This window comes from Leopardus geoffroyi, chromosome B1, assembly GCF_018350155.1.
Source record: "Leopardus geoffroyi isolate Oge1 chromosome B1, O.geoffroyi_Oge1_pat1.0, whole genome shotgun sequence".
In the NCBI taxonomy this organism is placed as follows: domain Eukaryota; kingdom Metazoa; phylum Chordata; class Mammalia; order Carnivora; family Felidae; genus Leopardus; species Leopardus geoffroyi.
The window spans coordinates 102,911,642-102,983,730 of record NC_059327.1 but is presented as its reverse complement, the minus strand read 5'-3'; the positions used below and the strand labels follow the sequence as shown (position 1 = coordinate 102,983,730).

The window sequence follows — 72,089 nt, the reverse complement described above, 5'->3', positions numbered from 1 at the left end:
AGGTTCTAAAAATAGGGGCACCTGGGTGGCTCAGTCTGTTAAGCTTTATTTAACTTGGGCTCAGGTCATGATCTCACAGTTCCTGAGTTCCAGCCCCACATGGGGCTCTCTGCTGTCAGCGGGGAGCCTGCTGTTGGGATCCTCTGTCTTCCTCTCTCTCTGCCCCTCCCCCACTCATGTTTTCTCTCTCTTTCTCTCTCTCTCTCTCTCAAAAATAACCAGATTTTTTAAAAAAAGGTTCTAAAAGTATATAAAAGCTGAAAGGAACAAAGAACACCTTTGAAAAGATATCACTGGAGACAGATATTGCATCTAAAGAGAAAATAAAACTCTTAGAAGAAAATATGCATCTAAATCTTTGTTACTTTGGATTAGGTATGTTTTTCTCAGACATGACATGAAACACAAGCAAGTGAAGAAAATATAGGTAAGTTGGACTTCATTAAATTTTAAATTTTTTATATATCAAAGGACACTATTAAGAAAGTGAAAAGATAACCCACAGAATTGGTGGAAATATTTTCAAATGATAAATCTGTTAAGGATCTAGTATCCAAATATATAAAGAGCTCTTTCAACTAAAAACCTAAATAATCCAATTAAAAAATGGAAAAATGATTTGAATCAACATTTCTCCAATAGTGATATAAAAATGGACAACAAACACATGAAAAGAACCACATCATTAGTGATGTGCAAATCAAGACCACAATAAAATATCATGTCACATTCACTAAGATGTCTATGATCAAAAAATTGGAGCATAATAAATGTGGAGAGATTGTGGAGAAATTTGAACTCTTGAACATTGATTTGGGGAGGGTAAAATGTATACTTTCTGTGAAAAACATTTTGACAGTTCCTCAAAAAGTTAAGCATAGAGTTACCTTATGATCCAGCAATTCCATCCTAGGTATATATACAGTAGAGTTAAAAATATATTGTCAGACAAAAACTTACACACGAATCTTCATAGCAGCATTATTCATAATAGACAAAATGTAGAAAAAAATGTTCACCAACTGATGAATTCATAAGAAGTGGTAGGTCCATTCAATGGGATATTGTTTATCCATAAAAAGGAATGGACTATTGGTACATATGACAACATAATAAACATTACAGTAGTCCCTCCCCCTTATCTACAGTTTTGTTTTCCTTGGTTTCAGTTACCTGTGGTCAACAGGGGCCTGGAAGCATATGTTTTTCCTTCAAAAGGTCAGTAGTAGCCTAAAACTATGTCACAATGCCTATGTCATTCACCTCATTTCATCTTATCCCAGAGGCATTTCATCACATCACATCATCAAAAGTAGGTTGAGTATAGTACAATAAGATATTTTGAGAGAAGCCACTTTCATTTAACCTTTATTACAGTATATTGTTATAATTATTCTATTTTGTTAAGAATAGGCAGAATACATAAGTAGGTGCCAGAATAGGGAAACCCATAGGGACAGAAAGTAGATCGGTGGCTTCCAGAGCTAGAGAAAGGAATAGTAGAGAGTGACTGCTAATGAATATAAGGTTTTGATTTGTTGTAATGGAAATATTCTGAAATTAGACAGTGGTGATAGTTGCACAAATTTGTGAATATACTGGAAACTCCTGAGTTTCATACTTTTAAGTAGTAAATTTTATGCTATGTCAGATGCATTGCAAAAAAAAAAAATCTGGGTGTCTTAAGAGCAAAGGCAATTTTTATTTTGCTAAAATAATCTTTTTTTTATGAAAATGAACCAAATCTAATTCTCTACATGCTTCTTTAATGAGTTTCTTCCCCTTCTCCGACAGAAAGAAGTTAAGTATTTCAAATTTTTCAGTTCCCAGAATCAATATCTTGGAATAAGTGAGTTCTCAAAAAAATTTCAGAGGTAGGATGAGAAAGGAAGGAAACTACTATAAGTGGAATGAATAAATGTTTTCATATGCATCACAGTGTTGGTGCATTTACATAGATGTTTTCTTAATCCTCACAACAGCATGATATATTGTTTTATTACTTATATTTATTTATGTATTATATTATTATAATTATATATTATAATTACTTATATATACTTATTCATTACATTTTACTAGAATTACAGAAAATACAAGAAAGGCTACATACTAAGATGTGAGCAGGAAAGAAGTGATCCAAGAAATCCCAATTGGATAAGTGTCCATTTTAATTTGAAGATCAAACAATCGTGTATAAAACATAAGGGGAAAATACTTCAGAAAAATCTTGAATAGAATTAAAAAATATAATTGAAATTTCTAGAAGATAAAAAACAACAATAATAACACACACACACACACACAAACACAACACATCTAGAAAAATGTTCAGGGCGTAAAACTCAATATCCCATAAATCAGCTTCTGATTAAAATCATTAAATACTTTCAGAAAAGATGTTGGGTGATTTAAGGCCTTTTTCTCCTTTCAATTTATGGTCAGTTCTATCATGGTTTATTCCTGATTCCTTCTCACCACCATCTGTAGCTTATCCCCCCCTCTGATTCCAAAACAGCTGATTTCTCAGTAGAATTTTGTTTTTTTCAACTTGTCCATTTTACTTGAATTTTTTTCTCCCTTTCCTACACTAATACAGACTGTAAGCCCCCAGAGTGAGCATTTATTCTGTGTTGCATGCCCAGTGTATTAGCCACTATAGGTATTTAATAATACATAATAAATTAATGAGTATATATAAAAGACAACTGCACAGTTTTGGTAGAGGGATAAAAATTCCAAGATGGAGTACAATTGTAATTTAAATATACTTGCATTCTAATGCCAAATATAAATGGATTTATCCATTTGCTATCTGTACCATTGTATTTTTTCCAGATGTAAGACAATATAGATTGATATTATGAGACAAGTAATACTTCAATTTTAGTGAGCAAAATAAGAATAATTACTTTCCTTTTAGGTCTTGAGTTTTATACTCTCAATGATCTGTAAAAGTAAGGTAATCACCAGATAAATAACCCAAACAGCTATTGGAGATAAAAATTGGCTTGGATTATTCCAATTTAAATTAGCCATTTACCTAAATTCCTTTATTTTTACTATGAAGTCCAATTCTCTTTTCTTTCTACCAAAAGAAAGCTTATAGTATGCCTCTTTTATTTTCATTTAATTATGTGTCTAGTTTTTTAAATTTGTTTTAGAAATCATGTTCTTAGAAAAACTTAGTTCTACTTGTGTAGGCATTTAAATTAAACCTACACAGTAAGGTACACATTTCTGTAACAGCAAAATATAAATAAATGTAATATTTGCAGAAGGAGGTTAGAACCAGTGACTCAATTCTTCAACCAGATTTCCAACCAACACAGTAAAATATAGACTATGGTTAGAATAATGCTATTAATTTTTAATAAAGTAATAAGGTATTCTTTACATTTCTGAATTTTAGGTTTAAAGTTTCAACGACCACAATCTCATTGAATCTTTATACCCTTACCTTGTCCTATAAATAAGAAAGGTGAGATTCAGAAAGATTAGGACTTACCTGAACCAATTCAGCTCCTGGGAGCTGGCAAGATAAAACATAAATGTAATTCATACAATATTGAGCATGAAATAATTAAATATGAATTTAAGTAAATGATATGACCATCTAACCTTACATTACATGGGAACCTGAGATCTCTCCCTCTACCCACTCCCCAAAGCCCATGCACTAGCAAATCCTGTCTATTTCACCTATGAAGTATCTCTTCAATCTCTTTAATTCTTCCCATCCTGATTTTGATGTGTGTCTCTTAATAATATCCAGCTTTCCCAGTAGATATCATTACCCTCCACTGATCAGAAACCATATCTCATTTAGCTTACCACTTTATTCTCAGAATCTAACAAAATTTCTGATACAGAAATGATACAGAATATGTCTCAATAAATGTGTCAAATAAATGAATGAATAAACACAGAGAAAATATCAGGGTATTAGCAAATCAGGATGCATTTTCATTTTGAACTCCAAGCAGTCAGTAACATATTCATTCAGTTGTTTTTGAACACTTATGTCTGCACAAAAACCTGCACACAGATGTTTAAAGAGGCTTTATTCATTCAATGCCTTATATCTTTTCAGTTATAAGTAACAAAAAGAAATTCTAAGAGGCTTCATCAAAATTGAATTTATGAACACAAATTTCAGCATCCCAGGAGCTGATTTCCCTTAGTGAAGCTTGATCCAAGGCCTGGTTTCTACTTTCCATTTTGTGCCTCACCTCTTCAGTGGAAGCCTTGTTATTAAGTCACTATTTGGCATTATTCAAAAGATGGGTGCAGCAGCACTTGTCTTGAATCCAACAAGAAAGTAAAAGTGTTTCTATTTCAAAATTGGCAAAAATGTCTTGGGCCTGATTCTTGTTGGCTAAAATTGGGCCATGTGCTCATCCTTAAACCAATCACCGTGGCCTATACTAATCATGGAACATTCTGGAGTTGCAAGTAGAGATAATTCCAGTCCAACACTGTAGTCTAATATGAGAAAGGGGTGATTCCCCAAAGGAATTTTTTTACCATAAAAAGGATGAATGTTTTCAGTCCAGCAAAAACAACAAACCAACGGATTCCCACTACAAGACCTTTACACTTTTTGATTATTGTTGCTACCAAGGCAGAAAAATACTGGTATCTACAGAAAGCTTGTAGAGCGAGAGAGAAAGAACTATAGCATACACCACATTTTTTCTATGGTGAAGGTGGCAGGTTTATTAAAATATAGAACTCAATATTTAGAACAAGTAAGATAAAACAAAGCCTCAAACCTATAAGTTTGGGCCCCCAACAAGATGAGAAAGCCTCAGTGGATGAGACTAGGAGGCCAGAGCAACATGGTACAGCACAGAATGTGTTTCTTTATCCACCCTGGACAGAGTTACTGTTGTCTTACTGAAAATATGGTGATTTGCTGAAAAATACTGCCAACATATATTCAGATTCTGGTCCCCAGAATGGGCAAAAACAGTGAACAGTTCACTCATCCCTCACTTTTATAGAAATCTGTCTGTATATATTTGTGTTACATGAGGACCTCAAAACAAGATCAAAACAAGATCTAAGACAACAAAAGGCAGTACAGGACTGACTGTCAGAGACATGTGTCACAGGCAAGAAGTGCCTTAAGAGTTGGGAAACAAACTGATTAGGCCAAACTCTTCAGGGAGACCTACAGAAAAAAACGTTTTGTCCTCCCCATAGGAAGATGACACAGGAAACAAAAATATGTGCTTTTAGTTGCTTCTCTCCCCCCAGTAAGTAGTAACTTCTTGGATGTATTTTAACTATATGTTTTTATCTTATCCGTCTTATGACATAGGCATGTTTTGATGAAAGACCAGCTAAGGATAAGGATGTCATCTAAAACCACGGAAACACAAAGCTTCAATCAGTTCTTGGGCAATATTAAGAGCTTCCATTTCTCCTACAGAATGTTGAAAGCCTCAGTGAGATTCCATTCTCAGAGGGCCTTATTACTAGCGAGGTCAGAGCCTCAAAAGAGAAAAACACCCTCCTCTTTTCCCACCCAAGGAGGTGATGAGGGAGAGGTGGTGTACAGATGTTCACTCACATCAAATTTTCAATTTTTTTTAACTTTTTTATTTTTTTTTTTGAGACAGAGAGAGACAGAGCATGAACGGGGGAGGGGCAGAGAGAGAGGGAGACACAGAATAGGAAGCAGGCTCCAGGCTCTGAGCCATCAGCCCAGAGCCCAACGCGGGGCTCGAACTCACGGACTGCGAGATCGTGACCTAAACTGAAGTGAGACGCCTAACCGACTGAGCCACCCAGGCGCCCCTCACATCAAATTTTCAACCAGAGTAATGATATCAGACAGTCTGAAATCTCATCTACTCACAGAAGTCCACCTACCAATGTTTTCTGTGTCACACTGCACATTTCCCACCTTCCTTCTGTATCTACTCCTATTATCTGTGTCTGATGACAGAGAGAAGACCTTTCATATCTACTCATTCCTGTCAAAATCAGTTCTCTTCCTCCTTACTGTTTTCTTTTGCTTTCTTAATCATATTTTTTCTGTTATTAAAAATAGAACAGCTGTTATATTTTCAAGAAAATACCCTTTATTTCAGTGTTCTTTTTGTGATCACCTTATTTGCTGATCTGAATTTCCCAGACAACCCCATTTACTCTTTGGCATTATTAGAAAATTTTATAAGACCATGCTGCTTTGATTGACCAATAACTTGTGAAACCTAACTTTTATCTGGCCCACCTGCTAACTCAGAAACCCTTTCAATCATCCCTTACTGACACATTTCCCATAGTTGACTATTCTGGACCATTTCCATACAATCTAACACTCCAACCACTATTCCCTACTCATAGGAGACGTCTTTGCTTTACAACAAATCTTATTACATTTTCAACAGAATTCTCCCTCAGCACCTCTATGAATCTTTATTTGCGCTACTTCTCTTATCTAGAACATCCTTTCTTCCCCAGACTATTTTAACCTCACAACTTGTCCAAACACTTCAAATTGCAGCTATTGCTGCCTCACTGTCTCCTTGACTATTCCAGGACCTTCTCTAAATTTCCACAGTAATATTTGAATCCCATTTGACACAGTTTTGTTGTCTACTGCTGTCTTTTCATATGCATATTCTGTCTTCTTGAGTAACAATAAACATCGACACAGAAATCGTAAGAAAACCCCTATTATAGTGTCTCAGAATTTGCACTTTAAGAAGGCTGCATTTGAAAGTATAAATAATTCTTTTACAGGTATAAATATTTTAGTTGTTGCACATTAAAAACATTTTTGCTTTACCACATACTTAAAGGTTTGGAAAATGGTTATTAGTAAAGTGATATGTATATACCTGTTTTCAAGGTGATCAGTTAGTTTTCTCCAAAGATACAGCCTATTCAATGGACTAATAACTAATAACTAGAGCTAACTATCTTGCAAATGCAAGGTTGGCATATAGAAGTCACTCAACAAATATATATTAGATGGATAGATAAATGGCTAGAATAAAAATGTGATGACTTCATCTTCATTGGAAAAAGGAATTCAGTTGACATCATAATAAAACGACCAGGATTACCTGAGGGAGATAGGAGTAAACGACGATAGTACTCTAAATTGGGGTGCTGGCAACTCTGCATCCTGAGGGACATCCTCTCTTTCTGTAAACTCACTAAAAGGGCAGCATCTGGATGTAGTCTCTCTTTCTTTAATTCCCCTTTATATAGTAAGCCAAGATCTCTATTTTTTAAGAGAAATATGAACTCACAGAGTAAATTAAGGAGACATCTGAAAAGCATAACTAATATTAAAGGACAGTGATAGAATAAATAATCTATGTAGCCATGCAAAATAAGTGGAATGAGGAGATCAAGAACTTAAAATAAACACAATAAATATCCTTCAAGAAATGTTAAGAGGTGTCTGGGTGGTTCAGTCAGTTAAGCATCCAACTCCTGATTTTGAATCAGGTCATGATCTCACAATTTGTGAGACTGAGCTCATGTGAGGCTCTGTGCTAACAGCAGAAAGCCTGCTTGGGATTCTCTCTCTCCCTCTCTCTCTGACTCTTCCCTGATTGCATTCTCTCTCCTTAAATAAACAAACTTAAAAAGATAGAAATGTTAAGGAGCTCAACTATACTTCAATTAATTTTTTAAATGTTATTTATTATTTGGGAGGGGAGGATAAGTGGGGAGGCAGAGAGAGAGAGAGAGAGAGAGAGAGAGAGAGAGAGAGAAAGAGAATCCCAAGCAGGCTTTATGCTCAGTGGGGAGCTCAATGTGGAGTTCAGTCTTACAACCATGAGATCATGAACTGAGCTGAGACCAAGAGTCAGCTGCTTAACTGACTGAGCCACCCAGGCACACTCAATTTTTTTTTTTAATATTAAGGAGGATTCCAGTGATATGAGAAAAAAAATAACAGTTACAATGAAAAATCAAATGGACATATTCAGTATGAAAATATAAAATTTGAAATAAAAATATTGTAAGTCAGGATCAAAAGGCAGAGTAGAGAAAACAAACAAATTGTTGAGCAAGAATATCAAATTAAGAAACTCTCCCAGAAGACATCAAGGAAGTTTAAAGGGATGAAAAAAAATCATTAATGAAAAATTGAGTGAAATGGGGAGTGGAAGTGGATATATAAAATCTACAGAAAAGAAATTCCAGAAGAAAAAATAAAGAGAGGGAAGGAAATATTTGAAGAAATACTAACCAGAGATTTTCAAAAATAAAGATTAGAAACCTCAGACTAAAAGTACTCAAAGAGTATCAAAGAAAAAAAATACACATCTAAACACAAGGTGGTAAAATTTTATAGGCTCTAATTCAAAGAACAAGTTTTAAAAGGTATCAAAGAGAAAGAGGATATCTCAGACTGACATCACAATTCTAAAGAGCCACGTTGAGCACTGGGTGTTGTGTGGAAACCAATTTGTCAATAAATTATATTAAAAACAAACACAGACCAAAAAAAGCCACATTGATATCAAACAAAACTTCACAGATTTAGATGTAACGAATGAAATGAATTTAGAACTTAGACTTTAATATCTAGCTAATCCATCATTAAGTATGAATGCAGGACTAAAGGTGTTCACGCATACATGTACTGGATATTTTGTTTGTCCACCCAGAACCATGCACCCTGCATCACTGTGCTCTGTGCCTGGATCAAAGGGCTCCCTTGCTGCTAGGCTGTGTCTGGGGAATGGAGACCATTTGCAGATTAGAGGGAGCTAGGGGTCAGGTCAGTGCATTAGTGCCCATGGCACCCACCACGAGGAGTAGCATGGGCTGGCTCATCATGCCTCCATCCACAGTCACAGCTCCAATAGGTAGCCCCTTACACACAGATCTTTCACTGTCTCTCTCCCTCAGTTTCTTCCTTTTCTTCTCCTGCTCTTCTTTGTCTTCCTCCTGTTCATCTTCCTCCATCTTCTTGGCTCCCCTTCAGGCCTAGGGATGGGAACTGTGCCTTGCTATAATGAACAGCTGATACTGCACTAACCCTTCTGCTTTTCTGTACCCTGCTCACTCCTTTGTAAATCGTCCCTTTATTAATTACACCTCAAATTACTCCGTTTGAATGTGCCATCTGTCTCCAGACAACACTCCAGATAATAAACATAGCCTCAAGAGGTTTGCTATACAAACATACTTTAGGAAATGCTTTTGAAGGAAAATGTTGGGGCTTTTCTTAAATATATGGGGGATAAAGATGAGTACATAGTCTGTTTTTAATTTCAGCAACGTATTTTTAATTTCTCAGAGTTTCATTAACCCGTTTTTCCCCATTTTGTAGCATGCTTTATTTATGTTTTTATAAAAACAGTTTTCTTAAATCTCCTTGAGAATAGTACTAATTAAATTTATTTCTCAGCCCTCTTTTATTATCTTGAATTATTTCGTTATTCTAGACTCAGTTTTCTATCTCTATCATAGTCTTATTCCTTCATTTTGTAGGATGTTCTAAAATGTCTAACAAGCCTTTAAGAAGGCAGAAATGATTGTTTCCTTTTCTGTGCAGAAGCTTTTTATCTTAATGAGATCCCAATAGTTCATTTTTGCTTTTATTTCCCTTGCTTCCGGAGACGTGTCAGGTAAGAAGTTGTTGCAGCCAAGGTCAAAGAGGTTGCTGCCTGTTTTATCCTCTAGGATCTTTATCCTCTTTTCCTGTCTCACATTTAGGTATTTAGGTCTTTCATCCATTTTCAATTTGTTTTTGTCTATGGTGTAGGAATGTTCCAGTTTCATTCTTCTATATGTCGCTCCAGTTTTCCCAGCACCATTTTCTGAAAAGATTCTTTTTTCCATTGGATACTCTTTCCTGCTTTGTTGAAGATGAATTGGCCATACAGCTGTGGGTCCATTTCTGGGATTTCTATTCTATTCCATTGATCTATGTGTTTGTTTTTGTGCCAATACCATACTATCTTGATGATTACAGCTTTGTAACCCAGCTTAAAGTCTGGAATTGTGATGCCTCCGGTTTTGTTTTTCTTTTGTAACCTCTGTCTCCCTCTCTGTCTGCACCTCCCCTACTCAGACACACACACACACTCTCTCTCTCTCAAAAATAAATAAACATTAAAAAAAAAAAAGAAACCTGTGGAGTTGGACCTATATTTCATTTACTCCTGTCTTCTCAGGATTCTAAAGATATAAATTGGAGCATTTTTATGTCATTTTATCTCATTTCTTTCTGATTTATTCTTTCATAGATGGATCATAATCTCAGTTCTAGAAAACAAAACTTTGAGTGAACAAGAAAACATAGGGCCTGAGATATAAGCCAGTAAATTTATGTATGGTTTTAAAATATACGGATTCACCTGATTTTATGACTTTCCCCTATTCTCTCATTTGCCAACCAACCCTCTTTAGCCTTATCTGGTTCAGAGTAAAAAGGATTTTTCTCCTTCTCCTTCTCCTTCTTTCTTTTTTCTTTTTTTTTTTTCTTTTTTTTTTTTTTTTTTTTTTTTTTTTTTTTTTTTTAGGATTTTCTAGATCCTGAAATGAAAACAGGGTGTCTCGGTTTTACACATAGTACGAACTCCAAAAATATTGTTGAATATTGTTGAATGAGAACAACATCTAAAAAGTGCAGCCAATCTACACTTTTTCATGAGTTGGGTCTGGTTTTGTTTCAACATTTCAAAAGCTCCTGCATGGCCCATAAAACCTACAGCTACTCCATTTGAAATGTAGTTGAACTGCTTTTTGACTCTCTGCTCATAGCAATAACTTCTCAAGATTGTATTTAAGAGCCTGCTAGCCTGACAGATAATGGAATTAAATGGCTCCAGGTTGATTTGGTAGCTATAAAGCAGAAAATCATGTTAAGGCTACTTTGATGAACTGAGAATGTAAAAACAACTCTTTATGGAGTGATGAAGAAAGGAATTGTACTTTTACAGACCATATGTGGAATGGAGACAGTCAGGTTGAGTATTAGAAGAAAATTCTTGAATGTGTGATTTTCACATTTTATTACCATAACTTCACCTGACACACATGGCAATAAACATGGCAATAAATAAAATATACGTATGTATAAAGTCACATAACCACGACCAGAATCAAGATATAGAACATTTCTATCATCCAAAGATGTCTCTCATGCCCTCTACATTCAGTTGCCTAAATTCAGCTAGCCTCTAGTACCACTTGCCTGTTTGCTATTCCTAGAGTTTTGTCTTTTCTACAACTCAGGTAAATTAAGTCATAGAGTATATAGTCTTTTCTGTTTTGCTTCTCTTACTTAGCATAATACTTTTGAAATGGATCCTTGTTGCATGTATCAGTATTTAATTCCTTTTATTGCAGAGTCATATTCAATTAGATAGCCTCAACACAATTTGCTTATTTATTCATTGGTTGCTAAATGTTTGGGTTATTTGCAATTTTTGGTTATTTTGAATTAAGCTGCTATGAACATTCATGTATAGGTCTTTTCTTTTTTCTTTTCTTTTCTTTTCTTTTCTTTTCTTTCTTTCTTCTTCTTCTTCTTTTTTTTTTTTTTTTTTTGGTTGAAGTTTATTTTATCAATTCTTTCTTTTAGGCTTCCTGCTTTGCTTTCAGTGCCCTGTCCACAAAATCTTTGCCTTGCCTAATCCAGGCTACAAAGATTTTATTCTGAGTTTTATTCTAGAAGTTTTATAGAATATTCTTATTCTTATTCTTATATTTAAGAATATGATGCATTTTAAGTTAATTTTTGTATGTAGTATAAGGCCTAAGTTCCCATTTTCGGTATATGGACATCCAATTGTTTCAGAACCATTTGTTTGAAAGATTTTCCTGTACCCATTGAATTGTGTTACCACTTTTGTCAAAATAAGTTGACCATATACTTGTGCATCTACTTCGGGTAACTATTCTTTTGCAGTGCCAGTGCCACACTCTTTTGATTATTATAATTTTGATTTTTGTAATTTTTGATTATTGCAATTTATAATAGGTCTGCGGATAAGGTAGTATAAGCCCTGCAACTTGGTTCTTCTTTTTGAAACGTTTTTGGACTTGGGGCATGTGGGTGGCTCAGTCAGTTGAGCTCCTGACTTTGGCTCAGGTCATGATCCTACAGTCTGTGAGTTTGAGCCCTGCATTGGGCTCTGTGCTGACAGCTCAGAGCCTGGAGCCTGCTTCAGATTCTGTGTCTCCCACCCCCCTGCCCTTCTCCCACTAGCTCTGTCTCTCTCTCAAAAATAAATAAAAACATTAAATTTTTTAAAACATTTTCAGGCTTAGAAATTAGTCAAACAAGTATGCAAAATGCTGATGTCCTGATCCATAAGAAACTAAGAAAAGAGAGATGTGTATTTTTTTGTTTTGTTTTGGTTTTAGTTTTTCTTGTTGTGTTTTGTTTGTAGAGTAGAAGAAAAGACACAGCTCTTTTTGGCATAATGATCCATAATGAAATAAAAGGCTTAGAGGTCTAAGCAGTGATGCATATCTTTTCACTGATTTCATAGACATTTTACCCAAATGCTAATGAATGGTTTTAATGACTAGCCTTCTGTACCCCTCCACAACCCTCCCTTCTGGATCCAAAGAGACTTTGTCAATTCTCACTTCAAGCACAAATTCAGGGGAAATCAGATGGAATAAAATGAGTGACAGCCTAGGGCAAAGAAAAAAAAGGGGAGAAAGCAGATGCCTGGGTGGAGGACAAAAGGCCCAAGAGACTCAGGGGGCAGGGAAGTCAGAGGAAACCAGAAGAAAGCTCAGAACCAGGGCTCCTTTTGCAAATCCAAGGTGAACTCTGTATGGGCTCATAAGCTGTGTTACACTATCGTCAGCGCTCAGTGTCCAGACTGGAGCTTCTTTGACTAATTATAATAGTTTCCCAATAATGGATTGAACCAGTTTTCTCTTCCAAACTCTTATAACAGAATAAAAAGATTACATGTTTAAAGGACCAAAAACAAAACTGCTCTATTTTTTATTTCTGAAATGGCATGAATGCAATGTGAGGGGTAAAAAATCTTTCACAGGTGTCTGGACATTTTACAGTAATTATTAAAATTGTTTAATATCTATATGTTTTTATTTTTTATTTTTTTAAGGTTTACTTATTTATTTGGAGAGACAGAGAGAGCAGGGGAGGGGCAGAGAGACAGAGAGGGAGAGAGAGAATCCTAAGCAGGCTCCAGCGCAAAGCCCGACCCAGAGCTAGAACTCACAAACTGAGATATCATGACCTGAGCCGAAACCAGGAGTTGGATGCTTAACAGATTGAGCCACCCAGGTGCAGCCAGATGTTTTTTGATCAATCTCTGCAATGTTTAGGAATTTTAAAAATCTCTAACCTTAATAATTAAATGGTCAGTAATAGTGTTGATTGATCCCATCTTCAGTAAGTTATATTGGGAACATATGTACATCAAATTTAGGAAGAGTCATATGGATATCTGCTGATTAAATAAGGATAACCAAAATCAGTGAATATGATTCATTTTTAATGGTTTAATGATTTAATGATAATTACTGTTTTGCTACAAGATAGCTAGTCATAACAGGAGAATGGCACACACACATAATCCATAGTAAGTCCATTTCAACACAAACCAAATCATCAGTTGTCTTCTCTTGACTTTGTTAATTTTCTGTGTCATATTGCCATTTTTTCTTAATACCACACACTGTTTCAGTTGTGTTGCTGTATCCATTTTATCCTGACACACCTAAAAGGTTAAATGTCTACATTTTGAAAGATCCGAATAGCCTGAGTTCTCTGGTTGCCAAACCTTAAAGCTTTACAAGTGAAATAATACCCTGATAATTCTTGAGCTTCTCTTCCTTTCTCTATTTCCTGGCAGAAAGAATAAGTGCTGCAAAACTGGAGGCAAAAGAAACACTTTAGCCAAGAGGCTGTGAATGGACTTTGGGAATCACTGTTGTTAAAGGGGAAGTGACAGGGCACTGGGATGTGGTCACTGGTTCCATGATATTTGAGGGTAAGAGGAGAAGACTGGAAAGAAGAGAGGTTATGATTAAGGGAGACTGAGGTAAGATAAGGAATACGAGTGGGGAACTCCATTCTTCCAAGCCTCGCTCTCTCAGGGGTCAGTCTTGGGCACAGTAAAATCATGGGCTTGGAGTTAATGCTCTCATCTGCTAACTACATCTAAAAGTCCTTTTATATAACAACCAGTCATTCATCCCACTACTAAAGTAAGGGATTTAAAAATATAAATATTTGAGATAGTTAGACTGGCTTACATATATTACAGCCAGCCTATAAATGAGGATCCCAGAAACATCCTTCTTTTGATTAGAGAAAACAGCTACAAAACAGGCATGGGTGGAAAGCTGGCAGGGTTGAGGGCAACTCTCAGGAAGCAAAAGGGAGCAGAAAGGGGAGGCCTGGAACATGGGGGCTGCGATGATGCTTCAGAACCTAAGGGTGCTGTACAGTACAAAGGGCTTTCCTGCTCACATCTCGTTTTCTTCTGGCAGTGACGCTGTGAAGAAGAGGTACCTCACCAGTATACACAGGAAGAAACAGAGGCTTAAAGAGGTTCAGTGGCTTGCCAGTCATCACAGCAGTGGTAGCTGGTAGGGCTAGAAGAAGCTCATACCCGGGCATCTGCCTCTGAATCACATTCATTGGTCATTTTGTGGCTTCGCCATCTTCTTTGACTTGATTATTGGACAGACCTCATTTGTAAGAGACTGTATTACCAAGCTTCAACAGCACTGAAAATTACATTACTGTGTTCAACCATTAACTTACTCAAAAAAGAAGGTATAATTTTTAAGTTATTTCCTCAGCTCATTTAGCAATACATAGAAAGTCACATTACATTGACTGCATTAGGGGAAAAATTACCAGCCAAAAACATTTATTTCTATACAAGTTTTTTTTTTTTAATAATCAACAAGGATCGTTTACTAATTTTTCAAAATTGTGTTTTCATGTATAATGTTATATTTTTATGAAGAAAATGATTTGTTTCCTTCTTTTCCTCATTCTGAGAATAAAAAAAAAAGTCTTCCACCTTTGCTCAAAATAATTTTCTCTTCCAATTAAGCTACGAACAGTCCTAATTATGCAGACATTGTTATAATTAGCGGCCACCACCTAAAGCAGAATTTTCAGAAAGTTCAGAATTGAACAGGGCAAGATGTCATTTGATGTATTTTTTCTCTTCTGATTGTTCACACAATTTGACTTCAATGTTGCCATCACTGAATGCTTCTCCTTTTGTCTCCTCCACTGGGTTCTGTCTCTGGGAAAACACTGCTTTCTTCTGCATCATTGTAATTCCTGAATTTCCATGCCTTTGCCCTGGAGATAAGGTTTCTTTTACTATGCAATAACAAACTGCAGACAAAAAATTTTTTTTGAAGTTTTCGTTCATAAATGCATAAACAATGGGATTACAGATGGAATTGGAAAATCCAATTATTTGCACGATAGCAAAAATCATCTTGATTGTGACATCATCATATTCCTTTTCAAAATTGCCTGAAATAAAAAGTAATAGTCTACCATGTATTATGTTTTCACGAGCATAAAATAAAATTTCTGTTTATCATATATCTTTACCAAACACTTACAAGTGGTTAAAGGTGTGAAAAATACTCAAGGCAATTTTGGGAAGAGCCATCTGATGTCTGAAGAAAAATGAGCTCTGTGTTGAGTTCCCATTCTTAGAGAATCTTGGCTTACAAGCTTAGCCTGGTGCCCAGCTCATATTAAGGGACTTACCGCATTTCGACTTGATTCCAAATGTCATGTAAACTGGGAAGCAGCAGTTACCATTCAAACGTTCACTTGTGTTATAGAAATACAATCTGTATCTGAGAATCATGTTAAGTCTCAGATTATCACAGGTAATACACCGGGGGTCTGGCTGAAATCCTAGGTGTTATCAAATTCATGTGGTTCAAGTCAGGATTCTAGATCTAAACAGAGAATGCTCATAGACCGTCACACCTCCTCCATGTTTGAATGGTTTAGGAAGAACAGGGGACAGAGCATGAAAAAAGATTCTCAAAAATGTTTCTGTCCCTTCTGCGATTATTAAAGGTTTGTTCAAAATTGTACATAATTAACCCACCATGTAATGATCTGGTAATCTTGAAAATATGAGAGAAACCCATTAAATGTTTGATATTTGATTACCCAAGGGAATAGCAACAAATTTTTCAACGATTCATGGTCTAGTATAGCAAGAAATGAACTAGAACTTCTAACAAATGAGAATGAAAAGCACTCACTGTATTCAGTCATCATGTGCACGATGTGGAAAGGTGCCCAGCATAGAGCAAAGAGAGCCACCACTGTCACCATCATAATGACAGCTCGCTTCTTCTTCCTGGACCCACAAGGACACATTGCATTAGTTAACTTCTCCTTGGCAAATTTGTCAAATTGATATCAAAGCTATTAAATAAAGTTTGAACCTAAATCTCTCAACCATAACTTTTCAAATATTAATAAAGTTCATGATAGGTTAATTGTGGGCTGTTTATCATCTCTTCCCATTGCTATTGCCCTCATCCCCAAATTTCTCATCTTATAAACATCATTATGAAAGAGGCTCATTATAGATCTAACTCTCTGCTAGATGCTTGGCATGGGTTATGTCATTAATCTTCTCAGTAAGCCATTTGACAGATGCAGAAACAGGCACGGAGAAGGTTGAGTAACTTGCAAAGTTAGATGACTAATAAGGGATTTAAACTGTAAGGGCTAGTTTGGACTTAAAGTTAGGCAGCTAAAGTCAAGTGTTTAAGCTCTTATTCATTTTTATGTTGAAGAACACTCTTCTGAGGAAGTGAAGTGGAGAGTGAAATCAGCAAGAAGTCCCAAAGAGCTGAAGATCCAGCCCCGGACACTGACAGGGAGGATTTCTTCATACAAACTGGACGCTAGAGGTCGCTACACACTTGAAGAAACGATAGAATTTCATCTAACCATTAAACTTCTAAGATTTTTGTTTTTGTTTTTAATAGCTGTTCCATGTAGATTATAAAATAAATGATATGGAATACAAGTACTATATCAGTAAATTGTGTTTTAAAATTTTTATTAATGAATATAATCAGAAAAGAAAGCCCTTATTATGATAGTATAGATAATAATAAATAGCATACTCTGGTCACCAAAGAATTTTCATACAGATTTCATGTATTTCAGCATCATCTGAGGATGGATATTTATTATGCTCCCTGTCACACATGAGGAAAGCGGAAGCCTTAGGCGTAAGGATACTTGTCTGCACCATGTGACTGCCGAGTGGTAGAGAGGAGAACACCACAGCTCTTCCTAGCATGTCATCTTGACATATAGATGAAAATTCAACAGTTTTCCAAATTGTCTAAATACCTGCTATTCCTAAAATCTCCAAAGTTGAACGTCAGCCCATTCTCTGAACATGAATTACAAATGGCACTTGGGCTAAAGTTCCCAAGAATTGGGAGAGCTCTAGCAACTTCCCCCTCAAGCACAACTAATTAAAAGTATTTTAAACGGAGGCGACTGCTTCATTAAACAGACCTGGCTATTTTTGACATTTCTTTTCCGTGAATAGTTCGAAACACTGAGCAGTCCCCCACTCTTTTCTTTATCCAAAGTTCATAACCAATTTTAGTGTACAGGATAAGCATCAGCATAAGAGGCAGGAGGAACAGGATGACAAGGATGAACGTGGTATAGATTTTCTGGTGCGCAGGGCTGGCCCACTCTTCCAGACAGCAGACATGCTCCTTTTCATATAAGAAGTCATACTTAATCTTTAACATAAAAACAAATCAGTTAGAGGAGGCAGAGTCAGCATCAAAAGAACAGAAAACAGCCACGTACTATTATAATGCTGCAGTTTTCAAACCCTCCTGTATTTACTGTGGATCCATATTGCAAATTAGATACGAGTTTGATCGTTTGTTGTAAGGTGTCATTTTCTCCACATCATTTCTTACATTCTTAACAGTTCTATACTTTCTTCTCTATTTTAAATGGAATTGAGGTCAATAGGCTATTTTTTTAATGTTTCTCAACTTTTTTTACACTGTAGTCAGAATTTTTTCAATTCGATGAAAGAGCTATACTCTTTGACCAAAGTATGTATGCATACTGTCCAGATGAGGATTATTACTTTTCAGAGGAAGAATACACTACATCAATCAAGGTGCATATGAAAAAAAGAAAACATCTTGTAATTGCACGCCATCTAGTTTAATGTTCCATTATTTTGCTTCCTCAATTGTTGAAGAGACAGATTTTGGCAAAGTATCAGCTATCTTTCAGTTCACAGTACTGAAAGCTTGCATTTTGTTACTGCTATTTCAGATTGCAATGATCAGGTTGCTTGCAAAGATTTTAGAAAGACAGCTGATAGCTTTAAGATTTGAGATGAATAAGAAATTGGGATTCAAACTATTGTCTATCTACAAATATTCAGACTCAGCTATCAGCCTTTGAGGTAATATTTTACAGAAATGCAATGTCTCTTTGTTAATACTATTTCTGACAGATGGTTGGGTTCAAAATATTATTAAAAACAATATTAATAACAGTATCAAATGCTAAGAAGGGACAAACTAAGCAAAGTCATTTATCTGGATAATAAGAATAAAAGAAAATTTATCAAAACTATTGCCATTTTAGTCACTTCAGAGATTTCCAGATGAAGTATCCCTAGGTGCTAGACATATTTCTGCCTCCATTCCTGCAAATTGTATTGCCAATCTTTAGTCAATTGAATGGGGGGAAAAAGCTTTCTGGCATACTTATCAAAGGCAAGAAAATTCAAGTTCTGATCTAGGTGTTATTTACAAATGCAACAAGGGATGAAAACACTTACTGAATAATATTTTCAAGATCCAAACTCCCTAGGAACGGGATATTAAGGTGAAATTCATGCTGACCCCATGTAGGCAGAGCCCACAAATGCCGACGTCCATGGGGGCAACATATTGGCACATCTTAAAACACAAAGCTAGACTGATAGTCTCCAAGGGGGTGCATGTTTCCTTGGGAACAAGCAAAGACTTTCTGAGTGCACAGGCACATGGTTTTATGGGAATCAATTTCAGATTGTCTCTTTGGAACCATACAGTTCTCTAAAATTCCACTGCCTAGGGGAAGCCAGAGATTGAGTGTTGTGCTGGCCCTGCACTCCCAGCTCACTTCTATCTCTCTTCTCCCCATCTATATAAGTCAGATGTCTCACTCAGTCCTACTCTTACTATGAGGCACTAAAAAAGGAGGTGGTTTGAACTACTGATGTCAGTGAAGCCACCATAATCAAGACACCATAAATCCATGATAGGGTTTTGTGTTTTCCCTATATCAAACATATTTCTATTCTGGCCTTAGAAGAAAGGTATTTTGACAGATGTTGAGATGTTGTGAATTTACATTTTTCATACAGTGAAGAGGCAGAAGTGATGATGACAATTTTAATTTAGCCACCTCTTTGCTTCCATCCCATGAAAATTGTCAAAATACATCATTCCTGAGAAAGAGCCCTTTGATAGCAAAGCAAAGAGAACATCAGTGGGTGGAAATGGTAAAGTTGGTGGTGTTTTATTTCATCCAGGTGAGAAATTCAGGCTTTATGCATGCTCACACACACTCTCTCTAATAGAATTTAGAAGTGAGAAGGTGGCCATGGGATGCATATTAATAGATTTATTTGATAGGAAAAATGAAATCACACTTTTTCCTGACAGAAAGCAAATCTGATTTAGCTGATTTGTCTGATAGTGAGGACCGACTCTGCCAATTACATATGTATTTCCTAAAAACTAAATGAGTTACATATTCAAAACATATTTAGAGCATATGATAAAATAATTTTATTTTAAAAAATAGACAAAACTCTTTGTGTTCTGTGGGCCAGAAATGGGCCCCACAAATGACTACTGGGTTGGGTCACGTGTGAAGCCTCCATCAGTATGGGATACCTGCCGGAATAAGGACAGCCTTAGAGAAAAGACCCAGCCACTTACAGTTGTGTGTGGAAGATACATGAGCACCCTGCTGGAGCAGCAGTCAGAAGCCTCAGTGGTGTTATCTTTGAAAAACCCATGAATAAGGAATCGATCATGGGCAGCAAAGTCACTCACAGAGGGCGATGATACCAGTACACCTGTCCCTTCCTCTCCCCATCCTTAACACCAGCTCCCAAGTTGCCAAGGGCAGCCATTTTCTTGGATGGGAAGAGAGAAAGAGAAACGCCCAGTAAGGAAGCAGAGAAGAAGGGAATCACCTCCCCTTTGCATATTGTAGGATTCTAGACCTAAAAACAGTTCAAGCTGAGCTGGGAGACATTTTGTGTTGATTGAGAATATGGACTTATGTGATTGTGACACCGGGCTGGAATTTTAATGACAGAATTAACAAGTTGTTGTGACTGAAAGTGACCATAGGAATGTTGCTATCTGAATGGCTGAAAGAATTACAGGGTCTGCTCAGAGCTTCATCCACAACATTTTGTCAGAGTGTTGGAAAGTTCTCAGGTCACATTTTTATAGGTAGCAAGGGATAGAATAAAATTACTTCCAGCTCTCACCTGTGGAGTCCAGCTCATTCAATATACCAATTACATTAAAAAAAAAAAAAAAAAGAAGAAGAAAGAAAAAAAGAAAGAAAGAAAGAAAGAAAGAAAGAAAGAAAGAAAGAAAAAATCAAGTCATGTTTTAAATGTACCCTTTCCTGAGGGCTCATTTGCTATCCTTGCCAATCAACATTTACCATCTAGTAAAGTTTCACTTTTGTCTATATCAATTTAAAAAGGTATAAAAGGATACAGTTAAAAAAAAATATCTAGTGATCAACCCACTACTGCCTTTGAAGACTACTGTCTGGGCTAGATCACCGATGCAGGACGTGTATGTATGCCCCATGGGATAGGCTGGGTCACCAAAAACAGCACAGTGTCCCCTTGCTGTGAATAGCCAGACAATGCTAGACCATCAGTTTAAGGTGTGGGGGAAGGGGAGAGATCAGATAAGATGATCCTGTCACACATTCCAATTCAAATTTCAATTTGTCAATGTATGGGAGGCAGAGAAGAAAGGACTTATGAGGGAGAATCAACAAATAAGCAGATGATTGATTACAATTTTTCGATGTGTTTTAAAAATAAAATAGAAACCTAAAGCAACCGTTGAACTCTTAAAATGTAATAAGACACAGGAGGCCACTAGGAAAATATGTTCGGCTGACAGGAAAATGTAGAAAATGACTCTGATAAGTTTTCTTTTAAGCATTAAAGTCTTAACCAAGGAAGAACTAGATAAAACAGAGGAAAAAATCTTAAAACAAATTATTTTATTTCATTTGATAATTTTTCAGTGAAATAATTGGGGTCACCAGAATTTGCTATAAAGCTCTTGCAGGAAGAAAAAATGATTGTAATTGAGAAGGCTGGGGAACATTTCAATAATATGATGATCAAGCCAGCCCCGAACCTACCTCAAGGCGTTGTACATGCCACATGGGTGATCCTACAATGACTGCCAGCAGCCAGACCACACCTGCCAAGACATTAAAATCATCAGAATCTGATTCAGTGAGTGAAGCAGAACACATGCATACTTAAGCATAAAGCATATGCTGTAAGCATGAAGACTCCTTATGTGGAATCATCTCTGCCCTAGAGCAGTGCAGTGGGCTACATGTTCCCACTGATGCTATTTCTCTGTCCTCAAAATTGTTGCTAGAATAGTCTTCCTGAAACATTTTTAAGTGTTTAATCAAAATCTTTAATAGTGTTGTACTACCTATAAGATAAAACTTAAACCCTTAACCTGATCCCCGAGGTTCTCTCACTTGCCTCTCTCTCCTGTTATATTTCTGTCCACGTTCTTCATTTCCCAGGACTTAACTCAAAAGTCACTGTCTCTAGGAAATTTTTGAAGGCCACCATCATTTCCTGATAGAACTAAATTCCCTGTTGGTTTCATTTGCCCTCTAGAGTGGCACCTTTGTTGCCCTTAGTTGTTTCTTTTCAACTTCTTCTAAGCTCATTAAGGGCAAACACAATGCAATTTATTTTTGTACTTGTTTATTTCCCTAAACAAGGGAAATTTTCCCCAAAGAAAATTCCTGGCCCTCAGAAGCACCTGCTGTTTGGTTGTCAAATGGATGAATAACTTAAACATGATATTGATCACCCTCTACAATTTCTTCTTAAAATTGAGTACATTTATCTTATGCATCATAATATGAGTATTATTTTCTTATTTACAAAGCAAATATTTGCTAAGAAACCAGAATCTCTTTCCAAATTTCCTGTCCTTCATGATTTTGTTGACAGAATTGCTTTAATGATGTGTCCTTAGTAAGGAACAAAAGAGAATCAGAACAGACTAGGATGAGGCCATAACCAAGAGACCCACCATCAATTCTGAGAGAAATATCCCAGCTCAAATTCTTCTTATTCTATCTGCATTAGGTACTATTAAGAAAACAGTATATTGCCTTGGATTTCAAGGAACTGGGACTCACTTAAGCCATAACTGGGGTTTATTATAAATACGTGAACTGGCACTGCCTATAGATAGTCATTATTATTCGATGATTCAAGACAGTTCTCAGACTCACAAATCAATCTCTCTCTATCCACATCACCATAAACATCTGCTCTAATCTAGTCCAATCATTATCTCACTATGTAATCTTATGTCCGATCACTTTTCCAATCTTTAGTAGAAATTCTGGATTCTAACTGAGTCTAATTGACTTAGCTCCTTGCCAATCCTTCTGGGTCTACTGCCTGTTCAGGGATAGAAAGGTTGAGGTTAGATGAATATTACTGGTGTAAATGAACCTTTGTGGGCAAATAAGTCTAGCAGGTCTCTGATGGTGGGGGCCTGGAGGCAAAGCAGTCTGAGCTAAGAGGTACTTGGCCAGAGAGAGACATCAGGCAACACTGTGTGAAAGCCCCATGGGATGCTGAGCCTTCTTGATTTAAAATCCTTTCTGTCTCCTATGAATTTTTTGAGTAGAAACTGCCTTGACTGCCTGTTATCGACTTTGCCCTCAGATGCTGAGACTCTCTACTTCTCTTTCCTTTTTTAATGACTTCCCTCCTCCATGTATTCCTTTCCTCATCCTCTTTCTACACCCACACACGCTTTTCAGATGTTTTGAAGGTGGGAAGATGTCAATTATTAAAAGCCAAGAGGTCTTTGAATTCTCGCCTGGGTGGCGCAGTCGGTTAAGCGTCCGACTTCAGCCAGGTCACGATCTCGCGGTCCGTGAGTTTGAGCCCCGCGTCAGGCTCTGGGCTGATGGCTCAGAGCCTGGAGCCTGTTTCCGATTCTGTGTCTCCCTCTCTCTCTGCCCATCCCCCGTTCATGCTCTGTCTCTCTCTGTCCCAAAAATAAATAAACGTTGAATTCTTTGTAGGGAGGATGTGACATAAATTTGAAAATAACTAACTAAAACTAATGAATATTTTCCCCGTTGGTTTATCTATTCATTTCATACTATGTAAAATGAGTTTGGCATGGCAAAACCCTTAGGAGTTCTTTCTGTAATTCTACTGTCCCATGCTGGCTAAACTCCTAAAGCAGAAATAAATGTTTACCTATTCCTCTCAAGTGAGATACTAGTAAAAATTGCTCTTTTTGGTTATCGCGTTAGTTTTTTCCTCAACCTTTCATTATTTAGCTGTAAGACATATGCTACGGCTCTACTTTAAATGGCTGATTGTAATTATCGAATAGAGAAATGCTTCCATCTTACTGTGCTAGGCTTTAAGACACCACTTACAGTTTGCCACTTATCAAGAGGTACATGCTCCTCATGTCTTGCTGACTCAGAAATGGTTACATCAAGCTGAGGATGCAGGAATGTCTGAAGCAAAATTATGAAGTGGATGGAATCTGTCTTCATCAGGCGCCTCCAGCACTCAGCAAGCACCTAGCGTCCCCATGAGCCCCGCGGCTATTGTGTCCTCAGCACTGGGGCCTCCTCTGAGCAGCACCCTCGTTCTCTACCCATCTAAAAACACCTTTCCTTCCCCCTGTCAAAATCTACTGGCCCTAAGAAGGGCATTTTAGGTTACACACCTCTTACCTCAGGATGACAGTTTACTAATCTAATAAATGTTAATGTGGTAATGCCATCGAAGGTTATCTTAAATCAACTAAAAGTAGTGCTTAAAAGTTTAAGACTTAAACTGAAGAAGTGAATCTGAGATAAGGAGATTTGAAGTGTGAGGTTAGGACTGAAAGAAGAAAAGGAGTGGAGGTCAAGGTAAAATGGGGAGAGGACTAAAACTCCGAAATTACTCCCTGATGCCTACAAGGCTAGACAGGAAGCTACTCGTCCGCTTCATCAATATAGTTCACATTGAAGAAATTCTTTTGTTCTGTACTGAAGAAGAGCATGAGTACTGCCACTGGCACACTCTCACCTAGCATGGTGAAAGCCCTTCTGTTGGTGTATTGCCACTTCATTTTAAAAGGATGCACAAGTCCCTGGTGCCTTTCCACAGCAATGCAGGTCATAGTAAGAATTTCTGTCACGATAGCAGTTGACTGGACAAATGGCAGCATCTTGCAAATGAAGGCACCTGCAGCAAGGAAACAGGACCAGTTAAACATCAAGATAAAAGTTTTATCTGTGTTTTTGTAATTGTTACAGTTGATTAATTCTGAGACTCTGTTCAAAAGTTTTATGATTATAGTGACACTATAGACTCAAAATAATTGAAAAAGATTGAACTGGCTGATATTATCTTTAAGTTCCTTAATTATAGGTAATTATGTATAAGAGGACAATGAGAGGACCAGTTAGTATCTGGTTATTGATAACAGGCAGGAAAAAAATCAATGTGAGCTTTGATCGAGAAACAACAAAGTCAGCGTGAAGTGGTCTCCTGGTGTCTCAACTACAGGTAGTCATCTTTATGTCTTTCTTTTTGGTTCTTTGTCAAATCACAGCAAAGGAAGAATTCTCACCAAAGACTCAGATTTCTTCTTTTATTTTTTATTCTCCTTTGCCTTTCTGTCCAAGACCTTATGTGTGGATTACATCATTACACTCATAACTGATTTCACTTTCTCTAGTGCAAAGATCTCAAATTGGTGGCCCCTGGGCAAGATTTGGTGTGCAAATAGACTTTGCATGATTTGCATAATATTTTTTACAATACTTGAATGCATTGCCAGTATTTTGAAATGTTTACACTATCTGCCTTGCCCCTTCACCATTCATTTGTAACCCTGGTCTAACATTTCTGCTCTTGACTCTATCTTGCTCATTGCTACCAAATTAGTTACTCTGAATTATCAGAGAATCAGAAACTCAGGGAATATGAAGTGTTGGAAGAGACCTCAGAAGTCATGGAGTCCAAGCTCTCACCAAAAACAAAAATCATCTTTTCAGCTTCTCTCATAGATTCTCTGCCAAGCTCTGCTTAAATATCTACAGAAGAGGCTTCCTTTCCGGCATACTCCCATCTCATGCTGATGTGTGGCTTTCCTTTTCTGCTTGGAATGCTTTTCCCCCAGAGAACTCCTCCTCTCTCTTACCCTACTTTTTTTTCCTTAACTTTTTCACCTTCCTAAAGACTACATAATTTACTGATTGGTTTCATTTTCATTAAAAGTTTCCCTATGTCTACCAGAATGTAAACAATCCAAGAGCAAGAATTATCTGTTTTCTTCCCTGATATATTTCAAGCATTTAGAATGGCACAAGGAGGCTCTCAACCAGAATTCACTGAATTGAAGATAATGAGTAACCAGAGGGCTTTTAACCTCTCAAAATGCCTCCATTCAGCTTGGGAGAAAGGCTGTCACTGGAGAAAGTGCTTTTCAGTAGTTCCACCCACTTCTTCCAGTTTCACTTTCTGCTTTCTGAGAGTTTCAGAACTAACCAACTATCTTTTCCAAACATCAGCTCTTCGTATCTTTGAAAGAGCCATGCCACTCCTAAGTCTTTTCTTTTATAGTTTCTCCAGTTGTTCTTCATTTGACATGTTTTCAAACCTTTCAATTCCTTGGATGCCTTCCATGGACTTTCTTTGGTTTAGTAACTACATGGTCCTGAAGGAAACCCACCATCCCAAGATGTGGTCTAGCTAAAGCAGAAACTGAAGGATTATATTGCTTCCTTTCCAATATCCCTCACATTGTTCTGTGACTGTGACTAGAATTTACAACAACTTTCAGTGCTAGGATTTTCAAATGGTTGGCTTCTGTTGCACTTGAAATCAACTTGAAACCAACTGGGCCCATTTAACAGAAAATTATTTTTAATAGAATATTTTTGTCCATCCAATATTGCTGAAACTAAGGGAAAAGACGTATTTACATATCACTCTAGATACTTCCTTTCCAACCCTTTTTGGGAGCTCCAAATTTCAATCCAAGAGCCAATCACACTCATTTATCCTCTGTTCCAGTTTCCCAAATCCAAACCCTGTTCAAAGTTAAGGCCTTTCCTTGTCTATCAGAGTTGTTTAAATGCTAAGTGCAGAAATTTGCTTCCCATACTAATATATTTCACTGTTTGAATACTGATCATACTATGAATGAATTAAATTACCTTTAATCCTATCTTGGATGTGATACTTGAATAAAGGTAAATGTGAATAAATTATTCATCTGAATATGTCTCCTTTTTTGTTTTTTAAAAAATCTGATAAGGATTTCTTCTACTCTTTCAACCAAGTTGTTTATTAAAAAATATTTGGATAGGCTGAGGTGAAGAAACCAGAAGAAACTTTCCATGAGATAAACATGGATTCATTATCAACAGTTTATGTGTAACTATCCAAAAGTAAGAATTATTATGGTAATGTTTACTGTAGTCTTATCTCATGGTGGTATTATCCATCCTAAATATATTCATTGTGTCTATAATAATAGCATGGGATATTGGTCAACTGATTCCCTGTTTTCAGGATACGCTCTGATCCTGATTCTTCTGATCTTTTACTTAGCCACTCTGAGTCTCAATTTCATCATTTGTAAAAAGGGATTAATAACACCCATCTGTCACAGGACTTATGGGTGTACTGATGTGATTATAAAATCATATAAATGCCCATCACAGGATGTATTCTTTAATAAATGGAAGCCGTTTTATCATCAAAAAGAATTGAGGTAATTTGGTACATTTAGAGCTAATAGATTCTTTGTGGATACATTCTAAACTACCATCAAAGGGCATCTAGTTTTATAACATTTCCCAAATCAAGATATGCAGCTCAAAACACTCAAATGATTTGCTCATGTCTAAACAGCTGTCTATTGACAGATGAGGGCCTGTGCTCAGGTCGTCTGACTCCAATTCTTTCTACTATGTCATCCTCACTTAACACATCCATGTTATGTGGCAGTTTTCTTGTCTCATAAATCATCTGTTTAATAATCCACTTGAGAATCTCGCACCGGGTTGTCGTAGTTCTATAATCTGTCATCTTACCCTTTTAATGCATCCAGACAGCATTTGCCCAACTCATTGCTTCTGACATTTCTTCAAACAATGTTTTAAGAAATTACTGGCTGTGTGTTCTTGATCACATTGCCAAGTTTCTTCAGTGTTATGGTATGGTATTTATCCAGGCTGAAGATTTGAGTTATTTTAAAAATAGGTAGATGTTCAGGTGTCCTGTGTGGCTCAGTCAGTTGAGCATCTCACTTGGGCACAGGTCATGATCTCATGGTCTGTGAATTCGAGCCCCGCGTCAGGCTGTGTGCTGACAGCTCAGAGCCTGCAGCCTCCTTAAGATTCTGTGTCTCTCTCTCTCTCTCTCTGTCCCTCTCCCACTCATGCTCTGTCTCTGTCTCTTTAAAAAATAAACATTAAAAAAATTTTTTTTAAATAGATAGATGCTCTTTTGCTATCCATTCACTTATCTTAGACCTTTATTTTTCATTCTAAACATCATTGGTATGCTCTTTTTAAATTTGGAGATCATTTTTCAAGGTCTAGAAGACTAAAGCAAAAAAGGCACTGAAGATTTTTTTTTTTTTCTGTCGTCCATTAAATTTCCTACCCTTGTTCTGGTACTCTCTCTGATGACTCTTCAGTCAGCTTGTACTACACTTTAGATTTCCTAGTGTAAAATTTATAGGTCTGAGCTACTTTGGAAGAATGTGTCCTTTGCAACATGTCTTCCTAACAGTGGCAATTTGAAACTGAAATAATCCTAGAATTCCCTATATAGGGCACTGCTTTCTTGGAATGTCCTTCCTTTTTTCTTTATGGGATTACCTGATTTTAATACCAGATTGTGTTTGTTTAAGCCTGCCTGGAATTCCTATTTCTCATATTTTTATTATCCACCATCCACCTGCATTTCCTAACAGCAACACAATATCCTCTAGTGTATAAACTCTACTGTATGTGGGCAGGTTAGGTAAGAAGTCCTCCTATAGAAGACAAAGAATTCTCACAATCTATCAGCTTCCAGTGTTCCAAATTTACTTCAATTCTTTTAATATGTTGAAAGAACACATTGAAGGTGGAAGGGGGGTTGAGGTGGTGCAATCCTGTGCTCACCAGATCTTGAGTGTTAACAGACCACAGCTTAGTTACTGCTTTTGACCTCTGAGTTCCCTCAGTTCCTCTGTTACAGACCCATTCCTCAAGCTTCACACTGATCCTTGAGCCTCCCACATCCTTCCAGTACCTTCCCTTCTCTTAAGCCACTTAGCTATCAACAGTTGCTTGTAACTGAGTAAACTTATTTGATATAGTCCATTTTTATTATCATTTCTTTAGAAGATGGATTTCCCAAAATGTAGACTACTCTGATCAATGTTCTTTCTGTGTGTATTGCTAACTCTAAAATAACACAGTCGGATCCTACTATTACGGTTTTTCCATTGCTGCTTCTATTTCTACTATGTGTGACTCCTGCATAAGAAACTACAAGTCTCCTTTGACTACTAGATTAAGAAGAAATGTTTTTGTTTACTATTTATTGCCTTCTATTTCCAACCTTGACTTATTTATACAACCTTATTTTCCAGAACAAGAACTCTTGTGTTCTGACAGAATGGTGCCCATTCTATCTATTCAATCCTGCCCTCACTTCCCACCATGCATAATATTGGTCTTAGTGGTTCAAATAGAAACAAGACCTCATTATTTCTAAAATTGGTGCTTGGAAATTGAAAACATTTGGCCAGTATTTATTTTCATCCCAGTGTAATGGTGAGTTTAACAATGACCAAAGTGGAAAGGCAGAGTAAAAAGAACAGGGTATTTATATGTAGAAAAGTTTAAAACATTCTTTTATTAGTTTAGAAACTGGTACAATGAAGTATAATTGCATGAAAGTATCTAATGATAGCCATTCTCTGAAGAATCTGTTCCAAGGTTACTAAAACAAAAGCAAAACAAAACAAATAAAAAATGTGAATAAACATATACAGTTTATATTACCAAAAAAAAGGCTACTTTATATAACCACTATTTGAAACAATGGTTTAATGCATTATAAAACAATCTGGAAAAATCTGGCGTTATAATTACCTTAATTTTCTGTACCAAAACAAGCCATATTGAAACAATTGATACATTCTGTACCAATATAGCTTGTGAGTTTCTGGCTTTGTCCAATATGTTTCTTAAGCAACTGTTAATGAGAAAATTTACCAAATCCTGAAACATATCAGATAGTAGGAAAGTGAGGAACAAATGAAATATAGCCAAAATCAGAATTGTTATGCAAGCTGTGGCTGATAACCACAAAAGACTAGAACCATGGAAGGCCCTCCCAGAGATGAGCCAGGCTCATTCAGTATCCCACAGAGCTCTGTATTTCTGCAGGGGTTCTCAAGCAGCTGCCAATAAGGAAGAGAGGCAGGTCCAAAGCAGGAATGGAGAAGAGGTTCTAAGCTCTGACACTACCTTATCTGGAGCAGCTCCAACTGCATCTAGTTTAATTTGATGAGGTTCCAGCACACAAGTCATCTGCAATTTTAAAGAAGTTATAAAACCCTTAAGTGGTCTTATACAGTACCCTAGAATATTCTGCCTACTTAAAGCATACAAACTGAAGAGGAAAATAGTTGCTAAATATCTGAAAAGAAATGTGTTGCCTATCCCTGCTAGGATCTTGGCCCTTCTGATATTTATTCCTATTTAGCACGAGACTATGACAAAGCACTCTAGTTATTATTTTAAGACCTATGAAGTGTCCACTAACACTGCATTTGTGTAGCAGGATAGAACTTAGCCCAAGGGAAAGAAAGCTTGGTTTGGGGCAAAGGAGAAACCTAGGAGGAAGCAGAAGGAGCCTTAGCTCTTGCAGAGTGGAGGGAAAGACGGAAGAGCCCTACAGCTACCGGGTGCCAAGAGAAAAATTGGTAGAGAGGTTGCCATAGGAAACAGATAGAAGTTGAGCCATTTTTCTCCAGAATTGTTGTTCGACTTAGGGAAGGAGACAGAAACTGCCCAGCTGGCTCTGAGAGGAGGCACGTCTCAGTCCACTTGAGCTGCTATGACAACATACCACAGACTAGGTGGCTTATAAACAAGAGAAATTTATTTCTCACAGTCTGGAGGCTGGAGATATGAGATTAGGGTGCCAGTATGGGTGGGTGAGGACCTCTTCCAGGTCATAGACTTCTTGTATCCTTACTTGGTGAAATGGGTTAGGGAGCTCTGTGGGAGCTCTTTCATAAGAACACCAATTCCATTCATGAGGGCTCTACCCTCTCCACCTAAGCACCTCTCAAAGGCTCCACATTTTAAAACCATCACATTGGGCAATAGGATTTCAACATATAAACTTGGGGTGGGCACAAACCATAGCAAGGCACTTCCATAGCAAGGCACTTCCCCTAAGTGGAACTGAAGAGAAACCAGATGAAATGAAACACTGCTGGACCCTGTCTAGATTACAAGAGAGTGAGAGTTGTATCCAGCAAGGAGAGGTGTTGTGATGATTACATTTATGTCAACTTATATATACTGATTCATAAGTTTTGGCCAATTGTTCCAACTGTTGGAATTCATCAATAGTTTATTCCTTTGTATTGCTTAGCAATATTCCCCAGTTTGTTTCATCATTCATCCATTGAAAAATATCTGGGTTATTTCAGTTTTTTACTACTACAAATACAGCAGTTATGAATATTTGTGTACAGGCTTTGATGTGAACATAAGTCTTCATTTTTCTGGGATAAATGCCCAAGAATGTCATTACCTGGTTGTGTGGTAATTGCATGTTTACATTTATAAGAAACTGTCAAACTATTTTCCAGAGTGGCTGTATCATTTTACATTTCTGTTGGCAATGTATGAATGACTCAGTTTCTTCATATTCTTGTTAATATTTAGTGTCATTTCTTTAAATTTTAATCTTTCTGATAGCTGTATAGTGATATCTTGTGGGGTTTTTTATTTCTCCAATTTCTAATAATGCCGAACATCTTCTCATATGTTTCTTTGCCATCTGTATATTCCCTGAGATAAAATGTCTCCTCATATCTTTTACTATCCATTTTCTATTAGAATTATATTTTTATTGCTGAGTTTTAAGAGTGTTTATATGATCTAGATGCCAGTCCTTTGTCAGACATATGATACATGCTTTATAAGAATTTTCTCCCAGTCTGTAACTTATCTCCTCATCTCTTCACATAGGCTTTCACAGAGTAAGCGTTTAATTTTGATGAGGCGAGTTTCCCAAATTTTCCTATTATGCATTGTGCTTTTGGTGTCTGTTAAGAAGTCCTGGAGATTTTCTCATGAGTTTTTTTCTATAAGTTTTAAAGGTTTGCATTTACCTTTAAGTCTGTGATCCATTTTGAGTACATTTTTGTATAAAGTGGGGTTTTTAAGCTAAGGAGTTTTTGTTTGCTTTATTTCTTTTGGACTATGAAAATCAATTGCCCCAGCAATAATCGTTGAACAGGTAGTTCTTCCTCCTTTGAAATGTACCTTTGTCAAAAACAGTTGAGATATTTGTGTACATATATTTTTGAATTCTCTGTTCTATTCTATTCATCTAGATCTATCTCTCTGCCAATACTGTGTCTTGATTACTTCACCTACATAGGAAGCTTTAATATTCTGTAAAGGGAATCCTCCCACTGCATTCTTTTTTTTTTTTTTTTTTGTCAAGATGACCTTAGCTCTTCTAGGTCCTGTGTCTATTGATATATATTTTAGCATAAGTTTTCCAAAGCATATTGTTTTCAAAACTCCTTGAAGGGATTTTGATAGAAATTACATTAGACCTATTGATCAATTTGGGGAGAACTGGCATCTTTGATATGTTAAAGTTTTCCAATCCATGAACACAGTATATCTCTCCATATACTTATGTATTCTCTGACTTCATCAGCATTTTGTAATTTTCAGCACACAGGACCTGTATGTTTTTGGCTCACAGCATATCTAAGTGCATATTTCATTTTCTTTGGAGTAATTATAAAGAGCATGATATTTTTCATTTCAGCTTCTGAATGTTACTTGTTAATATGTAGAAATACTGTTGTATTTTGTGCACTGATCTGGTATACTGTGACCTTGCTGAATTCAATTATAGGAGATTTTTGTAGATTCCTAGAGATTTTCTATGTAGAAAATAATGTCATTTGCAGATAAAGGTAGTATTATTTCTTCCTTTCCAAACTGCATGTCTTTTATTTTCTTTCTTTGTCTCCCTGCAGTGGCTGGAATTTTGAGTGCTATGTTACATAAGAATGATGAGAGCAAACATCCTTGCCTTGTTCCTGATTTTAGAACAAAAGTATTCAGTCTTTTACCATTAAGTATGTTATTAGCTGTAGGCTTTTTACATTGTCTTTATTAAGTTGAGGAAGTTTATTACTAACTTGCTGAGAATTTTATCATGAATAGTGCTAGATTTTGTCAAGTTTTTTTTTTTCTGTGCCAATTGCTATGATTATATGGTTTTTCTTCTTTAGCTAATTATATTGATTAGCTATGGTGGATTACATGGATTATTTTAATCAACTTTAATATTGAGTCATTCTTACATACCTAGATAAATTGCACTTGATCATTCTTTTTATATGTTGTTGGATTCTGTCTGTAATGTATTAAGGATTTTTGTATCTAAGTTCCTAAAAGATAGTAGACTGCAGTTTTCTTTTTATTGTACTGTCTTTGTTTGGTTTATTAGAGTAATAAGGACCTCATGAAATAAATTCGTAATTCTTCCTTCTGTTTAAATTTTCTGGAAGAATTTGTGTAAAATTAGTGTTAATTTAAATGTTTCATAGAATTCTCCAGTGTAACTATCTGGGCCTGGATATTTCTTTTGGAGAGATTTTTCAGTTGCAAAGTAAATTTCTTCTTCTCTTTCTTTTTTTTTTTTTTTTTTTTTAATTTTTTTTCAACGTTTATTTATTTTTGGGACAGAGAGAGACAGAGCATGAACGGGGGAGGGGCAGAGAGAGAGGGAGACACAGAATCGGAAACAGGCTCCAGGCTCTGAGCCATCAGCCCAGAGCCCGACGCGGGGCTCGAACTCGCGGACCGCGAAATCGTGACCTGGCTGAAGTCGGACGCTTAACCGACTGCGCCACCCAGGCGCCCCATTCTTCTCTTTCTTTTAAAAAATGTCTTTTAAATCACAGAATTATGAGCAAATTGTTTAAAGTCAGAAGGGCTATAATGAAAACGAATAGGTCTCTGCCCACCCTTGCTCATCTGCTGTTCTAGTTCCCAACACCTACTTGTTTTTAATTCTTCTACCAAGTACCTTTACATCTCTAAACTAATTGCTTTATATAGCCTTTTCTTCATTTACTGATTTTACGGATATCTATTGACTTTCTTCTAGGATAGATGGGCTTTAGGTTCATTTTTACCACCTCTCACTCCTGCTTCTCTCCACAGCTTTTAATTTTCTTAGAATTATAACACTCTCTTCAATAACTTCTTTGGAAAGGTTTTGGGAGATTATTTCCTAAATTCTTGAATGGAGTCTTCTCTATCTTAGGCCCATAAAGTAATATACTTAAACCCCTATTCATTGGCCTATCAACTTCCAACAGCTTATCTTGTCCCCCACTTTGTAAGATAATGATACCCCACCTCCTTCCTCCTTTGCTTCCTTTCTTCTTCCTTCAAACTTCTATCAGCTCACGTTTGCATTTACTTTATCAACACGGATAGCTTTCCATTCTGTTTCATAGCCATATTAAATCTTCTTCACTTGACCTATATTATAATTATAAAAGATTAAAACTATAAATAGCTTTTTCATTATTTTATAATGGCAAAGCCAACATGTAAGTTCTAAATACATTTCTCTTCCTCTGATTTTATAATCATGATCCTTGTTAACTTATTTAATGCTCTAAAGTATGCCATATTTTAATGTGCTTTATATTTGGGCCATAATTTTCTTCTAGAGTATTTTTGCTTATTATTTTTTCCAGGTATTTTTTTATTGTATTTTTTCTAGTTGGAAGAAGAAACATGTACCTTCTTCAACATAGTCTAGTGGTTTAGAGTATGAGGTCTGGAATTACTGCCTGGATTTGGATCCTGGATCTACTACTACTTAACTGTGTGACCTAAAGCAAATTATCTTACTTCTCTGTGTCTTGGGTTTTCTTATTTTTAAATGTAGATGATGATAATAGTACTTGTCTCACATAGCTATAAGAGGATTCAGTGAATGGGGTGCCTGGGTGGCTCAGTCGGTTAAGCGTCTGACTTCAGCTCAGGTTATAATCTCACACTCCATGAGTTCGAGCCCAGGTCATAATCTCACACTCTGTGAGTTCGAGCCCCGCATATGGCTGTGTGCTGTCAGGTCAGAGCCGGGAGCTTGCTTTGGATTCTGTGTCTCCTTCTCTCTCTGTCCCTCCCCCACTCACGCTCTGTCTCTATCAAAAAATGGATAAACGTTAAAAAAATTAAAAAAAAAAAAAGAGGATTCAATGAAATAATAACAATAATGTGTTTAGGACATGCCTGGCACTGTGTGAAAGTGCATTCATAAATGTTAGCTATATTTTTGCTGTCATCATCACCATTATCACCATTCTTATCACTTTTATACTGTATCTCAACTTTTCACATAACATTTGCTGCTTAGAATAAATTACACACATGTTGAGAAAACTAGACAGCAATATGTAAAAGAATGAAACTGAACCACTTTCTTAAACCATACACAAAAAATAAATTCAAAATGGATGAAAGACCTAAATATGAGACAGGAAATCATCAAAATCCTAGAGGAAAACACAAGCAGTAGACAGAGGCCATAGCAAATTTTTACTAGATATGTCTCCTGATGCAAGGGAAACAAAAGCAAAAATAAACTATTGGGAATTCATCAATATTTGTTATTTTAGGATTCTTCTAGAAGACTACTGACTTCTAATTTTGATGGCTGCAGTTTTTATTTGTTTTTTTTTAATAGACTGCTGTATAACTGTTATCATAATATTCATTTTCAATGGATTCCTTCCCCACCTTTTCTTTAATTTCACAACTTCTTGGTTCTTGTGTTTCATGTGAATATTTTATAAGTAATTTCTTCAAAAATAATGATTTTTAAAGTAAGCTCTTTAAGTTCTTGTGTATCTGAAAATGGCTATAATTTGACTTTAAATTCAGTATCATCTTTCTTTGGAATATTGAAGACCTTTCTTTTTTTTTTTTTTTTTTTTTTTTTTTTTTTTTTTAATTTTTTTTTCAACGTTTATTTATTTTTGGGACAGAGAGAGAGCATGAACGGGGGAGGGGCAGAGAGAGAGGGAGACACAGAATTGGAAACAGGCTCTAGGCTCTGAGCCATCGCCCAGAGCCCAACGCGGGGCTCGAACTCACGGACCGCGAGATCGTGACCTGGCTGAAGTCGGACGCCCAACCGACTGCGCCACCCAGGCGCCCCTGAAGACCTTTCTTTATTGATTTTTAGCATCTTTATTGTCCATGTGATTTTTCCTCACTTACAAGTATCCTGGTTTACTATTTGGAAGACTTTATTGATCTCTTTGCAATTGAAATTCTGAAATATTGCAGGGATATGTTGGAGCATGTACCATTTTTTACTCTTTTTCTTTGGCCTTGTATGCACCTTTTGAAATTAGAGATTTCTAACTCATTTATCTCTGTGCTTTTCTTTGTGCATTTTTTTTTTTTTGTGGAACTCCTATTAATCAGGTGTTGGAATTGCTGGATTGATCTTACTATGTTTACCACTTTTGTTTATATATATATATATATATATATATATATATATACACACACACACACATATATGTATGTATATACATACATATATATATATATGTATATATTTGCTTTATAGATTCTCTTTGTCTTTTGCTCCACATTATGGAGATTTTCTTGTCTTTGTCTTCCACTTCTTATAATATTTATATAAATTCATCAATCACATTTTCACTTTTAAGAGCTTTTCCTTATTCTTGATTTTTTTTTTTCAGAGAAGCTTACTCATGATTTATGAAGTCAGTATCTCCTTAAATCCAGAGGTCTCTCACTCAACATCGGTAACTCATTCATGAAAATGAGACATTGTGTGAAATATGGACTGGTAGTCCATTTTCCATTTTTTAAAAAGCCAAATTAAACTCCTAACAGATTTCCTTAAGTGTAACTTGTAACTAAAACACAGTAAAACCATCATGTACTATATAAGATGTCTAAAATAATGCTCTTGGTTGAAAAACAGAGTGGTTGTTATCAAATGGTTTGTACCTATGCTGCTCTGCATGCAGCATTTTCACGCGCATCATTAATATCTCTTTTCAAACAAGGCATAGCAAATAGCACACATAAATTTAAAAATATATTAGAAAAATGAAGGTAAAATTTGCAACAAAACAGGGCAAATACCTGGGGTGTCCTGTTACTTATGAAGAAGGGAACAGATTGGAAATTTGAAAGAGGAGGAGGGTTGAAGTATAATCACTGTCACTGGTTGTGGTGAGTAAAGTCATGGGTAAGCTGGGTTGCAAAGGTGCAATTTCAGGCAAACTATCAAACTCAGAAGCTGACAGATTCTTTATCCTTCTTGTGTTGGTAGGGGCTACTAAACGGATCTTCAGGGTGGCAGATGACACTTCAGGATGAAAAAAGACAGAACAGTGCTTTATTTACTCTCTTCTAGCTCACGTTTATAGAATTCTTTGCGTGGCGCTATAAGAAATATTAAGCAATAATATCTCCACCAACTTCAAGGGTAATGATTAGCGTTGTATCTGTATAGCCCACAAGTTATTTTCAGCAAGCAATGTCTAGTGGTTAAATTGAATGTTTTCGAGCTTATCACTGTGATTAATTTTTCCAACAGATATTCCAAACAAATTCAGTACTTGTTAATTTATCAGCATGACATTTAAAAAATTCTTCAGCATCTTCCTCATTGACCTCTTCTCAAAGCCAGTCTTCTTTGCAAGTGTTAACAAAGAGCTGCAAAGAATGGCTCAATTGCAAAGAATGAATAAAATGACATGATGTTTCTCTTGGTGTCAGCAACATTTGGCATACGCATCTCTTTGTGGACACTCGGCATGCTTTTCAAAAAATCTATTTGTAATGTTGTTCTACCAATTATATTTGGAACATAGCTAAAGAATGTTTCTATGTATCGTTTTGCTTAAAATGTTTTATTAATTTGAGGGACATAAATTTTTTCTTATGTAAACATCAGCATGCAAATTGTGGTGCTGAATGATATATTTACTGTAGAAGTTTGAGACTTAAAAACAAATAGTAATTCCACTGGGAAAATATCAGGTGAGAAGACATTTTTCAGGGTTATGTCTGTAAATATAAAAATACTACTTAGAGTTTATTTCTAAATTAATCTATAAATAATCCATTCCTTCCAGTTTCATTTATCTGTCTTGTTCCCTTTTATTTTGCACATCTTCTTCAAACTGTCTGACAATCCTTAGTTGCCTTATACATATTTAAGAATGTGGCAATGTACAGACAACTGGTGTTCTGTGCATTCATGGGCTGGAGTGGCCCCAAGAAAGACTCTGATTTAGGATGAATAGGCCTACACCAGGGACCTCATGGATTATAAGACCTTAAGGTTTTTCTTGTGGAGCCAAAGCTCATACTAATATTGTAATTCTGCTCAGAGCACTTCCTTCAATTACCTTATAAGAAGAATCTTCTGGGTGTATATTTGTGCCAGAAAACAAGTCCACTACAGTAAAATTATGCATGTTCTGGTATTTTTCTTCTAATTTTTGTTATTCTAATAGCTATAAATACCATTTTAGCAAAATAACTGAATTGGCTTTTTCCTCTCCACTGATGGCAATAATTAGACTTTCAAATAATAGAATTAAATTAGCCCAGGTTAAACATTATGGAAATAAAGCAAAAAGAAGAATTAATGTGATTTCTTTATGCTAAAATGTTAAAATAACTGTCAAGTAATAAAGGAGGGTTTTTTTGTGTTCATAAATGATAAAAGATATGGAGAAGGTCAGGTTAGGCATCAGAAAAGAATTCTTGAAAATGAAGGTTATCGGCCAACAAAACACATTATGAAGTGTCCTTCCCAAGAATTGCTAAATGAAATTTTCAAAATATTCATGTAACTCATATACTCTTTTTCTCACCAAACATACAATAACCTCAAATTAGTATAAACTAATGTCAAAACAGGGAAATTGAGAAATAAATTATATGTCAATATGTTGTAAATTACTAAACTATTAAATCATTTTTCAAAGCATATTTTAAAATGAAACAGAAAACTGAAACAAGCAGTAAACAAACAATATACACATATGCACACATATACCCAAACACTAAAATGTTTCTATTTTTCTAAAAATATACATAGGAAAAAACTAAAATGTAACACACTAAAATGATCACTGTAATCACTTCTGGATGTTGGAATAAATAACTTTTATTTCTATTGATTTGTTTTACATATTAATTAATTAGGATATTTCAGACTGCAAATAAAAGAAAATTCTTCTGTGTCTTCCTCTCTCTTCCCCTTCCCTGCTCACACTCTCTCTCTCTCTCAAAAATAAATAAACATTTTTTTAAAAAGAAAATTCAATTCAACTGAACAAAAACATAAGGAAAATGTATCATTTCATATAAAAGGCATTCCATAGGTAGGGAAATAACAGTGTGGTAAATTCCACAGCTGAATGATTAAACCACAGATTGGGTTTTCTTCATTGGGTTACTTTGTCCTCCTCAGCATATTTCTGCTTTTGTTATTAGGATTGTCCCTTTGTCCAAATAAATGACTGCAGTATCTCAGACCATTTCAAAAAGCAAAAGGGTAAAGAAAAGTATATATATTTTTATAAGCCCTTTATAAAAATGAGGAAAACCTCAGACCCCATGGCCAAAATGGGCCACATGCCCATTTTTAAACTCATTATTGACAAGGAGAATGAAATTTAAAATATTGGTCTAAATTAATCAAATGCAACTCCTAGATCTGGGAAGGGGTCCTAACCTTCTCTTACAGAACATGCCCACCACCACCCCCCCTCCCCCAAAAAAAGAAAGGAAATGCCCACCCAATACCTGAACATATCAAGTTTTGGTTACCAAGGAATAACATCAAACAAGACCCAACAAATGGAGAGTTATTATATATGCCTAGGGTGATTGTGTTATTTTCCTATTGCTGGTATAATAAATAACCACAATCTCAGTGTCTTAAAGGAACACAAATTTATATCTTACAATTCTGTAAGTCAGATATTTAAAATGGGTCTTTAGGGCTACATTCCTTCTGAAGGCTTTAGAAGGGAATCTGTTTCCTTGCCCTTTCCAATGTTTAGAGACTGCCCACATTCCCTGACCCATGGCCCTGCATCACTCTGATCCCTGACACTAGTCACATTTCTTCTCTACCTTTGACACTCCTGACTTCCTTTTATAAGTACCCTGTGATTAATTGGGCCCACCCAGATAATCCAGGATAATTTCCCCATCTCCAGATCCTTTTCCCATGTAAAAGCCCTCTTGTCATACAAGGTAATATAGAAGAAGATTGTGGAGATTATAACATGGAAATCTTTGAGGGACTAATGTTCTGTTTTACCACATAAAATTAACATAACAATATCATACAGTGACTTAACATGGCAAAGATGTCAATTATCTCCAAAACAATATGCAAATTGAATACAATACCTATCAAAATTCCAGGGGGAGTTTTTAGGAAACTGACAAACTTATTTTTAAATGTGTATGGAATAATAAAAGTCCATACATAGCTACATCAACTCTGAAAAAGGAGGTGAGGGGCACCTGGGTGGCTCAGTCAGTTGAGCGTCTGACTTCAGCTCCTGTCATGGTCTTGCGGTTCGTGGGTTCCAGCCCCACACTGGGCTCACTGCTGTCAGCCTGTCAGCACAGACCCTGCTTCAGATCCTCTGTCCCCCTCTCTGTGCCTGTCCCCTGCTTGAGCTCCCCCAAAAGTAAATATTTAAAAAAGAAAGAAAAAGGAGGTTAAAGGAGTAGGAGACTTTCCTTATGCAATATGTAGATATGCTAATAACCTTTGCAACAAACACTATAGCACTGGTGTGGGCATAGGCAACTAGACAATGTTCCAAAATAGAAATTTAAGAAGAAGATAGGAAATTGATTTATAATTAAAAGGGCACCCAGATCAGTGGGTAATTATAAAACTGTTTGTTTATAGGTGGTGTAAAGAAGACTAGCTCTACGTGGAGAAAAATAAACCAAGTTGCCTATCCTACATCATATACAAAAGTGAACTCTCAACAGATAAATTATCTGCTGTACATAAAAGTATTAGATAAATATATGAACACAGATAGACTGCAAATGAGCGCATATCTGAAGACAGAAACAGTACCATCAGTTGGTTACACTGTCAGCAGGCACTTCTAGATAGATATTCAGACTCCCTTCCCCAAAACAGGGAATATGTGTGTGCTTGGAATTCTAAGATGTAGCCCCAGATTTCAGGCCCTAGGAAGCACTGGTGCTGAAACTTGGCTACATGTTGGGATTACCTGGAAATCTTTAAAAGAAATCAATGACTAAATCTCACACTGAGGGAATCTATTTTATGGGATATGAGTGAGGCCTTAGGGTTTTAAAAAGCTCCCAGGTGGTTTTAATATGTAGTGAAATTTGAGAACCACTGAGGTAGAAATGTATTTGAGAGTGAGCCTTCACTTCAAGGTCTACCTTTCCAACATAGCTTCTAACTGTGGGACATGGGGGTGGGGTGGGAAGGGCTTGGAGGGATATTCTCAATCTATCACACTGATTTTACATTCTATATTCTATCTTCTCACTCATTTACACATTTGTTCATTCATTCACCTATGGGTCATATACTGTTTAAGGCTTTTTTTTAAGTCTTTTTTTGAAGCTTATTTATTTATTTTGAGAGAGAGAGAGAGAGAAAGAGAGAGCTCATGCACATGAATGGGGAGAGGCAAAGAGAGAGAGGGAGAGAGAGAATACTAAGTAGGCCCCATGCTGTTAGCACAGAGCTGGATGCAGATGCAGGGCTCGAATTCATTAACCCTGAGATCATGACCTGAACCAAAACTAAGAGACGCTTAACCGACTGAGCCACCCAGGTGCCCCAAGGCTTTTTGGATTCAGACTAAGACAAAACATAAACACTCTTAGCTGTTCTTCATGGAAAGAGAACAGACATTAAACAATATCCCACAAATAAACATTTAATTACAAAGTAGTATTCCAAATAATTTTGCTTGGATACAGATAAGGATAAAGGAATCAAAATATTTAAAAACCAAAAGCAAAATGTTGGGGTGCCTGAGTGGCTAAGCCAGTTAAGCATCTGAATCTTGATTTGGGCTCGGGTCATGATTTTGCAGTTGGTGGATGGAGCCCTGCATGGGGCTCTATGCTGACGGCTTGGAGCCTGCTTGGGATTCTCTCTCTTCCTCTCTTTCTGTTCCTCTCCCGTTAATGCTCTTTCTCTCTCTCAAAATAGATAAGCATTTTAAAAAAAGCATTTAAAAATGAAGTAAATCTAATTGAGAAATGACAAAAGAAAAATATACATTACACCAATAGTGACAAGTAATACCTGGAATGCTGTCTATTGTTTATCATCTACATTACAAGGGATACAAGTGAAGATATGCTGATAATTATTAAAAACAAGCTTTCCAAGTTAAAAAGAAAAAAGATTATGATTGGTAGTGTTTGTGAATATCCCTCCTGTAAATACTCTCACTGTGGCCAATTCCAAACTACCAACATGGTATCAGTGGATGTGGAGTTGGAAAGAAATGCACACAGGTGGTTCTCATGAGCTGGTGTAAGCTAGCTCTAGCATACCATCAGATACATAATAATATTCAAATAAATTATAACTAAAAATAATGCCAATGAATATATGTTTAATGACTTCTGGTTTTGTTTTCTTCTTTTCTGTTCTTTCTCTGTTTTATCTGAATCACTATTCTTGAAAGGACTAGTTGTAAAAGGAGGTTTGTGTTTTATAGATGAATTCTTGTTAATTTGATGTCAATTTGACTGGATCATAGGATGCCCACATATCTGGCTAAGCAGTATCTTTAGGTGTGTCTGTGAGGTTGTTTCCAAAAGAGATCAGCATTTGAACTGGTGAACTGAGTAAAGCAGATGGCCCTTCCCAACAGGAGTGGACATCATTTAATCTGTTGAGAGCCTAAATAGAACAAAAAGGCAGAGGAAGGTTGAGTTTGCTCTCTGCCTGCCTGCTTGAGCTGAGAAACCAATTTTCTTCTTCTGCCCTGGACATCTCTGGTTCTCAGGCCTTCAGACATGGACTGGAATCTACACATTGATTCTCTGTCTCTCAGGCCTTTGAACTACCACCAGCAGTGGGTTTCCTGTGTCTCCAGCTTGTAAACAACATGTTGTGGGACTCTTCAACCTCCATAACTATGTGAGCCAATCATTATAATAGTATATATATATATATATATATATATATATATATATTATATACTATATATACATATATGTTATATACTATATATATTATATACTATATACTATATATATACTATATACTATAGTATATACTATATGCTAAATATATATACTATATATTATATATTATATACTATATATATATACTATATACTATATGCTATATACTGTATACTATATACTATATACTATTATATACTATTATATATTATATACTATATTATATATATACTATACACTTTATATATACTATATACTATACTATATACTATAGTATATATATTATACTATATACCTTAGTATATATACTATACTATATACTATATACTATATACTATAGTATATATATTATATATTATACATTATATATTATATATTATATACTATATTACATACTATATACTATATTATATACTATATATTATATACTATATATATATACATATATATGTATATGTATGTGTATATATATGTATGTATGTATATATATGTATATACATATATATGTATATGTATGTGTATATATATATACACACACATATATATATGTGTATATATATACAGTATATAATATATATGTGTATATATGCAATATATACATATTCAGTTTCCCTGGAGAACCCTGACTAATATGTTATCTTTCATCTCTTTCTCTGCACTGCTCTCATTAACTTCTAGAGTTTTGCAACAGCATGAAATTCCACCTCTGATCTCCCCTGCTCTCTCTTCTTATGTCACTGTTTAGTGTCCTATATCTTCCAGCAGTGTCTTTGGCTGAGAAACTAGTGATGATGTTCAAAGTTAAAAGACTAACTTCCATTCCAGTAATATTTAGTGAGCATTTGCCATATGCCAGGTATTGTCCTAGCAAGCATTAATTCAAGCCATAAACTCCATAAAATCCTCATAGCAACACTATAAGGTAGGAATTGCTAACATCTCCAGCTGTAGAAAGAAATGAGGACTAAACCAAATTCCCTAAGGTCATTCCAATATTCCACATGATGGAGCAAGCAGTCTGGCTCCAGACTCTATGCTCTTAGCCACCATGAAAAATAGCCCCTAGATCACAGGTTTTAAGTAATTAGTGAAGGCTTTACAAAAGAAGTGTGTATTCAGTGTGCCACACTGGTTTAGAAGCATCAATGTTATTTCTTTTAAATTCCTTTAAATTACTTCACTACTTGCCCAATTAATACAACTCTATTAGCTACCCGTGTGTGTATTTAGACTCGGAAGATGTTGATTATCTCCATTCCTTCTTTTCCACATCTCATCTCTACACCTTTCACATTTCTTATTGCTTTCCCACCCTGTTTTTCTAAACACTAGTTTTTTTAATCTTATTGGGGTAATATTTTCCTAAACTTTATTTGAGTGATGGGTCTCCTATGTTACAATTTACTAATATCTAACTTAACACAGTCCGAAAATTAAAATACATTATCCACAGAGAGTACGCCATACTTTTTTTTCAATAAAAGCTGTTTTTATTAATAATAGTAATGAAATTACTAATAAATAGTAATAAGTAACAGTAATACAAACAGAAAGCTAGGAGGCTCTAGGCAAAAATCATATGTAAGACAGCCATTCTTCTACTCAGCCAATGCTTACATCTTTTGGCATAATCTAAACAATTTGCCTTTGTCAGTCTCATTTATACCCACACATTCCAAAATGGATACAAAAGACTTACTACTTTATTAACAACCATAGGTAAATCGATTTTTTGATTATCTGTGTTCCTTATAAATTGCATCATCAATTCCTCCACACTGGATCTTAGCCAAAAGGCCGAGAAGTGGCAATTCCTCCAGTTTAGTAACCCAATCCTGACAGTTGGCCAAAACAAAGTATAGCCACTGTGTATCCACACACCCAAATCAAAGCGCTGCTGAGTTCTGCTGGTCTAACCTGTTTATGGTCAACTGGACTTGCTCTAGCCCGACTCCCTTTCCAGCAGTGGTTCTGACCTCAATAAGAAATACCTTTATATTACACACACACACACACACACACACACACAAAGTATTTCTTACTGTATGTATGTGTGTGTATATGTGTGTGTGTGTGTGCGTGTGTGTACACATGTAACCAAAAGTTTTATTATGTAAATGATCTTTGATATTCTGTATTCTAATATATTTAATATATTTGTATTTTTCTTCAGTTGCTAATCCTGACTCACCAAACGACTTCATGACTCATTAATAAGTTACAACTCATACTCTGAAGTTCACTGCCTTAGAACAGTGATGCCTCTGCTCCAAAATGAAGTTCAAACTCCTTAACATAGCAGTAGAAGGCTCTTCATGATCTGTCTTCCTTTTCTCTCTAGCTTTATCTCTCACCACTTCCCCTTTGAATGCTAAACTCCAGGGCTATGGAGCTACTTGTATTTTCCAGGAAGCCTGATGTCTCTCAAAATCTTTACACAGTCTACACGGCGTACTGTTCACCCTTGTATCTCAAGTTTGACATTGTGGCTGGCATCTACTAGGCAGTCAATAAACACTAGTTGGATGAGTAAATGAATGAATAAATGAATAAATGGTAAAAATTATATCAAAATCTATTTAAATAATATCTTTTGACAACAAAATCCCATCAATTTCACTCTGAAAACCCAAACCTAGGCTACAGAAAGCAGAAAAAGCACTAAATATCCTAGAAGTTTATTAAAGAAAAATGTAATTTCTGAAAAATCAGAGCAAACAGTTTTGTAAAAGCTTACTTGGGAAATTTTCACCCATTAAATTTGGATCAGCTTGGTTTTTGTCACAACAAATCAAGCAGATAAATAAAGTTGATTGTATATAAAATTCTGTACCCTTCTGGGTATAATGATGACTTGGAAGAAAATAATGGCATAAGTCCTGGTTACTGTAGTAACTGCCTCTATGGTACAATAGGTAATCAAAGAGGTGTATTTAGCCATTCTATTTGCTAATGAAAAGTGCTCAATAGTCTTTCACCTTTGGTCAAAAGAATCTATCCCATGTTCATCAGAAGCAAAAGTGGAACACAGCAATGGTATATTATAAACCAGCCTCAAACTCCCTTGTGCATATGGACCACATAGGTTGTAGGATGGGGTCTGAGACAGTTTCTAACAAGGTTCCAGGTGCTGCTGCTGCTGGTGGTCCATGGAGCAGATTCTAAACAGCAAGGAAAGTACACAGTATATTGAAGACTTTCTATTTTGCTGTTAGGGAATGCTCTTTCCCGGCCCATTTTTGTTACCAAGGTAACTGGGCCACGAGAGGTGGGTCCTACCACCTCTTGACCTAATGACCTCTTACGCCTGGCAGAAGAACTGTTTTAGCAAAGGAGCAGCGTCTCCTTTCCTTAGGCTCTTTCCAGACACTTACCTCCTTTTCCCTTTTCAAATTAAAGGAATCAGTACAGTTTACCCCCAAATAAAGTTCCTTCTAGTTACCAGTGAAGCAGCCACTTTTTATTTGCCCCTTTATTTCAGGAACTTAAAAAAAAAAAAAACAAGCAAGCAAACAAACAAAAAAACCCTTTGATTGTCTGTAATACTCTACCATTGCTACTACCTAGAGCTGAAAACATGTTGAAAAGATGTATGAAAACCATGCAGTACCCAAATAGCTCAGTATACAATTTTGACTTGTATGCTTCTCTCTGAATAAGTCTGACAAGGATAAAAAGCAAAGGCAATTGAAATAACTAACCAAGATTCATGCTTAGCTGACTTGAAATGTTCATCATTGTTATTGAAATAACTTTGCAAATATATTACAGAGAACTGTTCTTCCAAAAATTTGAGAATTTCACAGGTAGTTTAAGAGACATAAATTAGTCAGTTAACCTCTCTGGATTCCATGCAAACCTAGTGCATTTTGCAGCCTCTAGGAATTTCCTAAAGAAGGAGCCAAAACTATATTTTATCTCAGGCCAATCCTGCCAGGCTAATGCACTGCCTTTTCTCTCCAACTCTGTCGAAGGAGTGGTCCCATATGAACCCATGGGTCACATGAACCCACCTATTCCTCCTAGCCTTTTTCTGACATTTGGGCCCAAAGTCTAAGCCAGTCAAATTCCTTCTCTTTGGACTAAGACATAGGAAACAGAATAAGGACTGTGAGATGAAGCCGATAGATATATAGAAAAGTCATGAGTAAGAGTGGGGGCCACAAGGGTTATGAGAAAGTAGAAAATCTAAAGACAAACAAATATGACAGGGATAAAATGAGCATAAGAGTTCTCCTGGCTTCTTTCTCTCCTCTACCGTTTTCTCTTTAACTCAAAGACATGCCTGCTGGATGGTTATCTCTATGGGCTGTTTTATTAACCAGATTGTATGTAATAATTGGGGTCACATATCAGGATGGGATATTTGCATAAATAAGAATGAGATTTAAAGACAGAGAGGGAGAGGGTAGGAGGTGGAGGGAGATGGGTAGAGAAGGAATAGAAATAGGGAGACCTGAGAAAAGACTGATGAGGATGAATAGAAAGAAGTAGGTAGTAAGAATTCCCACAGGTAACTGAAGCATATATTCTTAACCAAGGGAGGCTTCCTTGGGATGGGATAGGGAAGTTGAGAGACCTTGACATCCTGCATTACAAGATGAGGGCACAAGTCAGTGATAGCTTTTGAATTAATATCACTGAGGCAGCAGTACAGTCTGGGGTGTTCTGAAAAGACACACGATCTTTGCAATGTGAAAAAAGTTTTGTGGGGCACTACTACGTGTAATATTAAAGACCTGAATGAAATGGAAGAGAGGGGTTTCAAGAAATAATTTTGTGAGTAATGAACTAAAATCTTCGAAAATTTCTTTGATCAAAATTATTTTACATTAGTGTTGGTCACTGGACTAAGTCTCTTTGAATGTGACACTGTACCAAGCCTGAGCCATCTGGAACCCTAGGATTTATTCGGCTTTCCAAGAGTAGAAAGCAGAAAGGGAAAGATATGCAATGGTAAAAAGATCGACCAAACCAACGATTGCTCACCATGGTAGTACAAAGCAATCAGACTTCATAAGCAAGTTTTTGTCCACTGGGGGACTGGAGCAAAGTCACATTCATGGCTCAGCCCTGGAGATTCATGAATTCTTCATGCTGAACTCCACATAGCTGCTGCTTTGGATCCCACTTCAGTTTTCATGAGACCTACCTGCTACTGTCCCTAAATTCAAAGGAGATCCCTCTATTCTTTACTACAAAATAGGCTTGTCGTAACTCCAATTATTTGAGGTAAATTGAATCTTCATTCCTTGCAACCAAAAAAAGCAAAAATATATACAAAAGATAAATATAATCTCATTCTTCCGCATGTTGCAAAAATAAATACAACTGATTCCTTTAAAGTCTCAAATATTAGTACAATGACGAATAAGGTGATATACTTTAATGCATCCAAAAATATTTATTGAGAAGCTACTAGGTGATACTGAGAACTATTACCGTGCAATTAACTAAATGATGGATAAACAAGAGAGATGAATTCTTTGACTTTATGGAGCTTACCTTCTAATGCAGAAGACCAAAAACAGGCAAATAGATTGTGTCTTCAAAGTAATAAAATTCACATGTATTATTTCCTCAACACTGAAAATCTAATTTGAATAATGTGTTCATTGAATAGACCAGCTATTTTTGCATCTTGCAAACACCATGTGAAGATCTATATTTTACACCTAATGATTCTATTTATAGGTGATATAAAATTTTAACTGGATCTTGCCCAGAGTGATGTTTTATGTCATTAAGTCTTCATTTAATTCATTTTAAGCATTAGACCAGTGCTAATTTTCAAAGCTCCATCACTCTGATTTTTTTTTTTAAAGTAAAACTGTTCTTCCTCAGAATCCACTGAAGAAATCACTGCTTGGATTAGGTCTATATTGATACTTGGATTCGATTTTGACTCAATAAAATTCCTCCTCATAAAAAATAAATCCCTTATTGTTTGTAGATATTGCAGTAGAGGAAAAGTTTTAAAAAGCCACACATGTTGCTCTATCTGTAGAATAACCTGACAGTACTTCTAAAGCTGAGTCAATATGGACTTCTGGGAATATGTGTTGTGTGTTAGGGCTCCAAACCTTAGTACACAGGTGGGTAGAACCACTGAGAGTAAATGTGCAGAAGTCTATTCTCGTGAAAGTTTCTGAGGAAAAGACCAGGACAACTTTTTATTTCAGAAATTTGTCCTCCAGATCCCAGAAACTAGCATGTGAGGTCTAACTATGTAGGCAAAACTGTGCACAAATGGGGCAGAAACAGGTGATGAAACACAACACGTTGCAGAAAGAGAAACCGTGCCCTATGCCAGTATAGCAGGACGTGTCTGTATTAATACTAGTGTGGCAACACTGTGCCTATGGTCTGCAGTGTCCTGGAAAGACACATGGGCCTTGCAAGGAATTACAAAATCTATATCAGCCCCAACAAGTCTTTTACCACTTAAGCCTCTTTTCAGGATATATTATTGCTTCCAAAATGAATGAAAGTAAGTACTCTTTTCTGTGTTTAGACTACAAATGACTAGTTTGACTTTTCATTGAGTATAGAAGTAAATATTTTCATGGTAATTATTCAAGACTTTATTAACAAAACTAAGTTATATGTGGATGGGACTATTTATAGTTGTTTTATATAAGTGCATATCATATGTCGTTGAGAAATTAATTCTGTAATTATAGTTTTTTTAAACTCTATCATCCTTATTGTCTATAAACCAAATTAAAATAAAATTTACATTTTATTTTATTTTATTTTATTTTATTTTATTTTATTTTATTTTATCTTAATGTTTATTTATTTTTTTGAGAATGAGAGAGAACACAAGCAGGGGGTAGGCAGAGAGAGAGGAAGAGAGAAATCCCAAGCAGGCTCCGCACCATCAGCACAAAGCCCGATGCAGGGCTCCACCTCAACAACTATGAGATCATGACCTGAGCCGAAATCAAGGGTCAGATGCTTAACCCATTGAGTCACCCAGGTGCCACCCTAACATTTAAATAGTAATAATTTGCAGCCGTAAGTCACAATTAGCTTCCTTTCCTTGGGTGCCCACTAAGTGCTGGGTCCTTCACATACAGGGTCGTTCACTCTCACATCAGCCCTATAAAGTATGCATACGCTTCCCAAATTTACAGATGAAGAAGCTACAGCAAGGAGAAATAAAATCATTGTCCCAGTGTGAAACACTGTGTTTGTCAACCTGCAAATAACACTGCAGATATTAAATGCATCTCAATTCTGCAAAGAAGAGATTTTTTAAAATATTTTTTATACATGTATTGAAAGAGACTTTCAACCTCATTTCACGTTTTATAGGTGAAAGGTTTTATAGGTGGAAATGTGTAAATATTGTATACTTCATACTGAAATACAATGGGAAATCATAAGAACTGAATATGCATTAATATTTTTGATAAAATATAGTGTGATGTAAATCTTGCATTTTGATGTAATGTATGCTGCTACATTGTCCACTGGGGGACAACATCAGACATTATTTTATAACTTCTCAGCTTATAACATCGTATAACATCTCCTAATAGGAGCAGATGGAATGCAAGGAAATGTAGTTAATAGTACAGTAACTTGTGAGTCATAAATGATGCGACAGGATTAAAACCCAGTATTGTCCACACTAAGGACCTACTCATTTTGATTTATATTAAATTTTTTATAATTTTTTAATGTTTATTTATTTTTGACCCACAGAGAGAGACAGCATGAGCAGGGCAGGGGAGAGGGAGACACAGGATCCGAAGCAGGCTCCAGGCTCTGAGCTGTCAGCACAGAGTGGGACGCGGGGCTTGAACATATGAACCGCGAGATCGTGACCTGACCCTAAGTCGGTCACCTGAGCGACCTAGGCGCCCCTGAACCAAACTGTCTTTTTACCTCTTTTATTTCTCCTGTGTTATAAGAACACATTACATTTTAAGGAGAATTCCACTAGTCCTTAATAATCTACAATCTTTCTGGTACTATACGCGACGTATTTCTCAGAAACAGCCACAAGAAGAACAAATTTTGTCTTGCCTAGATAGATAAGAACAATAAACACTTGAGTACTTAAAAATTAATAATTAGAAATCAATCTTCAGGGGCGCCTAGGCGGCTCAGTTGGTTAAGCGTCTAAGTTTCCGACTCCTGATTTCAGCTCAGGTCATGATCTCACCTTTCATGAGATCGACCCCTCTGGCTCCTTGCTAACAGCTCACAGAGCCTGTTTCAGATTCTCTCTCTCCCTTACTCTCTGCCCCTCACTCGCTCACACTTTCTCAAAATAAATAAACTTAAAAAAAATGAAATCAATACTTAATTTTAAAGCAGGAATCAAAACAACAAAATTATCTGTGGATACACATTTGAGTTGAGATAGGGAGTTTTAAAGAAAATGTGAGCCTATAGCTCCAGGACCATCTTTCATACTACCTGAAAAAGATAGTCCAAGAATGAAGCTGCAAAACAGAAGGAAGTGAGGCTGGGCACAGAGAGGAAGGATGGCGGGCCTCCGGAGTCACTGTCAGAGGACCTAGATCCAGCTGTGCCAGAAGCTAACCCTAATCCTGAGTTTTTCAGTTCCATGAGACAGAATACCCACCCCCCCCCACCCCCGCCGCCCGCTCCTTTTCTTAAGTTAGTTTAAGATGGGCTTCTCTAGTTGCAAACAAGAATTCATAATAAACCAACCACTGGCCAAAGAACATGCTAAGCTCTATTTTAGAAAAGCAAATGAAAAAGGGATTTTTTTATGCCTCTTAAGTGCCAATGAATTTTTCCATGTTTTATCATTGCCAAATCCTTTTGTGTCCCTTTTTAAAAAAAGTTTATTTATTGATTTTGAGCACGTGAATGGGGGGAGGGGCAGAGAGAGAGGGAGAAAGAGAATCCCAAGCAGGATCTGCACTGTCAGCGCAGAGCCCCACGACAGGGCTCAATTTCACAAATTGCAAGATCATGACCTGAGCTGAAGTCAAGAGTCAGATGATTAACAGACTGAGCCACCCAGGCATCCCTTTTGTGTCCTTATTTTAACCATGAAATGCTGTTGTCTCTACGTAGAGACGCATACAAGTCCCACTGCTTTTACTACCACCCTGCAGCCTTCCAAGAAAACTTAGTGAATTTCTTGACCATGGTATCTTTTCTTCTTAAAGTGTGCCCATAATTGATTTTAGAGAAGATCACCCAGAGGTTAGCCTTGGCACATTTTTTCATTTGAGTTCCAAACTACCATTGGGTCTCTCTTTGATTTCTTTCTTTTATTTTTTTTAGTGAGTCTACTCTTCGTCAAGAGCTTTCATCATTCCCATTAAAAGGTTTTTAAAAAGCCCCATAATACTGTTGATTTTGCATCAGTTTCACCATATTTAAATTTCCCCCAGAAACTCTGAAGTTTCTGAAATGCTATAGGAAAAGAGAAAATTATTATAACATGTGTAAGTGATGTTTTCTAATCACCAATCAAATAATGAAATAGTTCCAGTCTAATCCCTCTGCTCTGAGCTGGCCCCCCTAATTAAGATCTTTTCATCACATAATGTTCAACAATTTCCTTTAATAACCTATTTCACGATTTATCAAGCTGAAATCTCTAAAAACTCACCTGAATTTCTGTGTTGTGTACAGTGAGTGTTCGTTTTTTTCTCACCCTCCCTCCTTCCAGTTCTTTCTTCCAGTAAAATCCTTTTTTACAAATATGAAATGTTATGCAAAACCCCATTTATTAACAAGAGAGAAGGGGGCTATTTTGATAAAGCCTGGGAACCCGCCTGTTCCATACACACTGACACCAGCCACCATGGCTCTGGGTAACATGCACTGAAAACCTTGCTGTAGGGTGTGCTAAGTTTCAGGGGCACCCGGGGGCTCAGTCAGTTAAGCGTCCGAGTTTTGCCCCCATCATGATCTCATAGTTTGTGAGTTCAAGCCCTGCCTTGGGCTCTGTGCTGACAGCGCAGAGCCTGGAGCCTACTTCAGATTCCATGTCTCTCTCTCTCTCTCTCTCTCTCTCTCTCTCTCTTTCTCTCTCTCTCCCCCTCTCTCTCTCTGCCCCCCCACCCCCCCGCTCACAGTTGGCCAGTCTCTCTAAAATAAATAGACATTGAAAAAAATTTTTTTTAATTTAAAAATGTTAAATTAGAGTTTCATTCTCCAAGTGAGAGAATAATTCTTTTTGTCTTTTATCTTACATCAGCCCAACATTTTAATCATTTTTGACTTCTTTCTAAATCCACCATTAAGACTCCAAAAAAGTGTATGGCTTTAGTAAAGACGTGGCTGGGTACAATGGGAGAACTGTCTCAGAGTTCCATGTTGGATTCCATTTTATGCAGCTTACTTTTGCATTTTCCAAGCATTCTAATTCCGATTGCTTTTTTTTATACAACACATAGCAAACGTGTGCTGGCATAGGTGGCAGGCACTGTGCTATTTAAGCACTTTACATCCATTATTTCTTTTCACCTTCACAATAGCCCAAGCCTTGGTGCTGCCAACATTTACCCTACATCAGTGGTTCTCAACCTTGGCTACAAATTATACGATTCAGGAACTTCTGAAAATCCAGTACCTAGGTATCACATTCAGCCCAATTAAATCAGAATCTCTAAGGGGTAGGAACAGTCATCATTTTAAGAACTCCCCCAAGTGATTCCATCTGTTGGCAAGATTGAGAATCACTGCTCTAATAGGAATTTTCCTATCAGCTACTGAAAAAATTAATTTTCACATTTTTTTTTTTTTTTTTTTTTTTTTTTTTTTTACCTAAGCAAGTAGTCTTCAAATGTAGTAAGTGTATGTGAAAGTACACTTCTCCCAGTGAGGCTGCCATTACTTAGGGTATTTTTGGAACTCCTTTTTCGTAATTGCTTTTAGTCAATCTGCCAGTCATCATTAGAAAATTCTTTTCAGTGCCCACAACAGGACTGCAGGGAGATGCATAGAGCTCTGGGTGCACACTTCCCCTGGCTGTGACTACACCCCCAGCAGGATGAAAGCCAGCAGAGAGACCTGTGGGCTCTTGGCAAGGCCATCAAGGCCTCCCCATCTCAATTTATTAATGCTGAGAGCCATAAAGGAGGCTAAGATTAGAACTGATTTTCCACCTCCTTCTGGAAAGACTTTAGAATTAATCCCTTCATGTTTTAAGTTCACTTTTATCTCAGTCACCATGAGTCCTATTCTCCTAGACCATCCCTTGCCCCTGGACCCAATCTAGGCTCTTTATATCCCCATTATGGCCCAAGGTCCCATTCCCTAACACCCCCCCCCCCCCTGCTTTCTCCATAGTGCACTCTGGATCTCTGACATCAACGAAATCCCCTGCCTCACCCATGTTTTCTTTGAATGGCACCTTCCCCTTCTTGCTCTAACTGAAACCTGGCAGTTCCACAAGGACACAGCTTTCTCTACACTTACAATATTCCAGTGCACACAGCAGATATTCAGAGGATGCTGAATACAAGAATGACTCATAGTACTATTAATAATAATTTAGACCCTGGGCAGAGAGACAAAGTAAGGTGAGAGAATGGTGGATGCTAATTAGATATCCATGTGTAAATGCCTACTTTACAGATAAGAGAGATTATGGCTTACAATACTTAGATAATTAGATACTGGTTTCAGAATTATCACCAACAAAAGGAGAGTCCTGATTGTAGCCTCTATGCAGAAATGAACAATGGAAGAAAACAGATTGCGTACCAGGCTTCAGGTGACACACACTCAAAAAAATGAGAGAAAGTATGAGAATCACTGAAGGAAAGAATATAGAGAAAAAGACTGATATATAGAAAACAAAGTAAGAAGGAAAAAGAGAAGCTTATGGGCACCTAGAGAAGAGAGAAAAGTGTTCTGGAGCATTGTTCAGAAGCAAAATCTATTGTACTGAATTTAGTTGAAAAAAATTTCACCATACTGTCAGTAAATTTGGAGGAACATTTAGATATTTGGAAGAAATATATTAAAGAACGAAAAAAAGAGACAAAATGAGGAAGAACAGCCAGCAGATAAGGATAGGTAAATTCTATGGTGCCAAGAACACAAAGGGCAAGTTCACTGCTGAAGTTGAACCAAACAGATTGAGGACTAGAATGCACACAGAACTTCCAAGGCCTGACTCCTAATTGCTAACACAATAAAACCCCATCCTCACATTAGTGATTAAAAAAATCATAAGCAAATGCTATTTACTATTCTTGGGGGAAGTGAATCTCTACTCCTACCAGCTCCATGTTGGAAGTTCTGGGGAGTAGTGTGGGAGAAAATCAACTGTTGATCACAGAGAGTTGGCATTCGGATGGTAATGCCAGATATACAGAAGGATTGAACATACACTTTCCTCAATGCTGAGCAAACTCAGATGCTGAATTAAGATCTTCTAAATTGAATGTAACTCATATAAATAAACTAAATATTTATGGATAGAATTTGTTGCACCTGTCATTTATGGTGTCACCACTGTACAAATGGAAACTCAAAGTTTTGCTCAGTGGTATGCTGGAAGACAACTGTATGGTTTTGAGTTTTGGGGTTTTTTCTTTAAAAAAGAAACTGATCTGCAGCTGCTGATGTCCACAGTGTAAATACTCCTACCATGACTGACTCCTTTTTTTTTTTTTTAATGTTTATTTATTTTTGAGAGACAGAGAGTGTGAACAGGGGAGGGGCAGAGAGAAAGACACAGAATCTGAAGCAGGCTCCAGGCTCTGTGCTGTCAGAACAGAGCTCGATGTGGGGCTCAAACCCATGAACTGTGGTGAGATCATGACCTGAGCTGAAGTTGGATGCTTAACCGACTGAGCCATCCATGAGCTCCACCATGGCTGATTTCAAGCCAACAATATGATGTCCCTGAATGGGGAACTGAGTAAAGATGAACACAATGGTCTCTGTAAGTCAGTGCAAGCTGGCTCCAGAGAGTCAGATGTAATTAGTTTGGACTGGGGCCTGCACAGATCATTTTCAAAGTCTCTCAGGAGGTTCTCTAGGCAGCCAAGTCTAAAAATCATTACTTATAGTGGGCTTCTCAAATTTTCATGTGCTTATGAATCACCTGGAGATCTTGTCCAAATGCAGGCTTTGACTCAGTAGGTAACATTGGTCCCTAGCAAGGGAGATAAGTGGACTAAAGAAGAAAAAAACAGTCATTTATAGCTCTACCTTTGTCAGAAATGTTTGAGAGGGAGGCTTTGAGAAGTCACAAACTGGAGGTTCATGAATTATTCGTGGTCAAACCCACAGAGAGGTTTTCTTTTACACAATTCTACTTTTAAATTTGAATTATATGCCAAGATCATAACATTCCATATTCCCAGCTTCTCTGGAAAAAAAAAAAAAAAAAGGCAGTAACTACAACAACAACCAAAGAAGATCTGACACCCCTGCCTGCAGGGATCCTGCCCGCTTTAGGGGAGGTAGCAGACTTCCTTCTCCACTGTTTCCTCCTAGTGGTCTCTGCTGTTCCATTTATGTTTCCTATTTCACTTCTGAAGGAATTTGAGGGGTATTCATATTTTAGGTGTAGTATAACTGATAATATACCTTTTCTTCCCCATTTGCACTAGCCTACTCTTCTGTCTCATTTCCCACCATTGCTCACATATAAACTATATTCTTGAAATGGCTTACACAGCATTCCTGGAATTCATCACCTTTTCCTTTCCTCCAAACTTTGGATTGACCCCTGTTCCTAGAACACACTCCAACCTTCTTCCTTTGCTAGGAACAATCTGAATCATTCCTCAATATCTAGCTCAAAAGTCCTTGGTAAAGCCTTCCTGACTTCTGCGCTCTTGCAGCAGAATGGATCCTCTTCTATTAAATCCTGTATTTGCTTATTCTGGGATATTTCATATTCTCCGAGGCCCCAAAAGTCATCAGATAAGCTTTGTTCATTTTTTGTATTACCAAGGTAAAATGCTTTGCCATAAAGAAGATCCTCAATAGCTTTATGGAATAATAGACTGCGAACTAACTTTGAACTATTAGGTTACATTCCCTTGAAAGCTCTTTTGTTAATTTATCAAAGGAGTGTTGCAATTATTATCCTATCCCATAAAAGACAGGTTAAATCTGTTTGCATCACTTTCTCCAGAAACTCTGCAAGCTCTCTTCTTTCCCCTGAACTTCAATTTTGGTGTTACTTACTTGATTTATAAGAATATTTATTCTATAAATCTTGTCTCAGATAAACATAAGCCACCTAAAATCAAACAATCCTTAATAGAATTAATACCTTATACTTTCATGGAATAATAAATTGCTTCAAAGCACTTTTACTAACACATTTATCCTCACACTAACCTGTAAAATACATACCCAAAGTATTACTCTTTTTCAGCATTTAGAAGCTAAAGTGAAATGTCCTTCACGAACGGGGAAGCAAGGAAAACAGAAAGTTTAAGAAAAATCTTTGCAGTGCCCACATAAGTCCTCTGAAAGGAAGATCCACCCTATAATCTTTCCCAGGCTTGATTTCCTAGGATGGCTAGGGGCTAAACATCTGCTTTATTCCACTTCCAAGCTCCCAGAATTCCTAATATTTTATTGAGAAACTGAGGCTCAGATGTGTTGAATCAACATGTATCAGAGCCAAAGTAGTAATCCAGGTCTTTGAATTCGCAATATAACATCCCACTTTTCTTAACTATGTTTACCTTTACAAACAGAGCTATAATCATCCAGCAATACATATATGCTTCATAAATCTGTCTTCACAAACATGCAGAAATGAAAACTCCTGTACCATTGCCTCAAAAAATAAGTTATATATGATGACCAAAAGTTTACCCATTAGTTTGGCGGAGTTAGTTGCACCAGGCAACTTTAAAATGCCCAAGGACAATGATTTCATCAGAGTGCATAAGAAAGGCTATAACCCATAAGTCAGTTTGCAAATTCCTGCACTGTGTCACCCTCAAGTGGATGCTATGTTCTCTAATGTTTAATTTAGTTTTGGGAATATTTACATTACAGATGACGGGGGAATCAAAGATTGTAGCCTCTTGACCCACTAATGATAAAATCCAATGCAAATTAATGGGGGAAAAAAGCTATGCCAGGGAAAGAAAATCTCAAATTGTTAATGTAGGATGAAATGAACACCCGCAGTGAGATTTAAAGGAAGTAGCAAAGGAGTGGAAATGGCAGGGCTTAAAGGCATAATGATCCATTTCTCTCACATTCTCTCTGTATTTCCAACCACTTTCTAAGAATTTTGATGAGGCCTCAAGGATGCACCCATCCATGACAATGGGGTACGACACAACCTGTGCTTCCTCCCCAAGGCACACCAAGAACACTGGTGACAATAGAAGACAATATTGCTTACGGATTACAAGGATGCTCTAAAGCTGTGTCTCTGGAAAGACTGAATCATTTAGGGAAGTGAAGTGTCTATTTTTTTCTCAACCTCAACATATTGCTCCCAGTTCAATGACTCTGAATGGCTTTTCTGCCATTTCCACTCCCCTTTTAAGGAAGGAGGACAAATCTGTGTCTCCTTCATTATCAGTCAGCAGGGGGTATGTTATGTTTTCTGTGTTCTTTCTCCCTGCTTGACTGTTAATACAATCTTTAAAAAGAAGGACTATTCCAAGATTATATATATATATATATATATATATATATATAGTTTAAATCCTCATATAAGAGTTAGATCTACAAATACCTGTTTGGAAGCCACAGAGGCAACTGTGGAGTGAGCCTAGAGGTATGCAGGAAGAGCGGATATCGAGACTTTTATTATGTGAAATATTTTTATCTTACTTTTATTGGAAATAGGGAAAATCCTGGTAATTATGGAAAAAGGAGCTGAAATAACAGGAGAGAGGTGCAACTCCCCACCTCACTGCCTTGTACGTTTCCTAGGCATTTTCCTAACTATGTCTTTAAGCGACAAGGAAAAGAAACGTTGGGCTGAATTAAAAGTGGCAAAAAACTTCTCTCCAAGTGAGCACAAGTGAGGAAGTTCTAAGAAGGAACACTGGATTCATTTGGTAGAGACAGAAATGTAAGTAATAGAGGGGGCGGGAAGAGTCCCTTGGCAGACTGGGGTTTAGAGAAGAAGGTGCGCTCGCGGACTCACCCCCCAGCCAGGTGTCAGAGATGTTCTGTAGCATGGTGACCGGGATGCAGAAGAAGGCGATGAGCAGGTCGCTGAGCGCCAAGGAGCAGATGAAGATGTTCGTGACGGTGCGCATTGCCTTGCTGCGGGTCACCACATAGACCACCAGCGCGTTGCCAAAGAGCGCTAGGGCAAATATGAGCACGCTGGTGAGCACGAAGGCCAGCTTGGCGCGCCCCGGCAGCTCCGGGGTGTAGACAAGCGGCCGCAGCCCGTAGCGAGCGATGAACTGCTCGCGCGTCAGGTTATGGTCCCGTAGCAGCCTGGAGAACTGCTCTCGGGTGATGTTGAGAGACTGCATGCCGCGCGCTGCCCGAGCGCCAGGCACAGCCAGCTACCCCGGGCGAGCACCGCTGCGCGGCGGGGCGGGGGCTGCGAGGGGACAGGGCTGGCGGCCGCCTCCCACCCTCGCAGGTCCAGACAGCCGTCTGGCGCGCTGACGGGCTCCCGATTGCACCCCAGCAGGTTCGAGAAGGAAAGCAGCGAGGGATCAGAACCACAATGAAGAGGCGGGAAGCCAAAGCATCGGAGGCTATCCCGTTGACCAAAACTGTTCGCAGTTCAAAGAAAGTTCTCTTGGTCCTCTCAAGGTTTGGAGCCGCGGTGTCGGGAATGCAGGAGCGCAGCTCCAGAGTCCTCGCGCCTCCGGCTCCCCAGCCTTCTGCTGCAGGGATCGCACCGGCTCCAGGAGCCCGCGGAGGGTGGGGCTGGGACTGGGAGGCGCGCCACTCACCTCCCTGCTTCAGGCGCTCAGACGCCGCCTCCCACACCCTCAGGGAGAGGGAAACCTCTCTCTGGCTCCCCGCCTTCTGCAGCCCTGAGCCTTTCTTCTGCCCCAGGTCATGCTTGTGTGTAAAACTCGGAATTGGGGTTTGTACCGTCTCACGGTTTCTCCTTTGACTAAATAATGTAGGCCACAGCTACCCGAGGCAAAATGGGATTTTTAATTTTTTCCCTATATTTTCAAAAATAATTACAGCACACAGAAAATTGCAAGGATAATACAGAGAGGTCCCAAGCATCCTTCATCTACTTTCTCCCGTGATTACATCTTAGTTAATTAAGGTACAATACAAAACCAGGAATTTGACATAGCTACAGTGTGTGTGTAAAGTCCGTCTTTATCCCGAGTGTAGATTCCCGTAACCATCACCAAAATCAAGATACAAAACTATGACCAAAACGATCTCCCTCCTGCTACATGTTTGTAGTCATACCAAGTCCCCCTCCCTTCCCCCGCAGCCCTGAACCCCTGGCAATTACTAAGCTGTTCTCCATCTCTATGCTTTCGACATAAGATTGTGTAAATTGAATCACAAATTATACCTTTTGATACTGATTTTTTCCACTCAGCATAGTGCCATTCAGATCCACCCAAGTTGTTAGGTATACCGATACTTATTCCTTTTTTATTGCTGATAATGGACCAGGGTTTGTTTAACCATTCATGGAGACGAGGACATTTTGGTTGTTTCCAGCTCTATTAAAAATAGAGCTGCGGGGCGCCTGGGTGGCGCAGTCGGTTAAGCGTCCGACTTCAGCCAGGTCACGATCTCGCGGTCTGTGAGTTCGAGCCCCGCATCAGGCTCTGGGCTGATGGCTCAGAGCCTGGAGCCTATTTCCGATTCTGTGTCTCCCTCTCTCTCTGCCCCTCCCCCGTTCATGCTCTGTCTCTCTCTGTCCCAAAAATAAATAAACGTTGAAAAAAAAATTAAAAAAAAAATAGAGCTGCTATGAAGAATCATGTACAGGTTTTTATGTGAACGAATATTTTTATTTCTCTGGGAAATGCCAAGAAGTTTGGTGGTTGGGTCTATGGTTTATATAGTTAGGTTTGAAAGAAATTGTCAAATTCCTTTCCAAAGTGTACCATTTTACATTAGCCATAGCGACATATGAGAGATTCAATTTTTCCACATCCTTACCAGCATTTGGCATTGTCATTGTCATTGTTTTTTATATATGTTCTAATAAGTGTGCAGTGATATTTCCTTCATCCCTAATTTGCATTTTCCTGATAGTTAATGATTAGCATCTTCCCATGGGCTTATTTGCTATCCCAGTATTTTCTTCGGAGAAATAGTTTTTCATGTATTTTGCCCGTTGTCTTTCTTTTTTCGTATTTATTTTTTTTAAATGGACATTTGGGCTCTTTCCATACTTTGACTATTGTTAATAGTGCTGCTATAGACATTGGGATGCATGTGTCCCTTCTATCAGCATTGCTTTATCCTTTGGACAAATTCCTAGTAGTAAAATTGATGGGTAGTAGGTTAGTTCTATTTTTAATTTTTTGAGGAACCTCCATACTGTTTTCCAGAGTGGCTACATCAGTTTGCATTCCCACCAGCAGTGCTAAAGGGTTCCTTTCTTTGCATCCTCACCAACATCTGTTGCCTGAGTTGTTAATGTTAGCCATTCTTACAAGTATGAGATGACATCCCATTATGGCTTTGATTTGTATTTCCTTGATGATGAGTGATGTTGAGCCCTTTTTCATGTGTCTGTTAGCCATCTGGATGTCTTCTTGGGAAAAGTGTCTATGCGGGCCCTTTGCCCATTTCTTCACTGGATAATTTGTTTTTTAGGTGTTGAGTCTGGTAAGTTCTTTATAGATTTTAGATACTATCCCTTTATCTGATATGTCATTTGCAAACGTCTCCTCCCATTTCATTGGTTACCTTTTAGTTTTCCTGTCCTTCACCGTGCAAAAGGTTTTTATCTTCATGAGGTCCCAATAGTTCAGTTTTGCTTTTGATTCCCTTGCCTCTGGAGATAATGTCAAATAAGAAGTTGCTGCAGCCGAGGTTAAAGAGGCTGCTGCCTATTTTCTCCTCTAGGATTTTGGTGGCTTCCTGTCTTACATGTAGGTCTTTCATCAATTTTGACTTTATTTTTTGTGTATAGTGTAAGAAAGTGGTCCAGGTTCTTTCTTCTGCATATTGCTGTCCACTTTTTCCCAACACCATTTGCTGAAGAGACTGTTTTTTCCACTAGATATTCTTTCCTTCTTTGTAAAAGATTAGTTGGCAATACATTTGTGGGTCCATTTCTGGGCTTTTTATTGTGTTCCATTGATCTATGTGTCTGTTTTTGTGCCAGTACCACACTGTTGTGATGACTACAGCTTTGTAATACAGTTTAAGGTCTGGTTTTGGTTTTCTTTTTCAACATTACTTTGGCCATTCAGGGTCTTTTCTGGTTTTGTACAAATGTTACGATTGTTTATTCTAGCTCTGTCAAGAATGCTGGTGTTATTTTGATAGGGATTGCATTGAATATGTAGATTGCTTTGGGTAATACTGACATTTTAACAATATTAGTTCTTCTAATCCATGAGCATGGAATGTTTTTCCATTTTTTTTGTGTGTGTCTTCTTCAATTTCTTTCATAAGCTTTCTATGGTATTCAGTGTATAGATTTTTCACCTCTTTCGTTAGGTTTATTCCTAGGTATTCTATGGGTTTGGGTGCAATTGTAAATGGGATCAATTCCTTGATTTCTCTTTCTTCTGCTTCATTATTGGTGTATATAAAGGAAACCTATTTCTGTACTTTGATTTTATATCCTGTGACTTTGCTGAATTCATGTATCAGTTCTGGCAGTTTTTTGGTAGAGTCTTTTGAGTTTTTCACGCAGAGTATCATACCATCTGAAAGGAGTGAGTGTTTAACTTCTTCCTTGATGATTTGGATGCCTTTTATTTCTTTTGTTCCCTGATTGCTGAGGCTAGGACTTCCAGTACTATCTTGAAGAGCAGTGGTGAGAGTAGACATCCTTGTAGTATTCCTGACCTTAGGGGAAAGCTCTCAGTTTTTCCCCATTGAGGATGATATTAGCGGCGGGTCTTTTATATGTGGCCTTTATGACTTGAGGTATGATCCTTCTATCCCTAGTGTTTTGAGATTTTTATCAAGAAAGTATGCTGTATTTTCTCAAATGCCTTTTGTGCATCTATTGAGAGGATCATGTGGTTCTTATCCTTCTTTTATTAATGTGATGTATCACACTGATTGATTTGCTGATATTGAACGAGCCTTGCATCCCAAGAATAAATCCCACTTGATCGTGGTGAATAATTCTTTTAATATACTATTGGATCCAGTTTTCTAGTATATTGTTGATAATTTTTGCATCCATGTTCATCAGAAAAATTGGTCTGTAGTTCTTTTTAGTGGGGTCTTTGGTTTTGGAATCAAGGTAATGCTGGCCTCATAAAATGAGTTTGGAAGTTTTCCTTCCATTTGTATTTTTTAGACAGCTTCAAAAAAATAGGTGTCAACTCTTCTTTAAATGTTTGGTAGAGTTTCCATAGAAAGCCATGCAGCCCTTCTAGTATCCAAAATCTATAAAGAGCTCACCAAACTCCACACCCGAAAAACAAATAACCCAGTGAAGAAATGGGCAGAAAACATGAATAGACACTTCTCTAAAGAAGACATCCAGATGGCCAACAGGCACATGAAAAGATGCTCAACGTCGCTCCTTATCAGGGAAATACAAATCAAAACCACACTCAAATATCACCTCACGCCAGTCAGAGTCGCCAAAATGAACAAATCAGGAGACTATAGATGCTGGAGAAGATGTGGAGACACGGGAACCCTCTTGCACTGTTGGTGGGAATGCAAATTGGTGCAGCCACTCTGGAAAACAGTGCGGAGGTTCCTCAATAAATTAAAAATAGACCTACCCTATGACCCAGCAATAGCACTGCTAGGAATTTACCCAAGGGATACAGGAGTACTGATGCATAAGGGCACTTGTACCCCAATGTTTATAGCAGCATTCTCAACAATAGCCAAATTATGGAAAGAGCCTAAATGTCCATCAACTGATGAATGGATAAAGAAATTGTGGTTTATATACACAATGGAGTACTACAGGGCAATGAGAAAGAACGAAATATGGCCCTTTGTAGCAACGTGGATGGAACTGGAGAGTGTGATGCTAAGTGAAATAAGCCATACAGAGAAAGACAGATACCATATGGTTTCACTCTTATGTGGATCCTGAGAAACTTAACAGAAACCCATGGGGGAGGGGAAGGAAAAAAAAAGAGGTTAGAGTGGGAGAGAGCCAAAGCATAAGAGACTTTTAAAAACTGAGAACAAACTGAGGGTTGATGGGGGGTGGGAGGGAGGGGATGGTGGGTGATGGGTATTGAGGAGGGCACCTTTTGGGATGAGCAATGGGTGTTGTATGGAAACCATTTTGACAATAAATTTCATATATTGAAAAAAAAAAAAGCCATGCAGCCCTTGATTCTTGTTTGTTGGGAGATTTTTGATTACTGATTCAATTTCTTTACTGGCTATGAATCTGTTCAAATTTTCTATTTCTTCCTGTTTCAGTTTTTGTAGTTTATATATTTCTAGGAATTTATCCATTTCTTTCAGATTGGCCAATTTGTTGGCATATAATTGCTCATAATATTCTTTTTTTTATTGTTTTTATTCCTATGGTATTGGTTGGGATCTCTCCTCTTTCATTTGTGATTTTATTTATTTGAATCCTTTCCTTTTTCTTTTTGTTCAAACTTGCTAGGGGTTTATCAATTTTGTTAATTTTTTTCAAATAACCAGTTCCTGGTTTCATTTATCTGTTGTACTGGTTTTTTTTTTTTGTTTTGTTTTGTTTTGTTTTTTTTGGATTCTATATCATTTATTTCTGCTTTGATCTTAATTATTTTCCTTCTTCGGCTGGTTTTGCACTTTTTTGCCATTTTTTTCCCCAGTTCTTTTAGATGTAAAGTTAGGTTGTGCATTTGAGTTCTTTCTTCCTTCTTTAGGAAGTCCTATATTGCTATATAATTCCCTCTTATGACAACCTTTGCTGCATCCAGAGGTTTTGGCTGTTGTGTTTTCATTTTGATTGGCTTCCGTGTAATTTTTAACTTCCTCCTTAATTTCTTGGTTAACGAATTCATTCTTAAGTAGGATGTTCTCTAATCTCCAAGTATTCATGGTCTTTCCAAATTTTTTTCTGTGATTGATTTCAAGTTTCATAGAGTTGTGGTCTGAAAATATGCAAGGTATGATTTCAATCCTTTGGTACTAATTGAGGACTGATTTGTGACCCAGATGAGCACTCAAGAAGAATGTGTATTCTGCTGCTTTGGGATGAAATGTTCTGAATATATATGTTAAATCCATCCGGTCCAGTGTGTCATTCAAAGCCATCGTTTTCTTGTTGATTTTCTGCTTAGATGATCCGTCCATTCCTTTAAGTGGGGTATTGATGTCCCTTACTATTATGGTATTATTTTCAATGAGTTTCCTTTATATTTGTGATTAATTTATTTATATATTTGGATGCCTCCACATGGGAGACATAAATATTTACAGTTGTTAGAGCTTCTTGGTAGATAATTTTGATATAGTACCTTTCTTCATCTCTTGTTACAGTAATTATTTTAAAATTTGGTTTGTCTGATATAAGTATGGCTATTCCAGCTTTCTTTTGATGAACATTAGCATGATAGATGGTTCTCCATCCCCTTACTTTCAATCTGCATGTGTCTTTATGTCTAAAATAAGTCTCTTGTAAGCAGCATATAGATGGGTCTTGTTTTTTCATCCATTCTGATACTCTATGTCTTTTTATTGGAGAATTTAGTCCATTAACATTTAGAATGAATACTAAAAGATATGAATTTAATGCCATTGTGTTGCCTGTTGAGTTGGTGTTTCTGATGATATTCTCTGGCCCTTTCTAATCTTTGTTGCTTTTGGTCTTTTTTGTTTTGTCTCTTCTCCACTCAAAGGGTCCCCTTTATAATTTCTTACAGGGCTGGTTTAGTAGTAACAAACTCCTTAATTTTTTATTTTCCTGGGAAATTCTATCTCTCCTTCTACTTTGAATGACAGCCTTGCTGGATAAAGAATTCTTGGCTGCATATTTTTCCAATTCAGCACATTAAATATATCCTGCCACTCCTTTCTAGCCTGCCAAATTTTTGTGGATAGGTCTATTGCAAACCTGATCTGTCTTCCCTGATATGTTAAGGACTTTTTTCTCCTTTCTGCTTTCATAATTATTTCCCCTCTGTGCATTTTGTGAATTTGTGTATGATATGCCTTGGTGATGGTCAGGTTTTTTTTTTTTTTTATCTAATGGATTTTGATGTCTGTGTCCTTCAACAGATTAAGAAAGTTTTCCACTAAAATTTGCTCACATAAATCTTCTGCCCCCTTTTCTCTCTCTTCATCTTCTGGCACTCCTATGATTTGGATGTTATTCCCTTTTAATAAGTCACTGAGTTCTCTAAGTCTTGTGATCTTTTGCCTTTGTTTTCCTCTTTTTTTTCTGCTTCATTATTCTCCATAATTTTATACTCTAAATTGCTGATTTGCTGCACTGCTTCATTCATCCTTGCCCTCGTGGCACCATTCAAGTTTGCATCTGAGTTATAGCATTTTAAATTTCATCATGACTAGATTTGATTTCTTTAATCTCTACAGAAGGGGATTCTATGCTTTTTTGGTTCTAAATTCTAATTCAGACATCTTGCATATATCTGTTTATTAACCCCCTGGCACTCATTTCTTCCTATTCTGTCTTTTGGGGTGAATGCCTTTGTTTTGTCATTGGAAGGAAGAAAAAATTTAATAAAAAAATAAAATTAAAAAATTAAAAACAGCACAAATAATCAAATAAAGGAAGGTAGATCCTAGGTGTGCTCAGTCTGCCTGCTGAAAGAAGTTTGAAAGAATAGAGAAAAAAGGGAAGGAAAAGAAAAAAAATGGTAAGAAAAAATTTAAAATTAAGAAAGATTAAATAATAAAGTAGAAGAAAATGAAGTGAAGAAAATGAAATAGAAAAAAAAATTAAATAAAAAATAAAGTAAAAAAATAAAAACAAATTTTTTTCTTTCTGTATCCAAGAATGAGGAAGGAAAGAAAGGAAAAAAAAAAGAAAAATTAAGCAAAAACATAAATGAAGAAAATGAAGAAATAAATGAGCCAGCAAACAGAATGAAACCTGAATGAAGTTACATCCAGTTTCCCCTAGATCTGAAACTATGAAGCTTTCTATAGTCAGTACATACATTAAGCAGATGGAGTTCCTTGTGCTGGTCTTCGAGGGGATGTGTTTGGAGGGCAGAGTTGGGCAGAGCTTGTTGTAATGGCTCTGTTCTTCACTAGCTGGTGCTGCTTACCTTACTGGGGTGGATCACTGTGGCTCACATGTGCATGTGTGTGCACGGGAGTGGTTGAAATGGCTTCACCCAGCTCCTTAGTCTCTGGTACAGGATTTCATGTTCTCACTGACCCACAATCAAGCACCCATCCTTTGTCTCATGCCTCTATCCATACCCTGTCTCTACCATGTTCGTGTCCAAACTGTCCACCTGCCAAGCAGTACCTCCCTCCAGAATTTTATCTCCAATGGGGTTGTGTTTCAAAACCTCACTCTTCAGAGACCTCTGAGGCTTGGACACATGCCAACTCTCTGGGTGATAGTCTTGCTGAGCAGTGGCTGGGTGCTTACTTGCCCCAGAAAACATTCATGCTATCACACAGCAACACAGGTTCAGAGATTATGGCAAATCACAACACACAGCTGGCACCAGGTTTCAATGTACTTTGGCGTCTTTGTCCCAATACCAGCAAATGTGGCTGCTCTCCAGGGATCACTGGGGCCTCTGCCTATGGGGAGGCCATATGACTCTACCAAATGCTCTCTAAGCAAAGGAACCATTTCTCCCCATGTGGCACATGGACCCCTCAGACCCCACTGCCAGCTCCTAAGGATTCTCTCTGTTTCCTCATGGGAGCACCACCATGCACTGAGATCCAGAACTTCAGACTCTGCACTCCACTGTTTATAGAATCATGTTGGTATTGAAACCCTCTCCTTTCAGGGGCTCCTGGGTGGCTCAGTCAGTTAAGTGTCTGACTTCAGGTCATGATCTCATGGTTTGTGGGTTCAAGCCCCTCATTGGGCTCTGTGCTGACAGCTCAGAGCCTAGAGTCTACTTCAGATTCCATGTCTCTCTCTCTCTCTCTCTCTCTCTGCTTTTCCCTCACTCACACTCTGTCTCTCTCAAAAATGAATAAACATTAAAAAAAAAGAAAAGAAAGAAACCCTCTCCTTTCTTCCCATCAATGGTTTTGGGGAACAGATTTGTTATTCAGTCCCTTGCGAGTGTTTTCACTCTTTCTCTCTCTTTCTCTACAGCTACTTTCGGGGCAGTGCTTTTCTTGCACAGTCCCGATTTGCCACACTCTCCCCTTTCTCTCTCTGTCTTCTCTCTGCAAAAACAACTCCCTATCCTCCACAGCTTTTCTCTCCTCTGGTTCACCTCTCTGCACCTTGTACCTGCTGGGTTCTGTGGTTCAAGTTATTCAGGTTGTTGTATTAATACTGATATCAACTTCCTAGGTGTTCAAAATGTTTTGGTGCTGATCTAGCTGTGTTTCAGGGACAAGATAAGTTCAGGGTTTCCATGCTGCTCTGCCATCTTAACTCCCCCCTCAAAATCTCTATTTTTCCCATTTTCTAATTGAATTGTTTCACTTATTTGCTGTTAGTGTTGAGAGGTCTTTTTATATTCTAGATACCAATTTTCTATTAAATAAATGGTTTGCAAATATTTTCTTCTAGTCTATGTTTTGTTATTTACCCTTTTAATAGGGTCTCTCACGGATCAAAGTTTTTAATCAGTACTATTTATCAATTTTTCTTTTATTGATTATACTTTTGATGTACAGTCTAACAATTCTTCACCACATCCTATGTCCTCCAAATTTTGATTTAAAATTTTTCATTTTTCATTTTTCATTTCAGGCCTTCCATTCTATTTTAGGTGTTGATCTAAGTGTCTAACTTCTCCAATACCACACAGTCATAAATACTGTAGTTATGTAAGTATTGAAATCAGGTAGAGTGATTTCACCCACTATATTTTTCTTTTTCAGAAGCATTTTAGATATCGTAGAGCCTGTGACTTTTCATATAAATTTTACAATAAATTTATCTATGTCCTCAATAAAGCCTTGCTGGGATTTTGATAGAAATTGACATCTTTACTATGCTGAGTCTTCCAATCTGTGAATAGGGTATGTCTCGCCACTATTTAGGTCTTCTTTGATTTCTCCCATTAGCATTTTTTCAGTTTTTAGCATATAAGTCCTGTATATATTTTGTCAGATTTGCACTTAAGCATATCTTTTCTTTAAAGCATTTGTGCATGGTATTTTATTACTAATTTTCAGTTCCATGTATTCATTACAATAGAAGTGTGATTTATTTTGTATGTAGATCTTGAAACCTACCAAGTTGCTGAATTCATGTATTAGTTTTAGGAGATTTTGTTGTGTAAATTTCTTGGGATTGTCTACATAGACAATCATATCATTTGAGAAGAGGGGCAGTTTTACTTCTTCCTTTCTGATTTGTGTGTCTTGTATTTCTTTTTGTTGCCTTATTGCAATGGCTAGAGCTTCAATGACTATATTAAATCACAGAGATGAGAATGAGCATCCTTGCCTTACCTTCAGTCTTGGGGGAACCACTAAGTCTTTCACCACTAAGGACGATGTCAGCCAGAGGTTCTTTATCAGTTTGATGATACTCCTTCTATTCTTAACATGTTGAGAGACTTTATCATAAATGATGTTGAATTTTTTCAAATACTTTTTCTACATCAATTAATACAATCATATGGGTTATTTTTCCTTCAACCTGTTAACGTGGATTGCATTGATTCACTTATGAATATTGAACCAGTCTTGAATATCTGAAATAAACCCTATTTGGGCATGGTATATAGTTATTTTTATATATTGCTGAATTCTACTATTTTTAAAGGATATTCATGTCTATATTCAAGAATGATACTGGTCTATGAGTTTCTCTTTTTGTACTATCTTTGTCTAATAACAGGAAATATTTATTGGTCTCTGCCTCCAGTTCCTGGCACAGATCTTCTGAAATTCTTAAAATTTTCTAAGTGGTAAGACCATTGGGAGCATCTTTTGTTCTAATATTTGGTCTTTGATTCAAGTTCCTGAAACAGAGCATTTAGATCCCTTGGAATTTCCTGGTTGATAGGAATATATTTTTTCACTTGAGGTGACTCTTGGTGAGCTCCTAGACAGGAACTTGTCACCAGAAAGACCAAGCCATGACCAGAAACTTGGAATTTTCAGTCTCATCACCCATTCTCTGTAAGGTAGAAATGGAGTTAATAATTAATCATGCTTATATGATGAAGCCTCCATAACAATCTCAGAGTACAGGGTTTAAGAACTTCTAGGTTGTTGAATACATAAAGGTACTGGGTGGGTAACATTCCTGGCAAGGGCATGGATGCTCTGTGCCCCTTCCCTCATACTTTCCCTATTCATCTATTCCATCTTGATGTTCATATGCATTCTTTATCATATTTTGTATAATAAACCAGTAAATGAAAGTATTTCCCTAAATTCCATGAGCCATTCAAATTATCAAGCTCAAGGAGGGGGTGATGGGAATCCTGATGTTTAGCTGGTAAGTCAGTTAAGCATCTGACTTCAGGTCATGATCTCATGGTTTGTGGGTTATTTGCTGTTAGGGTTGAGGGGTGTTAGGGGAATTAGTGTCAGGGGACAACCTGAGATTTGCAATTGTCATCTGAAATGGTACGTTTTTGTGTGTGTGTGTGTGTGTGTGTGTGTGTGTGTGTGTGTGCAGGGGTGGGTGTCTTGTTTAATGGAATTCTTAAACTGTATGATCTGACATTATCTCTAGGTAGATAGTGTCAGAATTTAGTTAAATTGGAGGGCACCCCGCTTGTGTCAGAGAATTGTGTGGGAAAACCCACACACCTGGTATCAAAACTGTTCAGGTAGTAATAGTGCGAGTATAAAGGAGAGATATACAAAAGTGTGTTTTTCCTTTACAGGTATCCAGGTATACTGGCTTCATAGAGTGGATTGGAAAGTGTTCATTTCTGTTCTATTTTCTGTAAGAGAGTGTGTAGGATTGGTATTAATTCTTCTTCAAAAGCTTGATAAAATTCTCAAATGAAGACTCCTGGGTCTGAGAGTTTCTTTTCTTAGAATATTTCAAATATGAATTTAATTCACTTAATAGTATAGGGTAGTTCAAATTATTTTATATTGAATTGTAGTAGTTTGTGTTTTTTGAGGAATTGATAAATTTTATTTATCAAATTTATGTGTATAGGGTTGTTAATAGTATTCTTTTGTTATCCTTTTGATGTTTGTAGGATGAGTAATGATAACCTCTGTTTTATTTCTTTTTTTCAATATATGAAGTTTATTGTCAAATTGGTTTCCATACAACACCCACTGCTCATCCCAAAAGGCGCCCTCCTCAATACCCATTTACCCACCCTCCCCTCCCTCCCATCCTCCATCAACCCTCAGTTTGTTCTCAGTTTTTGGAGTCTCTTATGCTTTGGCTCTCTCCCACTCTAACCTCTTTTTTTTTTTTCCTTCCCCTCCACCATGGGTTTCTGTTAAGTTTCTCAGGATCCACATAAGAGTGAAAACATATGCTATCTGTCTTTCTCTCTTTGGCTTATTTAACTTAGCATCACACTCTCCAGTTCCATCCACGTTGCTACAAAGGGCCATATTTCGTTCTTTCTCATTGCCACGTAGTACTCCATTGTGTATATAAACCACATTTGTTTTTTTATCCATTCATCAGTTGATGGACATTTAGGCTCTTTCCATAATTTGGCTATTGTTGAGAGTGCTGCTATAAACATTGGGGTACAGGTGCCCCTATGCATCAGTACTCCTGTATCCCTTGGGTAAATTCCTAGCAGTGCTATTGCTGGGTCATAGGGTAGGTCTATTTTTAATTTATTGAGGAACCTCCACAGTGTTTTCCAGAGTGGCTGCACCAATTTGCATTCCCACCAACAGTGCAAGAGGGTTCCCGTGTCTCCACATCCTCTCCAGCATCTATAGTCTCCTGATTTGTTCATTTTGGCGACTCTGACTGGCGTGAGGTGGTATCTGAGTGTGGTTTTGATTTGTATTTCCCTGATGAGGAACAACTTTTGAGCATCTTTTCATGTGCCTGTTGGCCATTCGGATG

The 72,089-nt window shown here is 37.1% G+C and overlaps 1 protein-coding gene across 1 annotated transcript; it reads right to left on the bottom strand.

Annotated features, from left to right (window-relative positions):
* Positions 1 to 13,451: 13,451 nt before the first annotated feature.
* QRFPR (pyroglutamylated RFamide peptide receptor) lies at positions 13,452 to 59,707 on the bottom strand. Its single transcript, XM_045468648.1, has 6 exons — positions 58,992 to 59,707; positions 24,396 to 24,554; positions 21,446 to 21,507; positions 17,522 to 17,757; positions 16,240 to 16,337; positions 13,452 to 15,484 (listed from the first exon to the last, which is right to left on the bottom strand). The coding sequence occupies exons 1-6, from the start codon at positions 59,329 to 59,331 to the stop codon at positions 15,144 to 15,146; spliced, it is 1,236 nt and encodes a 411-aa protein (XP_045324604.1). The 5' UTR covers positions 59,332 to 59,707; the 3' UTR covers positions 13,452 to 15,143.
* Positions 59,708 to 72,089: the final 12,382 nt, after the last annotated feature.

Excerpts from the sequence above, each read along its gene's own strand:
- QRFPR (XM_045468648.1), bottom strand. The coding sequence starts at position 59,331 with ATGCAGTCTCTCAACATCACCCGAGAGCAGTTCTCCAGGCTGCTACGG. Across the intron at positions 17,758-21,445 it reads GGCATGTACAACGCCTTGAG|ATTAAGTATGACTTCTTATA; the intron begins GTAGGTTCGGGG and ends TTTATGTTAAAG. Across the intron at positions 15,485-16,239 it reads GCACATGATGACTGAATACA|GCAATTTTGAAAAGGAATAT; the intron begins GTGAGTGCTTTT and ends TTTTTATTTCAG.